Source organism: Thalassophryne amazonica, chromosome 2 (assembly GCF_902500255.1).
Source record: "Thalassophryne amazonica chromosome 2, fThaAma1.1, whole genome shotgun sequence".
Taxonomy (NCBI): domain Eukaryota; kingdom Metazoa; phylum Chordata; class Actinopteri; order Batrachoidiformes; family Batrachoididae; genus Thalassophryne; species Thalassophryne amazonica.
The window spans coordinates 134,193,402-134,265,490 of record NC_047104.1 but is presented as its reverse complement, the minus strand read 5'-3'; positions in this window follow the sequence as shown (position 1 = coordinate 134,265,490).

The window sequence follows — 72,089 nt, the reverse complement described above, 5'->3', positions numbered from 1 at the left end:
TCCTCCATTTCTCTTTAGGCCAGTTGATGTGTTCTTTGGCAAATTGTAACCTCTTCTGCACATGTCTTATTTAACAGAGGGACTTTGCAGGGGATTCTTGCAAATAAATTAGCTTCACACAGGCATCTTCTAACTGTCACAGCACTTACAGGTAACTCCAGACTGTCTTTGATCATCCTGGAGCTGATCAGTGGGTGAGCCTTTGCCATTCTGGTTATTCTTCTATCCATTTTGATGGTTGTTTTCCTTTTTCTTCCACGCATCTCTGTTTTTTTTTGTGCCCATTTTAAAGCACTGGAGATCATTGTAGATGAACAGCCTATAATGTTTTGCACCTGCGTATAGGTTTTCCCCTCTCCAATCAACTTTTTAATTAAAGTACGCTGTTCTTCTGAACAATATCTTGAATGTCCCATTTTCCTCAGGCTTTCAAAGAGAAACGCATGTTCAACAGGTGCTGGCTTCATCCTTAAATAGGGGACACCTGATTCACACCTGTTTGTTCCACAAAATTGATGAACTCACTGACTGATTGCCACACTGCTATTATTGCGAACACCCCCTTTTCTACTTTTTTTTTACTAATAGCCCAATTTCATAGCCTTAAGAGTGTGCATATCACGAATGCATGGTCTTGTTGGATTTGTGAGAATCTACTGAACTTAATGGTACCTTGTTTCCCATGTAACAATAAGAAATATACTCAAAACCTGGATTAACCTTTTTAGTCACATAGCACTACTATTATTCTGAACACTACTGTATTTGAAGTGACGTTTTTTGTAATTTGGCATCTGTAAACAGGACAACTTAAAACAAAGGACCGGCCACAGGTTGAGAGACAGAACACCTGATGGATGTGGAGCGACCATGGAAGGCGCAAGTGAACCAACTGTTGTGTGTTGGGGGTGTGGCTGGATATTTTGGTGTTCTTTTCTTTTCTTTGCTCTCCAGGTGGCATGAGAACTGATTTGTCTGTGGAGAAGGTGCTGGCTGAAGAATCCTTCACCCTCATCAACATCATGTGCAGCACCTGTGAACGGTGCTCACATGCAACCTTAAAGACTTTCAGCTGAAGCAGATAATTGGATGGCGTTCGCATTTAAGTCATGTGTGATTCAAGCAGAACTGCCGGGAACTCGACCTTGTGATGTTCGTTTGTGAGACGCTGAGGACCGCGCCTGGGTTTGACACATCGAGCCCGTGAAGCAAGGAAGGGTGAGGACACATGCTGTCAGCACACATCAGAGGTAAGTAAGTGTTTGACTAATTGTTGATAGTAACTTGGTATTTTGTTACGCAGTATACTTGAATTGTGATGAGAATTGTGCAGCTTGCTTCTCACTGCTGTGGCGTGCGGACAAGCGATCCTCCACCTGTTGTGAGAAGCTGCTCATTTGCATAAAGCTTAAAATACAGACCTGAATGTGTTGCTGATAGTGTGTGTCTTTTGAAGGATATTGGTTGTGACTGCTGACTTACCTCACCTCTTCTATGCTTCGCAGAGAGTCGGTTTGTCGTGTTCACCTGGGGGGTGTTTGGCGGTGGTAGTGGGTCCAGGAGTGCCGGGCTTCAATCCTTTTGGGCGCTGGAGAGCGTGCCAGCCTTCACTCCACCAGAAGGACGCTCTTTTAGTTTTACACTTTTATGCACCAGTGGGTGAAATAAATAAATAGTTTTTGTTATTGGAACCGCTTTCTGGTTATTTTTAGCACTGGGTTCCGTCAGACGCAGGTCCGCTCCTCAACCCGCGTCGACACATAACACCAACACTGGGTTGATGGGATGGTCCACCACACACGGACCCAGGAACTACAGACCAGCTTGCGAGTTTCTGCTTAGAGTGGAATGTTGGCCGAAGACAAGACAACCACACCTCATCCCCAGGAGCATATTTCTTGGCTTTGACGAAAGCCGCTGGAGGACCTGATGAACATGCGTGTGGTGTTCCTTCTGATCCTTTGAAAATGAGAATGTTGTCTAAATAGGCGCCCATGAACTGATTCAGAAAATCCCACAGCACATCACTGACTAGTACCTGAAAGGTTGCAGGGGTGTTTGTAAGACCGAAAGGCATTATCTGATATTCAAAATGGCCTATGGGGGAATGCGGTCTTCCATTCATTGCCTTCTCTCATGCGGACCAAATGATAAGCGTTCCAGAGATCTAATTTGGTGAAGATGTAAGCACCATGCAGGTGCTTCCATCTACAGGGTTTGAATGTGGAACTGAGAAGTTGAATGGGATACTTGCTTTTAATACTGATGCTGTTTAAACCCCTTTATATAATAGCTGAGTAGGTCCTTGTCATTTGATTGGTGCTTTGTATGTCACATGACGGATTAATTGCATTTTAGAGTGCAGTTTGGTTCCATTTAGAGTGCAAATTTGGTTCCACTGCACTCTGCACACACGCACACATCCACGCCTGCCCGTCCTCATGCACGCATGTGCCACACACAAAACAAATCCACTGTGCTTTCAGGAGGCTGTTAGCAGGAAGTTGGAATGAAAGCTGGACTAATTTCTGATGTAATTTTTTTTTTCCCACTGCACTGAGGATGTACACAGTCTTTTTTTGGTAGTACATGCGCATACAAGCATGACCCGGTTGCGTGTGCGCACACTGGGGGTTGGGGGGGGCGATGACTCTACCAAGAATGATTTGATTGAGCTAACTGACGCTACTACTTCTGTTAACACACACAGGCTGGAGGCTGTTTGCACAAATAAAGAATGAGAAGCTGGACTAATTTCTGACGTGACTTTTTTTTCCGCTGGACAGTGGATGTACACAGTCTTTTTTTGGTAGTACACACACGCACAAGCACCGACCTGGTTGCCTGCGTGTGCACGGGGAACAACGAGCTAACTGATGCTGCTAATTCTTGTAACATACACACACACACACACACACACACACCACACACACACACACACACACACACACACACACACACACACACACACCACACACACACCACACACACACACACACACACACACACACACAAAATCCACTCTGCTGTAAGCTGTTTGGATGCATGAAGAGCTGTTCAGATGAAAAGCTGACATCACGTCAGCTTTGGCTGGACTGAGGAACTACACAAAGTCTTTTTTTTTTCTTAATGGAAGTCCGAAGCAGTGGTGGGCACAGGTCCAATAACCGATAATTATCGAAGATAATGTTTTCATTATAGGATTATCTTTTCAGATAACTTTGAAAACCATTATCGGACTAATTATCTTCCGATAAATTTTTGTCCGATAATTTTTAGATTGTTAACGTGGTAAACAAAGCTGAACAGCTACAAACATTCACAAAATTTAAAATTAGTTGAGCACCTACGTGTTAAAGGTTTTGTAGCAGATGTGTAGTTCTATCCTGTGCAAACAGAGGAGAGCTGCTTCTAGAAGAAACTGCTCTATCCTATGCAGGCAAAGTAGAACTGGTCACCAAAAAACAACCAACAAAAAACAACAACAAAAAAACCCCTCATTTCTTTTAACCCCATACTGATAACGGCGGGCAATATCACCTAAGTCATCCAGAGGCATACATTTTTATGGTTCAAATTTTAACCAAACTAATTTCGGACAAGTTATTTAAATTAACGTCACGTCTGAAGTTTTATAAAGTGAAAATATCAGATATATGATTTAGTTTTAAAATAATGCACAAATTTTTAAGGGTTTTAGTGTGAAAAGGAAAAAACATCTGCACACTTCAGGTCTGTGCAAAATAGCTTTACTGAAGCTGCAAGCTTTCGGTCTGATGAGACCTTCATCAGGCAGAGTGCATGTTACAAACAGTGCTTGGAGTTAATACACTTGATTAGTGGCACCTGTAATCAGTGGTGAAGCACTCTGAGTCAGTAGAGCATCATGAGAAATGTAGTGAAATCAGACATGAAAGATACAAACAGAGGAGAAAAAAAGGAAAAAGAACAAGTCCATGCTGTGTACACATCAGGCATCGGCCATCATAAAACAAAGCACAAACAGTTCAAAATTAAATCAATACTTCAGAATTATATAACACACTCATGTCAAAATCCTCGTTAGACATGATGGTTGTAGTGCATCTAATGTATATATCCAAAAGAGTTCACGTTGGCATAATTTCCTGTCAGCGTCACCCCCTCTGTGTAGGGTTACTTGTTCTATACCCCGAATCTAAGGGAAGAAAGAGGGTGTGACAGATCATTAAAATGACAGGCAACAGGATATTTTCATCTTTTCTCCTAATGGAGCTCTTATGTTCACTTATTCTTTGTTTCACAGGGTGGGTGGTTTACCAATGTAAATTTTTGTCACCATGGGCATGTAACATATAGATAACATTTTTTCGTATTGCATGCGATTATTCCCTGATTCTAAAACTTATACCGGTTCTAGGGTGCTTAAAGGTATTTGTTTTCACTGACTTATGACAATGAGCACAATTTCCACAGGGATAATTCCCTTCTTTGATTGGCGTTAACAGTGTTTGTTTTGGAGGGGGTAAGATGTTAGCTCAATCAATTTATTACAGACGCTGGTCCTCTTTGTGAACAAAAGAGAGGACGGTCCTGAAAAGTTCTGACAGGGCTGGATCTGTGCTTCACCACTGATTACAGATGCCACTAATCAAGTGTATTAACTCCAAGCACTGTTTGTAACATGCACTCTGCCTGATGAAGGTCTCACAGACCAAAAGCTTGCAGCTTCAGTAAAGCTATTTTGCACAGACCTGAAGTGTGCAGATTTTTTTCCTTTTTCCTTAGAAGTTTCTACTAAATCCTGTACCTTTTCAACAGATGAGCGGTGACCCTTCACTACTTTACTTAAGGTTTTAGTGTGGACATGCATTATGGGTAGGATAGGGTAATCTCAGTACATTCACGACAGGACAAATGCATTTGAGACACTCTGTTCAGGCTCCACAGACAACAGCATTAAACTCTAGTGCCTAAAGCCCCGTTTACACATAGACGGTTTTGTCGGCGGGTAGTACGTAGACTGAAGATTGCGGTAGTTACGGCTATTTTCGCGTGGAAAGGGGTGGAGCATTTCGCTGGTGTTTTGACCGCCGTACTATCCGCAAATACGCGGATAAAACGCCGCTAAATCCGCCAAATAAAGCGGCATTTTGACTTCATAGCATCCGGCACACGTCAGGCAACGGGGGGTTAATACCCAGTTGTATCCTTTACAATTGCAGGTTAAGATGCGCGTGAGAATGGCGGTGTTCTGCTGCCGCCGATAATGCCCTGTGTACCGCTGGTTTTATCCAGGCAAATCCTGCGTTACTCCAGGATCTTTTGCATATAGGCACCGCCCCAGAGTATAATAGGCTGAAGCAGCAGGAATACATGCCTCTGTCACTGCAGGGGGAGGGAGATCATCCTCAGCCTTTTCTTCTCCTTCCTTTCCCCCTCAACGTGTTGCTCAGTCTCCACCAGGCCTCCCTCTGCTTCTGAACCAGATCTCTTGGTAAGTCCTTGCCGCTGCCAATTTTCTTTTAGGAGGCATACTGGAGCTTCTCTGTAAAAATATATGGAGCTGACTGTGAGTGCATGCAGCGCGCTAGCGTTTTTATACTGACCGCCGCCTATCGGCCGTTTGGAACGCCGTTTTAACGGGAGGTGGCGTTTAGAACGGCGTACTGTCCGCTAGCGCTGCCATTTTGTCTGCCTCTGTCGCCAGTTAAAACGCCGTTGAGGACGCCGATGTGGGCTCTATCATTGTTTTACATGCCGTTGGTTAGGGATACAACGCCGGCCACCAATTACGGCGGTGTAAACTGCGGCACTACAGGAAGGGGCAGGATGAAACAGCGATTAAAAAGTAAACGCCGTTGTTCATGTTGTCTCCGTCGTCACGCGAATTCTCCTTGTGCGCTCCCGGAATTATTCGACATGTTGAATAATTTTTTCTACGATTCCTGGTAAAGCCGGAACTAAGCCACACCCCTTAGTGCCGGCGTTAACAACGGTGTTTAATCCTTAAGATGGCCAAAAACTCTTCCGGGACGCTTCCGGGAGCTCTTACCGTCTATGTGTAAACGGGGCTTAAAACTCTTGTGAATATATTCTCTGGGTTTATAGACATTATTGTGTTTGTGTTTTTAAATTCCACGCATCTTAAATGTAGCAGACACAGATTATCTGGAATTTTGTTTTGGCAAGTTTTCACGGTCTCTCCTGCCATCTACTGGGCAGTAGTGATCATGGCAGTATTCGCCCTGAAGCTGGGCAGACACTGCATGACATTTTCAATCACTGTACTCTGTTCCAGCTCAAACTATACTACAGAACCGCACGGTGTAAAAGTTCAGAGCGCACGATTTATGTTCTCACACACATTGTACATTCAAAAACCATACGTCGGACTCGTGTTTCCAGAAGTAAAATGTAAACAGAAGCTTTTTTTCAAACTTAATTGATTTATTTTTTATTTTTTTTTATTTTTTTTTTACAAAAACTCGATGGGAGACATCAAAGTTTAAAAAAAAAAAAGAAAACAAAACCTTACAAGACAGGTCTGCGTGTTGGGGAAGTGTCGTGACACGGACCCACAACAGGGGCGTTAATGAAGGGACAATGGAATAGCCAAAAGTAACAATTTAATGTTGTGAAGGTGCACAACGTGATACAGACAGATACAAATATGTGTTATATCAATCCAACAAAGGTGACGTGTGGCAGGCTCGAAGATAGGAGACGTCCGGTGAGAGAGAAGCCGGAACCCACACAAGCCTCACCACCAACGGACCTGAAGAACACCGGAGCCGCCAAGCCCTGCGCCCCAGGTGGCCACTGTCTTCAGCAGTCAGACCCGGTACTGCTGGCAGAAAACGAAAAGTTCTGGATGAGTGTGAGTCCGCACACTCAGTAATCCCACAGTCTGTGTTCAGTTAAGGAGGGAGAACCTCCACCTCCAATCACACCTCGTGCAGCTCCTGAGTTAACCACTTATCTGAGTGGGTGTGAGGCGAAGCCGTCGCAGTCCACACCGAATGCCAACTCCGCAGATAAGGCACACCACAGGAAAACGGCTGCAAAAAGAGATCAGACTAATACTCAAAGTTTAAGTCAGCAGAGAAAATTACCTGTATGGTAGATGATTTCTCGGCGAGGAGGTGGAGTTGCAGTCCGGTCTTTATAGTGGTGGTGATGGGTGACAGCTGGTGTTGATTGATGACAGCTGTCACCTCCAGCGGCTCCGACACCCTCTCGTGCTTGGAGCCCGCACTCCAAGCAGGGCGCCATCTGGTGGTGGTGGGCCAGCAGTACCTCCTCTTCAGCGGCCCACACAACACTGCGGTGGTTTCACAGGCACAGTGCGAGAGGTTGGACGCTTGTAGCGCTTCAGCAGCGGGATACCCTCACGACGGCCAACCAGAATATCAAACAGGTTTGATTTTCATCTGACCATACGATAGCCGATCAGGAGGTGGTCGTGAGATGTTAAACACAGCTCGTTACTTCATGTATACTAAATGATGCAGGACGCACGATTAACCCAAAACTCGGTGCAATCCAAAAAATTCTCACACAAATTAAAAAAATCAGCTGAAAAAGGGCCAGAACTCACACTGGCGCCAGTAGATCATGGCAGTGTTCTATTTATTTTGACACTGGTTATATCAGACAGTTATCTAATTACAACTTGCCTTTAAAAAAAAAAAGCCTTTTTTTAACATAAAAATTGGCATATTTTACAAAAGCACATTTATCTGTAAACACCAACACATGACACACCTCACATTAATGTGGGTTACATAGAATGAGTGAGTCAACCAATCAGTGTTAGCGGAGGCACATTTTACCCAGAATCCTTTGCCATCTGTCTGTGTTTGTTACAAAACTTCAGAATTAGTGCATTATTCAACATTAAAAGATATATGGTATATTTTAACTTTGCACAATGACAGAATTCACATTAATGGAGTTATTCTATCAGTATTAATTTTATTTACGAGGTCTGTTAAAAAAGTATCCGACCTTATTATTTTTTAAAAACCATATGGATTTGATTCACGTGTGATTGCGTCAGACAAGCTTGAACCCTCGTGAGGCTTCATCACGGCGTTGCTTTGCGCCGAGCGGCTGCACTGCCATGCGCAGTGGAGCAGCTTCTCTTTCCATGACAAAAACTCCTGTAAAAGTGAAATGTGCCGTTCATTTTTAAACTGGACGCTGTCTTGATCCGGTATGTCATCTGACTAGCACAGGAATTGTGAAGATGTGGACATCAGCACTTTTTTCGGCACATTCCACCGTTACAGGAGTTTTTTTCATGGAAACAAAAGCGGAGGGACACGCCACAGAGCCGTTCATTACGCAGGACAAAACCACCTCGGTGTTGGTCTCTCAGGACAGCTTTCAGGTGGATTTCAGATGGATTCCGGTTGCTTTCCAGTCGTGTGAATATCCGATTGTGATTGTGCATGAGCTGGACATGCCAGAACATGTACCGTGAGGCTTCATCATGGCGTTGCTTTGCGCTGAGCGGCTGCACCGTGACGCACGGAACTCCTCCGCACGTCTGTCTTAATGTGCTGGAAAAGTCCTGATGTCCACGTCTTTTCACAATTCCTGTGCTAGTCAGATGACATACCAGATCAAGACAGCGTCCAGTTTAAAAATGAATGGCACATTTCACTGTTACAGGAGTTTTTGTCATGGAAAGAGAAGCCACTCGGCGCAAAGCAACGCCGTGATGACGCCTCAGGGGACATGTTCTGGCATGTCCAGCTCATGCACAATCACAATCGGATATTCACACGACTGGAAAGCAACCGGAATCCGTCTGAAATCCACCTGAAAGCTGTCCTGAGAGACCACCACCGAGGTGGTTTTGTCCCGCGTAATGAACGGCTCCGTGGCACGTCCCTCCGCTTTTCTTTCCATGAAAAAAACTCCTGTAACGGTGGAATGTGCCGGAAAAAAGTGCTGATGTCCACATCTTCTGCCTTTTTGTGAAAGTCAGACGAGGTCCCAGATCAACAAAGCCTTCACATTGGAAATGATCTGGTTGTTCCAGCGGGGTGTCAGTCTGTCAATGGGGGCTGGGAGCGCACTGCGCTCTCAGCAGTTGTGGGCCATCCTTAAAGCGGCAGTAACACCCCATAATCTGTTTAATCCCCATAAAATCGTCCCTGAAAGCCATATTAATTTTTTGAACGTGTTGTGGCTGGCGTGCCTGGCTGGCTTTTGTCTGTCTTTTGGTTTTCCTTCCAGGTGGTGCGCATTTGGGACTGAGTGGCTGTGTAGCTGAGGTTATCAGGACCTCACCCTGATCACCTGAGGCTGATCACGTGCAGCTCGTCAGGACTCACAGCTGTGGTGCATCTACACGGATTGGAACATGGTGGCATTTAAGTCTGGAGTGCACAGTGTGTTTTGCCAGAGACTCGACCTTGTGACCAGACGGGTGAGATTGTCGTCTCAAGAGCCATCTCATCATCAGTGGATGCAGAGAACGTCCAGGTTTGATGCATGGTCTATGAAAGAGGAGGGGGTGAGGTCTCACGCTCGTCAGCACACTTCCTGAGGTACGTTTGGTTTTGTGACTAACATTTATACAGTCAGTAAATGTGGTGTCCCTCACACCTTATTGTATTGAGCTGTTATGTTGGTCGTTTTAATTAGCTTCCACTGCAGTGAGTTTGTGAACAAGGTGTTCCATGCCTGCAGGGTGGGACGCTGATTAGTAATTAAGCCAGGAAGTGTTTGCGTTTGTACACCTTTGAGTGTTCTCTCTGTGTGTTGAGTGTGGACTCACAAGATGATTTCTTCATTCACAGACTCGGTTTGTCGCGGCCACCTGGGGGGTGTCGGCGGGGTCCTGGGGTCCGAACTGGTTCTGGCTCCGGACCGTTAGCGCTGCTGGGAGCGCACCGCAATCCACCACGCCAGACCGCGCACTTTTTATATTTATCACATCACTGTTATGTTTATTAAACTGTTATCCTTTGTACCGTGCTCTGCTTATTTATACTGGGTCCTTCAAACGCTGGTTGGTTCTCCGGGCTGCGTCCGACACATAACAGAACGGTGTCCACCTGGAGGTCTCTCACAGTTTCTGGAAAAAAATTGATGCAGCAAAGCTCCAAATCGTTCTGACATTTATTCGCAATAAAAAATAGACGAGAGGGGTGGACCACACCTCACTCAAGCCTGCTCACAGGCAAATGACGCAACCGACAGGCATGAAAAAAACTCACGCATGCGCACGAGGGTTCAAGCTTGTCTGACACAATCACACGTGATTCAAATCCATATGGTTTTTTAAAAAAATAATAAGGTCAGATACTTTTCTAACAGACCTTGTCTACACCAAACCATAAGTCAGCATTGCTTTATTTTCCAAGACCTCCGCCTGACGCCAGAGCTGTGATTGAGTAGAGAGTTGAGCTTTGTGGCTCCTCTCAGCTGCTTTTGTGCTGGAAGCCATGTAGTAAACTGGAGCTTCTAGCAGGGGGTAGGATGCTCAAAGACAGAAGTGCTGACTCATTGTTTGGGTCTGTGGTCGCCTTTGATGCTTCCAGAAGCGATTGTGGTGTTAAAACTCAAACTCAGCTTGTTAGTAGTTATAACTGGAATTTATCGGTCATCTGTAACTTCCGATACATTTTTGGGTGGTTTATTGGTTTAGCTTAATCAGTTAACTGAAAAGTTATCTTTTATAATCTGTTATTGAAGTTAATTTTTTGGTTATCTGTGCCCACCACTGTTCCGAAGTCAGTGCACAGCATCACTGGACTACATGTTACAATTTGGACTTTAGCAGCAGAGGAACACCAAAATGTTAGTCCCTTTTCTCTTGTTTACCATCAGAAAGCCTTATTCACAAACTACCACAAAAGACTCCAAGGGGGCAATACATGGTATTAAGAACAGGGGTATGTAAACTTTTGATCAGGGTCATTTGGGTAGTTTCTGTTGTCATCATGATTTAAAAAGACTAGACACAGTTGTTTGAGAATAAAATGGCTTCACCCAACCACTAAAGGCCCGGTCCCACTGGTGTTTAGGATGATTTGCGCACAGAATTAGTTCATATTCACTCAGCGTCTGCAATATCCATGAAACATGCGAGCTGCGCTCTGATGCGATCCGCTGACGTCACCACTCGCCCTGTTCACTGCTTGTTTACTCCAATCAACTTGTCCAAGTCCAGCAATTGCTCCAGAAGCTGTGGTGTTGGTGTGAATAATGATGCCGAAAGGCCTGAGTGCACTTCATTTATGGCCGCAATGCAGATGCCGTGCATGCGCAACATGTGCGCAGTGCATTGTCAATACATCTGTAATACCTCCGTGATAATCGCAGTGCGTATGATCCGTTTGCTCAATACATGCGTTATACATCCGTGACTGTTTGTCATATATTCGCTGTACATTATTAATATATCCATAATTCATACTGAGACATCTGTCATTTTTGGCCATTTCTGTTGCAGACGACAACGAACGGCCAACATTTGTATACTCAATTCATGTGCAATTAATCCCCTCCCCAGTGGGACCAGGCCTGAACCATGAGTGGAAACGTTTTTGTGTTATTCATATTTTCTCAAAAACGGCCAAAATAAATAAATAAAAATAAAATTCTGCCAGGGTATGTAAACTTGAGCACAACTGTGTGTACATATTCATTGGAATTGATGAAATGCATTATTTTTCAATATTCTTCACACAATACCCCACAATGACAAGTAGGGCTGCCACAACTAGTCACGACTACGTTGACTATTCAACCATCAACAATTAATTTAGTAGTCGACAAGTCATTTGCTTTGAACCTTGAGCCAATGAAGCAGTGCTTCAATCCGCTGCTTTGTTGGATCTTTGCTTCGCTTCTCTTCAGAAGTGGTAACTTCGCTTCTTATCCCCTCTCAAAGCCATTAAAATATGTCAATCATGAGTCACTTGCACAGATTAAAGTGACTAACTGGGACCCCTGTTTTGTTGCAAGAAAGAAACGAGAATCGTCCTCCGTTCCGTTGACTCAGCAGACAGCGGCGCAGCGTTTGGAGTGAGTACACTTGGAATTTAGAACTTCAAAGGGAAGCACCGTTTAAATCAAATGACATCTCTTTCCAAACGTAATACAAACAAAAACTGCAATCAATCAAAACGTTTTTTTTCCTCCCAAAATGAGACATCCTGCACTGATGAGCAGCAGCCCAAGACTGTATCGCTGCAGACTCCAGCAGCCAGCTGAGCTCAGCTCATACATATGAAGAGACAATCATGCCATTAATGTCTGAAAGGAAATGCTTTTGACAAAAACTACAGATTTTTTTTCTGTCTGTCCATGTCCAGAGATTAAGCATCCAGTGACCAATTTAATATTTATTTACTTTAAGACTCAATAAAAAGTTGTTGACATAGAAAACCCGTAAAGCCTACTTTTAGTACACAGAAAATTCACAGGAGGTTTCAATAAGGGAATCGGATTGATAATGGTATCAATGTTGATAAAAGGCAATAAGCTGCAATTTACGTATGTTCCGACTAATCGCAAAAATAATCGTTGACTAGTCAACTATCAAAATAGTCATTTGTGGCAACTCTGACAATGTGAAAAACGTTTTTCTGAGATTTTTTGCAAATTTATACCCCCCCCCCCCCCCCAACAACAAAAAAAAAAACAATCACATGTACATAAGCATTCACAGCCTTTGCCAGAAAGCGTAAAATTGAGCTCAGGTACATCCCATTTCCACTAATCATCCTTGAGATGTTTCTACAGCTTAATTGGAGTCCATCTGGGGTAAATTCAGTTGACTGGACATGATTTGGAAAGACACACACCTGTCTACATTTAAGGTCCCACAGTTGACAGTGCATGTCAGAGCACAAACCAAGCATGAAATCAACACAGAGAAGGCCAAGGTCTGGTCAAATGACCAATCTACCTCTAAAGTCCACGGATAGTCAAATGACTCCAAGATCCCCTGTGGAGAGCTACTTCTGTTATGTAAACAAGGAAGTCTCAGAACACCTCAGGGGAGGGGCTGACTTGGCTAGCCACATTCTTGTGTTTGCATACTTGCTGTCTGTGTGCCTGCTTAGCTGAAAGGGCTGCTGATTTGTGCTTAGGTGGATAAATAACTTTACCCTGGGGGAGAGATGAAATTTTTTCTGGATTTTATTGAAATGTACCAAAAAACACACCAGAAAACCAAAATATGTACAATAGGTACAGGTTACAGTCACTCACAATGACTAACAGTCCCCACACTGTTATGTCATTATGTCCACATGATGACAGCAAGCAGACACACATGGGTTACAGTGGGCAGTTGTTAGTCCATGTCTATCCAAACACAGTACATGTTGTCCAGCTGGGACATCCAGAACGACAGATCTTTCAGCCGCTGTGATGCACAAATAGTTGTAGCAATAGATGTACTAGGCAGCTGTAATTTTACACGTTTTGCACACAACTCCTGCTTCATACGCAGCCCTTTCAGCTAAGCAGGCAACTGACTCCAAGATCCCCTGTGGAGAGCTACTTCTGTTATGTAAACAAGGAAGTCTCAGAACACACAGACAGCAAATATGCAAACACAAGAATGTGGCTAGCCAAGTCAGCTAGCCAGAGTCATTTGACTCTCCGTGGGCTTTACAGGTAGAAGAGAAAGCTTGGACCTCCAAGTGTCAAAGGAATTGTCTGTAGACCTCCGAGACAGGATTGTCTCGAGGCACCAATCTGGGAAGGGTATAGAAACATTTCTGCTGCTTTGAAGGTCGCAGTGAGCACAGTGGCCTCCATCATCCATAGATGGAAGATGTTTGGATCCACCAGGACTCTTCCTAGAGATGGCTGACGTTAAAGTGAGCAATTGGGGAGAAGGGCCTTAGTAAGGTAGGTGACCAAGAAGCCGATGGTCACTGTCAGAGTTCCAGCATTCCTCTGTGGAGAGAGGAGAACCTTCCAGAGGGACAGTCATCTCTGTAGATGCTCTGAAGCCACTCCTTAGTAAAAAGCACATGGCAGCCCACCTGGAGATTGCCAAAATGCACCTGAAGGACTCTCAGACCATGAGAAATAAAATTCTCTGGACTGATGAGACAAGGATTTAACTCTTTGGCGTGAATGCCAGGCATCATGTTTGGAGGAAACCAGGCATCATCCCTACAGTGAAGCATGGTGGTGGCAGCATCATGCTGTGGGGATGTTTTTCAATGGCAGGAACTGGGAGACTAGTCAGGATTGAGGGAAAGATGAATACAGCAATGTACAGAGACATCCTGGATGAAAACCTGCTCCAGAGTGCTCAGACTGGGTGATGGTTCTTTCAGCAGGACAATCTAAAGAACACAACCAAAGATATCAAAGAAGTGGCTTCAGGACAATTCTGTGAATGTTGTTGAGTACACATTCATATCATCAACAAATCAGCACAAAGCCTTTACTCCATTTGCGTAGGTATGCCATATTTCTTTTAGCAATTTTAGGAAGGACAAACACAATGAAAAAAAAATCTACTTATGTGCGTTCATCTCATCTCTAAGCCAAGTTGAATAATAACCTCAAAATATAGTCATTGTTATTCATTCTCACCCCATGTACTGTATTATTAGACTATTCTTTGCAGTTACTTCAGACAGCTGCTTCAAAAGCTACAGAAGAGAAGGGAAAGTGGATCTGTCATGACAAAGTAGGTCAGAGTTTTAAAAAAGTAAACACAATTGAAAATGTTCCCTGAAGGTTTCTACCCTAAATTCTAGCATGAAAATTTGAGAAATTAACTTTTTTCTTATGCATTTTCAAGAAGAAATATAACAATATAACAACAAAAACTGTCTGCAGCCAAATATACCAAAATGACATGAGTATCTGGTCTGGTTGATGGGTGTGGTATGATGCAAATGCAGGACTCAGACAAAGCTCTGTAGGTAAAAACTGTTTACTGAGATAGTAAACGGGGGTACACAGGAAGGCAGTCCAAAATGAGCAACAATACAAGGAGCATCAGGCTAAAGCGTGATCGAGGAAACAAGCAGGTGGTCAAACACACGAGACTGGCAAGTCGAGAATACAAAAACAGAGCTGGAGAGAAGGCACTAAGCACATCAATCTGGCAAAGGACAGAGGAATCCAGAGAGCTATATATACACCCAGGGCGATAAGGTGCAATAGAAAGCAGGGGTGCATGGAACGTACCAGAATGGGGAGTGGCCATAGAGGGAGACCCCCACCACCCACCCAAGAGTCAGGAGAGACAGACGAGAGACAGACTGCCGTGCTCGCCCTGGCTTGGGTTTTAGGTCTTAACCCTTGGCGTATTTCTTTTGTGATTTTCTGTTTTACTTTTCATTAGTTCATACTTTATCATGTTAGTCTCAGTTTGGTTCTGTTTATTGTTTTGCTTTGTTTATTACACTCAACAAAAATATAACACAACACTTCTGGTTTTGCTCCCATTTTGTATGAGATGAACTCAAAGATCTAAAACTTTTTCCACATACACAATATCACCATTTCCCTCAAATATTGTTCACAAACCAGTCTAATCTGTGATAGTGAGCACTTTTCCTTGCTGAGAATAATCCATCCACCTCACAGGTGTGCCATATCAAGATGCTGATTAGACACCATGATTAGTGCACAGGTGTGCCTTAGACTGCCCCACAATAAAAGGCCACTCTGAAAGGTGCAGTTTTATCACACAGCACTGTTATGTGCAAGACCGAGTTGAGGAGCGCGACCAGCGTCTGACTGAACCCAGCGCTAAAATAACCAGAAAGCGGTTCCAAAAACAAAACAAATTTATTTCCCTTTTGTGCAATAATTGTGTACAACATAAATGTGCATTTGTCTGGTTAGGTGAAGGACGGCGCGCTCTCCAGCGCCCAAATGGATCAAAGCCCGATGCTTCTGGACCCAGACTCACCGCCGAACACCCCCTAGGTGGACACGACAGACTGACTCTGTGAAGGATGGAAAAGGTGAGGTAAGTCAACAGCTACAACAAATATCCTTCAAAGGCACACACTATCAGCAACACATTCAGGTCTGAATTTAAGCTTTATGTAAATGAGCAGCTTCTCACAACAGGTGGGGATCATCATTCCGTACGCCACGGCAGTGAGAAGCGAGCTGCACAATTCTCATCAATGTTCAAATATACTGCGTAACAAAATATCAAATTACTGTTAACACTTATTCAGACAATCATCACCTCTGATGTGTGCTGACAGCATGTGTCCCTCACCCGTCCTCCTTCACAGGCACGATGTGTCAAACCCAGGCGCGGTCCTCAGCGTCTCACAACCGAACGTCACAAGGTCGAGTTCCCGGCAATTCTGCTTGAACCACTCATGGCTTAAATGCAGAACGCCATCTCATTATCTGCTTCAGCTGAAAGTCTTTAAGTTTACATGTGAGCATCATCCACAGGTGCTGCGAGTCAGTAGGCCTGCACGTAAACATCCTCCACAGGTGCAGCTAATAATGCTGATGAGGGTGAAGGACTCTTCTGCCAGCACCTTCTCCACAGACAAAAACCAGTTTGCATACCACCTGGAGAGCAAAGAAAAGAAAACAACACCAAAATGTCCAGCCAACCCCCCAACACACAACACAGCACAATGCCACAGATGTCGCAAGATTTGAGGGAGCATGCAATTGGCATGCTGACAGCAGGAATGTCAACCAGAGCTGTTGGTCGTGTATTGAATGTTCATTTCTCTACCATAAGCTGTCTCCAAAGGCATTTCAGAGAATTTGGCAGTACATCCAACCAGCCTCACAACCGCAGACCACGTGTAACCACACCAGCCCAGGACCTCCACATCCAGCATGTTCACCTCCAAGATCGTCTAAGGCCAGCCACTCAGACACCTGCTGAAACAATCGGTTTGCATAACCAAAGAATTCTGCACAAACTGTCAGAAACCGTCTCAGGGAAGCTCATCTGGATGCTCGTCGTCCTCATCGGGGTCTTGACCTGACTCCAGTTCGTCGTCGTAACCGACTTGAGTGGGCAAATGTTCACATTCGCTGGCGTTTGGCACGTTGGAGAGGTGTTCTCTTCACGGATGAATCCCGGTTCACACTGTTCAGGGCAGATGGCAGACAGCGTGTGTGGCGTCGTGTGGGTGAGCGGTTTTCTGATGTCAATGTTGTGGATCGAGTGGCCCATGGTGGCGGTGGGGTTATGGTATGGGCAGGCATCTGTTATGGACGAAGAACACAGGTGCATTTTATTGATGGCATTTTGAATGCACAGAGATACCGTGACCAGATCCTGAGACCCATTGTTGTGCCATACATCCAAGAACATCACCTCATGTTGCAGCAGGATATTGCACGGCCCCATGTTGCAAGGATCTGTACACAATTCTTGGAAGCTGAAAATGTCCCAGTTCTTGTATGGCCGGCATACTCACCGGACATGTCACCCATTGAGCATGTTTGGGATGCTCTGGCGTATACGACAGCGTGTACCAGTTCCTGCCAATATCCAGCAACTTCGCACAGCCATTGAAGAGGAGTGGACCAGCATTCCACAGGCCACAATTGACAACCTGATCATCTCTATGCGAAGATGTGTTGCACTGCATGAGGCAAATGGTGGTCACACCAGATACTGACTGGTATCCCCCCCAATAAAACAAAACTGCACCTTTCAGAGTGGCCTTTTATTGTGGGCAGTCTAAGGCACACCTGTGCACTAATCATGGTGTCTAATCAGCATCTTGATATGGCACACCTGTGAGGTGGGATGGATTATCTCAGCAAAGGAGAAGTGCTCACTATCACAGATTTGGACTGGTTTGTGAACAATATTTGAGGGAAATGGTGATATTGTGTATGTGTCAAAGGTTTTAGATCTTTGAGTTCATCTCATACAAAATGGGAGCAAAACCAAAAGTGCTGTGTTTATATTTTTGTTGAGTGTATTTAGTCACTGGTTTCATTCAGCACCTCATCATTTAGTTTGCAGTTCATTCTGTTAATCATTGCTTTCCTTGTGTTACACTTTGTCACTGGTTTCATTCTTTATCATTTATTGTGTAGTTTGTATTTGTTCACTCTGGTTCTTTAAGTTACTTTAGTCTTAGTTTAGTTCTGTTTATCACATTTGTTGTATAATGCTTAGTCACAGGTTTTTGTTATTTTTAATCTTCAGTGTTGCTCGTCAGATTATGTTCTATTTGTCATTTATTGCATTATTCAGTAGTCACTAGCTTTGTTTTCTGTTCATCACTTATTCTCGGTTTAACCAATAGTTAGTTTGTGGCATTTTTATTGTATTCACTTTTCTGTATCAGTCAATAACAGTTCCATTCTAGTTTTAATCATTAGTTTTCTTGTTTCCCCTTTTTGACTTGTCACATTAGTTTTGCTCACCTTAATTATTTGAGCATGTCATGTTTCTCACAGTTAGTTTTTCTGTCACTGACTTCTATTGTTTTGCACTGCTTTGTTTTGCCCTTCTGCACTCTTTTGCCTTTCTTCCCCCTTCTTTGTTCACTAAACCACAGCTCTTGCCAGATCCTTCTACACACCTGCTTCACATCATCCTGATTAGTTTGCTCTTTATTAAAACCCTCACAGTTCCACAGTTCACTGCCCGATTGTTGACTTTGTTCACTCTCTCGCCTTTAGTTCATGTCCTGTTTGCTTCTTAGTGTTTTGACCTTGCTTATTTGCTCCGACCTCCGCCTTGCCTTAATCCTGAACTCAGATTGTATTTTGACTCTGCCTCTGTTTTTGCCTGTGATACTCCTCGCCACCGCTGGTATGACCTCAGCTTGTATTTTTGACCACGTCCCAGCCTGTACCCTGTCTGATACCTCTGCCTCATTATCTGATTACCCGTGTGTCGACTCTACTGCCTGGTTACAAGATAAAGCCTTTTATTCATCACTACCAGCCATGTCTGAGAGTCTGCATTGGTCTCCATCTGTTTCCTGTGTCAATCCATCACGAACCCTGACAGAGACAGACAGACTCAAGCAGAGAGAACCCAACAAGAGAATTTAGAATTTAGGTTTAGACCATTTTTAACCATGATTTTAAAAAGGTAGCATTTTTCAACCTGTTGAATGAGTAACTTACAGGAAGTCATAATTTTGAAGCCTAGCTAGCAAAGCATGTCTGTATTTATCATTTAAAAGCTGGCGATGAAAACCCCGTTGAAAAAAAATGGATGTAAATGCAGACATTTATTCATAGTCTATAAATAGATGAATAAACTTTTCACTTTTAAACCACTTTTCATGTCTTTTCACCATAACCTTTTTCAGCATCTATTCAACGTTAAAATCCTCCCTTTTGAAAGTCTTAATGGAGCATAACATTTTTTGTTAGAATTAGCAACACACAAATTACACTTTTAAACAAAAAGGACCAAAGCACACATACACACACCAGGATATAATAAAGGTATTTAAGCAACAATTTACAGTAAGTACAACATGAATAATGTCTTGGATTTTCCCCAATTGGTGAGCGTTTCCTTGAATCTTAACTCTTTTCATAAATTACCAAGAAATAAAATAGTTGCAATATTTTATATATATATATATATATATGTGTGTGTGTGTGTGTGTAAATAAATAATAATCGATGCTTCTTGTTTGGCAAGGCCACACACACCCACACCCACCAATTCTAACAGTTAGTTTTCATCAAAACCTCTAATAACTGACATCAATGCAACATGTCCACAATACATTTTAATTTCAAATGTGTGTATGTGTACACATTCACACAAATTGTGACATTGTAATTTGAAAATTAAGATTTCCTCGATTATACCGTAATAAATAATGTTGACAAATAAGCTTTTTCAATTTATAGTCAAAACAATTGTCAAAACAAAACAATTTTAATTAAGACATGGGTTTTTATGTATACTGCAAAAACAAAACAAAATAAAAGTAAAGTTTAATCACCACAGCAGTCTGTCAACTACTCAGTGGTTGACGCACACTATAAATTTACTTTGATGTTTACTTGTGAACATTTTTGTAAAAATTATGCATCCTGTGATCGATGCACCTGCATACAGCAATATACAGCCAAAGAAAAGAGACTGAGACGTCCACCTCTGCACACCTTGTATGCTGCACAGTCCAGACTAACTGACATAAAATATAATGCAGATTATGTGATTTATATGAAAGACCTTAAATAATTTTTTGTTCCTTTTTATTTTTTAATATAAAAATGGATCTGCATCCTCTGGATTACTGGGATAGGCTCCAGCACCTCATGACCCTGAACTGGAACACGTGAGTTTAGAAATGGGTTGGAAGACTTCCTCTGTCTTGCAGTCTTCAGTTCATCGCAAGTTTTTAATTTTCTGTTTGGAACATCCATCATTCTTTTGATATCCAGCAATTTTCAAAGAATCACCTCCAGGGGAAATGAATAATATAAATAACACATTTTGCCAGCTTTTGCATGTACTGCAGACAAATCACAACATTCAAAAGCCAGAGTTTACTTGGTGTGGATCAGACAAACACAGATGTAATCTGATTTCATTGACATTGAGAGGGACTGAATGTTGGACATAACACCTTTAATGTCTTATGTTGTAAACTTATCTTTTTCACTTTGTCCCTCTGGATGGAGGAATAAGTTTGATGTGGTGGACACTATAAATAAAAACAAACATTTAAAAAAAAAATTATACTAATATGAAAGATTGCGAGGCGCTAATCCATGAATAATAAGTTAATAGCAGAACCTTAAACCAAACTTCAGAGACAGGAAGCCAAAGAGGGGAGGCCAAATGGGTGTAATGTGGTCAAACCTTCTGCTTTTGAAGATGCACAAGCAAATTTCATTGTGCCGATTGCTGTGCAATGACAATAAAAGGTGATTCTGATTCTGGTTCTAGTCAAAATACTGGCAGCAGCATTTTGGACCAATTGGAGACTCTTAATGCTGGACTGCAGTAAACCAGAGAACATTGCAGTAGTCCAGTGTAGAAGAGACAAATACATGGATCAGAGTCTCTGCATCAGCCATAGACAAGATGGGGCAAATCTTCGCCATGTTACGAAGGTGGAACAAAGCAGTCCTTGTAATATCTCTAATGTGTAGGTCAAAGGACAATGTGGGATCAAAAATCAGCCCAAGGTTCCTCACTTTGTCAGAGTGATGTATGACACACAAGTCTAAGTTAAGCATTAGCTGATTACACTGATGTCAGTGTCTCACTGGACCAAGAACCATTATTTCAATCTTTTCCGAATTTAAAAGTAAGAAATTGCTGGACATCCAGCCTTTCACTAAAGCAAGGTAGTCCGCTGAAGCATGCACTGCAAACCCGAACAAGATAGCAGAACTCAAAAATATTGAGGCAATCAATTGACAAAATTTTTAGTTCATAAACTTAAAAGTGAACTGTTTGCAGAACTTAAAAGTTTTGATTATATGATACTTGTACCTCGTGATTATAATTAAAGTGTTCATTATGTAAAAGTAAGTCCCTTCAGCTGCTTTTCTTGTTTTCCTTCAGGGTCACCACAGCAGATCTGAGGTGGATCTGCATGTTAAGATGACATATGTTTGTCTGACACAACTTCATATTACATGGAGAAATGTGGCAGGGGTGGGGTTTGAACTGGGAACCTTCTGCACCAAAACCAAGCTTCTACTTTTGAACGACAGCATTTTCCCCTCTAGACTTATAAGAGGCCACATAAATTATCATTGAACCAAGGAGAGTATGTTTTTTTTGGGGGGTGGGGGGGGGGGTCGTCCAAAAATGGCTACGATATCAGGCAGTCTACCTCCAACTTCATTTGGAGTTGAGGAGTTGATGCGTCACTGTGATGATGAATAAGCATCTTGTCCGAGTGGACAAGACAATCAGACTGTAAACTTAATAAGTGAGTGACCTAAAACCACCGACGCGAGGGGACACAATGTCAATATGTAGCTCATCTTGGAGGCAGACTGTCATTCACAGGTACTTAAATTTTCAAACCCAAAATGCTAAAGATGTCCCTGTTACAGGGACGTACGTGGCCAGCCTGGTTTAGCGAATGATAACATACATTGTGCACAGATTTTCTGCAGAAGTGCAGAAATGGTGCATCAGGTGCTGTTTAGTCTTGTGGAGACAGGTTTTGAGGCAGAGATTAAACATATGCCAAACACCTCCACAGCCAGGAAGACAGCATGGTCTATAACACACACACACACACACACACACACACACACACACACACACACACACACACACACACACACACACACACACACACACACACACACACACACACACCACACACACACACACACACACACACACACACACACACACACACCACCAAAATCTGCTGTCCTGCTGATGCAGACAAAAGTGAACCAGAATATGCAGTGTAATTCTGTGGGTACAGGGATAACAAATGAATGGAGAGTGAGGGAGCTCCAGGATGGACAGTGTGGAGATTAAACAGCTTCAATATTATCAATAAACTAAGGCATGCTTTAAATTAAGTATTACAGTCTGTGCTGCCCTGGGAGGAAAGCAAATGTAATCCTAAAATACCTTCAGTCATATGAGCATTGTCTTTATGATTTGCAGTTGTTTAATTGGTGCAACATATGTACACACACACACACACACACCACACACACACACACACACACACACCACACACACACACACACACACACACACACACACACACACACACACACACACACACACACACACTCACACTAATCTTTCTTTTCATCCTCTGCTTGTCATTAAAGCTTGCCATGGGATTCCTAGGTGGAAGAGTGACGGGAACTTTAGCAAGTAAATGATTGTTCCTTAGTTTAGCTTACTGTAGTTGTGGTGTTAATGTGATAAACTTTGGACGTATCATTTTGTTTGAGACACCATTAGCTTATGGCTATAGATATTAAATCAGCAGGTGATATGCATTAAATTTGACATTACTTTTCCCCTCTCTCTTCACATCACATCAGTCCCAATGGGAGGAGGACCCAGAGGGAAGGCCAAGGACACACCTGTTATTAAATTTGCCAGCTGGCTTGGGAACACCTCGGGAATCCCCAAGAAGAGTTAGAGGACTTTGTCGAGGATCAGAAAGTGTGGGACGGGCTGTTTGGTCTACTGCCACAGCAACCCCGACCCTGGATAAGTGGCAGAAAATGAATGAATTCTGCGCATGGTGGTGCCGCATGGCGCAAAGCAACGCCGTGATGAAGCCTCACGGGACATGTTCTGGCATGTCCAGGCACATCCACAATTTCTCGGATAATCACTCGATGGAAAAACCACCGACAGCTGTCTGAACGCCATCTCAAAGCCGTCCTGTGAAACCAAAACGGAGGTGTTCCTTTGTCTCGCTCCATCAGCAAATCAGTCGTGACGCGCAAAGCCTCTGCTCGGCTTTCCATGACAAAATCTCTTGTTAAAAGTGAAATCTGCCGGAAAATGGCTGATATTCAGCTCTTGTGATAACCAGAGAAAGTGCACACGATGGTCTCGGATCCACAGAGCCATCCATTTAGAAATGATTCGGTGGTTTGTGGCTCTCGATGGCGGCATGGAGCGCGGCGCGCCGAGCGTCCTTAAAGCCATCCTTAAAGCTGTAGTAACAGTCCTTATTCTCTGTGAAGCCTGTAAAATTTTTACCGAAAGCCAGATAAATTTTTCGAATGGTTTCCAGCTGCAGTCTCTAACAGTTTCTGAAAAATTCAATCTTGTCTGACGCAATCACACGTGATTCAAATCCATATGGTTTTTGAAAAAAAAATAAGGTCGGATACTTTTCTAATAGACCTTGTAGTTTCACTTTGTAAAAATGTCAGAGTTGACATTAATGTAGTTATTCTATTCTGATTAATTTGGTTTATGAATCAAAACCATAAGTCAAACATGCTTTCCTTTTCAGGACATCTGCCTCACATCTGGACCACTGGATATGCTGTGAATGTAAATTACTTTTTTTGTAGCACCCTGGCAGCCAGGTCCCTTCTTCTGAACTCAGCTCCTTTCAGCTGCCTGACTGCTGCAAAATACGTAGCAGACAGGAACCAACGTGTATGATTTTAGGGTTTACAAATGTTTTTCACCATTACTAATTACAGTCCGCTAATGTTTATGTTAGCGGACTAAATTAGCAGAACTAAAATTAGCGGAAGCTAACTGGTCTGCTGATTGTTTTTGAAGTTAGCTGAAAAGCTAATCCACTAACAAAAAGTTAGCTTCTCTAATTAGCGGTACTCTGCCCACCACTGCTGGTTTGTACCCTCAGCAAAGGCTGGGTACCAAAACATTTGGTAACTAAATCGCTGAGTTTGGATTGTTATTTGTCTGTTATCCAGCATCAACTGTTTGAATAATTTGACATAAAATTAAGCATTTTGTAGATGTGAGGATATTTGTCACATGTCAGAAAAGTCTAAAATGAGCTAGCTTACATTTATAATAGGAGAATTTCTGTTAGCACACTCATGAGTGCAGGATGTGGTGAAAACAAACAATTGTAGAATAAAAACTATATGAAATATAAAACCTGCTTTTGCACAACTGACCCTTTACTCATGAAATGATTTGATTTAGAGCTTGTTCTAGTATTTTTCATCTACGCCTTTAAATTCAAAACCTGAGAAAACAAACAACTCCCCCCCCCCCCCCCCAAAAAAAATGAAACGCTTCATTTAAAAGCGTGAAATCACTTATCTTTGAAACTATTAACCTTGGTTTACTGTAAAGATTTATGAACTCGCTGCCCCTGTTACAATGTTACGAAGCTCACAGAGATCTGTGAATGATTCATAGAAATCTCCCCCGTGCGACCCTTTATTGGAGTGAGCAGGAAGAGAAAATGGATGGATGGATATTACACCTGCGCGTGTGTATTTATCTTTTTGGGCTATCTGAGCTGGCAGAGCAACATACAACCTGCAATCACAAGGGGGCCGACATTCTGTGTGAGCTGAGGAATACAGTAGGTGGTCAAGTCAACTTTACTCAATTCACGCGCCAACATTGTAGATCAGTCTGCTGGCTAAAGTCACGTAATTAAATTTTCAAGGTCAGACTCAAATCCTTCCTTCTTTCGGTTCCTCATAATTTTTACGGGTGTGCAATCTGTTAAGTGTGACTGGTTGTGACTTTTGAAGCAGAGTCTCAGACGTGGGTATCTTTGGAGGTTGTCTCCATTTCATTTCTGACGAAACAGTAAAATGAAAATAAAAATCCTTTGGTCAGTGGCTTCTAGACGACTTGGCCCCACTCAAATTAAATGACACAGCCATATGTTTCAGCATATCGTAGGCACTTTATAACAAACCTAAACTAGACAGCAAACTTAAAAATTGATCACGTAAAAGGCAGTATTATAGTGGTTTACCGGAAAAAATAAAACAAATATGAGTACTTGGAGGTTTTTAAATGAAATCATAAAAAAGAAAAAAAAGTTGTTAAAGAATATCCTGCCTATTTTTATACAAATACTGACAGTTGTTAAAGAAAACAAAGCTAAAGCAGATCATTTTAACGGTTATTTTGTTAACGTGGGTAAAAACTTTAGCAAATTCAATTCTATCTTCTAAAACGTGCTCCTTGGATCACAGCAAAACAGTAGAAACAGTTCTTGATTCAATATTTGTTAAAGGATGAAAAAGAAACTGACATAGTTCATAAACTTAAGGAGGGAGGGGGGAATCAACTGATAGTAACCGTTTTGATATGTTTGGTTAAAAATATTATTGATTACATTGTTAAGCCTTTAACATATCTGTAATTTGTCATTAATGACTGGGAAATTTCCTTTCAAAATGAAAATAGCTAAAGTGATACCATTGTTCAGATCTGGTGACAAGCATGTTTTTTCAAATTATAGGCCAATCTCATTACAATTTTCTAAAATTTTGGAAAAGGTATTTGTAATTAGGTCAAATGATTTTTTTTTTAACTAAACATATCAGCGAGCAGCAATACGGTTTTAGAAAAATCGCACGACTTCATTGGCTGTAATGGATTTCATTGAACAAATTTACAAAGCGAATGAAAATAAACAATATAATGTTGGGTTTTTTTTTAATTTACAGAAAGCATTTGATACTATAGATCATACCTTGCAAATGAACAAATTACAGACGTATGGTATCAGGGGATTGGCACATGACTGGGTAGCAAGCTACTTCGACAATAGGTATCAGTGTGTCCACATTGGTGGGACAAATTCCAAGTTCTTGAAGATTGCATGTGGGGTGCCCCAGGGTTCAGTCCTTGGGCCATTGTTGTTTCTTTTGTATATTAATGATATATGTTTGGTTTCCAAGTACATAAGTTTTGTTTTATTTGCATATGATACGACTGTTTTGTAGTGGGGATCATTTGGGACAGCTCCTGGACAAGATGGAGAACGAATTACATAAATTTATATTGCTCCATTTTGGCAAAACTAAGTATCATATTTGGGAATAAGTCCAGGAACTTAAACAAAAATCTCTTATTACATGATATTGAAATTGTAACAGATACAAAATTTCTTGGTGTTTATTGACGGTAGATTAAGATGGAAAACACATGAACTACGCTAATCTAAAATGTCAAAAGCCATTGCAATTCTGCATAAAGCCCAGGACTTACTCTCCCAACATGCATTAACCACTTTATATTATGCATTACTTGTTCCATATATGACATATTGTGTCAAGGTTGGGGGAAATACATACAGAACTAATACTAAACCAGTTTTACTGTTGCAAAAGAAAGTTATAAGAATTATCAGTAATAAACCATATCGAGAGCCAACAAATCCGTTATTTGCTTGTCTGCAAATTTTAAAATTCTGGGACTTAGTTGATTATATTACAATACAGACTATGTATAAAGTCAAAAATAAGTTTTGCCTCTACATGTCCAGGGTCTGTTTAAAATGAGGGATTCCAGCTATAGTTTGAGAGGAACATAATTGAGTAATTGAAGATCCGTACTGCTGTTAAGAGTCATTGTGTTTCCATCAGGGGTGTTAATATTTGGAATAATTGTCCTGATAATATTAAAATACTTGGTGCATTGGTTAGTTTTAAAAGGCTTTACAAAAAGCTGTAGTTATAGTTTGAAGGATTAGATTTACCATTTTTGTCATTGTTCACTATTACTTGTTTGGTTGTGTTTTGAAATTTCAGTGATTTATTAAGTTAAATTGTTCATGCACTCTTTTTTTGTATAGTTGTCATGGGTGTGTACACACACACACACACACACACACACACACACACACACACACACACACACACACACACACACACACACACACACACACACACACACACACACACACAACACACACACACACACACACTATTTTTAATGGTATAAGGGGAGGGTGCTTATAAGTCTTGCTTCTGCCTTCATCCTTTTGGCCACATGGGTTCTCTGTACATTGTTATTATCTTTGTAGTTGCTCATTTGTTTGCCGGATAAATAAATTCATTCATTCAAAAACACAATTAACCATGGCTTAAACAGAAATTCCCTCCCGACTGCAAGACGACTTATCTCTGCCATGGACATCAGTAACTAAAGGGAGAGGAAAGGTGCGAAAACGCTTCTTATAGAGTGATGTGTCACATTAAAATGTGAACGTAAGGGGACAGGCGCATATAAAAGTTCCACATACTGACATGGAAGCTCAAGCTGTCAGGTATTAACTAAAATAAATTAATAAAATAGGGTTACACAGATTTTGTGCATATAAAAGTTCCACATACTGACCTGGAAGCTCAAGTTGTCAGGTATTAACTAAAATAAATTAATAAAATAGGGTGAGAGACGAAGATGAGAGCAAGAGGGTGCAGTGAAACAAAAAGCAAAGCAGACAGACATGGAGGTGTGGAGGAGACAAAGATGAGTTGAGCTGGTGCAAGAGAGTGCAGTAGTGTGAACACCAACAGACAGAAATAAACTGAAAGGTGACTCCTAAATATAATGCAAAAGAATCTACAGACGGAAGGAGCAAAGAAACAAAACCAAGAAAAACAAAGGTGACAAGTGGAAAGTGATCAGCAAGAGAATTAAAGGCAAGGGCTGAAACTAATATGTGACAAAAGCCAAAACGAACAGAAATTACAAGCAATGACTCTAGTGGTAAAATGCAAAATAAAACCAGTGACCAAAGTAATCCTAAACTGAAAATCAAAATCACAAGATCAAAGTGTAAAAAAGAGCAAAGCAGTGGAGGACATGAGACCAGACAGGGGCGGCACTGACAGAGACTGTGGTGCTATATAAATACAGTGCATCCGAAAGTATTCACCGTGTTTCACTTCTTCCACATTTTGTTATTTTATAGCCTTGTATCAAAATGGATGAAATTCATTTTTTCCCTCAAAATTCACCACACAATACTCCATAATGACAATGTGAAAAAGTTTTTTTTTTTTTTTTAGATTTTTGCTAATTTAATAAAACAGTTAAACTAAGAAATCTCATGTACAGTGAGGAAAATAAGTATTTGAACACCCTGCTGTTTTGCAAGTTCTCCCACTTAGAAATCATGGAGGGGTCTGAAATTTTCATCTGAGGTGCATGTCCACTGTGACAGACATAATCTAAAAAAAACAAAAAAAAAGAATCCGGAAATCACAATGTATGATTTTTTTTAAAATAATTTATTTGTATGTTACTGCTGCAAATAAGTATTTGAACACCTACCAACCAGCAAGAATTCTGGCTCTCACAGACCTGTTAATTTTTCTTTAAGAAGCCCTCTTATTCTGCACTCTTTACCTGTATTAATTGCACCTGTTTGACCTTGTTACTTGTATAAAAGACACCTGTTCACACACTCAGTCAATCACACTCCAACTTGTCCACCATAGCCAAGACTAAAGAGCTGTCGAAGGACACCAGGGACAAAACTGTAGACCTGCACAAGGCTGGGATGGACTACAGGACAACAGGCAAGCAGCTTGGTAGAAGACAACAAGTGTTATGTTTATTTATTAGAAAGTAGAAGAAACACTAGATGACTGTCAATCTCCCTCGGTCTGAGATTCCATGCAAGATCTCACTTTGTGGGGTAAGGATGATTCTGAGAAAGCTCAGAACTACACAGGAGGACCTGGTCAGTGACCTGAAGAGAGCTGGGACCACAGTCACAAAGATTACATTAGTAACACATGATGCTGTCATGGTTTAAAATCCTGCAGGGCAGCAAGGTCCCCCTGCTCAAGCCAGCACATGTCCAGGCCCGTTTGAAGTTCACCAGTGACCATCCGGATGATCCAGAGGAGGCATGGGAGAAGGTCATGTGGTCATATGAGACCAAAATAGAGCTTTTTGGAATCAACTCCACTTACCATGTTTAGAGGATGAGAACAACCCCAAGAAAACCATCCCAACCGTGAAGCATGGGGGTGGAAACATCATGCTCTGGGGGTGCTCTTCTGCAAAGGGGACAGGACGACTGCACCGTATTGAAGGGAGGATGGATGGGGTCATGTATTGCGAGATTTTGGCAAACAACCTCCTTCCCTCAGTAAGAGCATTGAAGATGAGTCATGGCTGGGTCTTCCAGCATGACAATGATCCCAAACACACAGCCAGGGCAACTAAGGAGGGGCTCCGTAAGAAGCATTTCAAGGTCCTGGAGTGGCCTGGAGAGTCTCCAGACCTGAACTCCATAGAAAATCTTTGGAAGGAGCTGATACTCCAAACCTGAAAGATTTAGAGAAGATCTGTATGGAGGACTGGACCAAAATCCCTGCTGCAGTGTGTGCAAACCTGGTGAAAACTACAGGGAAACGTTTGACCTCTGTAATTGCATACAAAGGCTACTATACCAAATATTAACATTGATTTTCACAGGTGTTCAAATACTTATTTGCAGCAGTAACATACAAATAAATTATAAAAAAAATCATACATTGTGATTTCCGGATTTATTTTTTTTTAGATTATGTCTCTCACAGTGGGCATGCACCTAAGATGAAAATTTCAGACCCCTCCATGATTTCTAAGTGGGAGAACTTGCAAAATCGCAGGATGTTCAAATACTTATTTTCCTCACTGTACATAAGTATTCACAGCCTTTGCCATGAAGGTCAAAATTGAGCTCAGGTGCATCCTTTTTCCACTGATCATCCTTGACATGTTTCTACAGCTTAATTGGAGTCCTCCTGGGATAAATTCAGTTGATTGGACATGATTTGGAAAGACACACTTGTTTAAATATAAGGTCTCACAGTTGTCAGTGCATGTCAGAGCACAAACCAACCATGAAGTCAAAAGAACAGTCTGTAGACCTCTGAGACAGGATTATCTCGAGCCACAAATCTGGGGAAACATTTCTGCTGCTTTGAAGGTCCCAATGAGGACAGTGGCCTCCATCACCTGTAAATGGACAATGTTAGGATCCACTAGGACTCTTGCTGGAACTGGCTACCTGTCTAAACTGAGCAATCAGGGGAGAAGGGTGGTAGTCAGGGAGGTGACCAAGAACCCGATGGTCACTCTGTCAGAGCTCCAACATTCCTCTGTGGAGAGATGAGAACATTCCAGAAGGACAACCATCTCTGCAGCAATTCACCAATCAGGCCTATATGGTAGAGTGGCCAGACGGAATTCACTCCTTAGTAAAAAGCACATGACAGCCTGCCTGGAGTTTTCCAAAAGGCACCTGAAGGATTCTTAGACTATGAAAAACAAAATTCTCTGGTGCGTTGAGACAAACTCTTTAGTGTGAATGCCAGGCGTCATGTTTGGACGAAACCAGACACTATCCCTACAGTGAGGCATGGTGGTGGCAGCATCATGCTGTGGGGATGTTTTTCAGTGGCAGGAACTGGGAGACTAGTCAGGATTGAGGGAAAGAATAATGCAGCAATGTACAGAGACATCCTGGATGAAAACCTGCTCCAGAGCGCTCTTAATCTCAGACTAGGGGATAGTTCATCTTTCATCTGGACAATGATCCTCGGCACACAGCCAAGATATCAAAGGAGTGGCTTCAGGACAACTCTGTGAATACCCTTGAGTGACCCAGCCAGAGCCCAGATCTGAATCCGATTTAATATCTCTGGAGGGATCTGAAAATGGATGTGCACCGATGCACCGATAGGCTGCCCAAAGATACTGTAGGTGTGCCAAGCTTGTGGCATCATATTCAAGAAGACTTGGGGCTGTAATTGTTACAAAGGTTCTGTTGTGTGTTGGGGGGGGGGTTGGCTGGACATTTTGGTGTTCTTTTCTTTTCTTTGCTCTCCAGGTGGTATGCAAACTGATTTATTGTCTGTGGAGAAGGTGCTGGCAGAAGAGTCCTTCACCCTCATCAACGTGATGTGCAGCACCTGTGTATGGTGCTCACGTGCAACCTTAAAGACTTTCAGCTGAAGCAGATAATGAGATGGCGTTCTGCATTTAAGCCATGTGTGATTCAAGCAGAATTGCCGGGAACCCGACCTTGTGATGTTTGTTTGTGAGACGCTGAGGACCGCGCCTGGGTTTGACACATCGTGCCTGTGAAGGAGGACGGGTGAGGGACACATGCTGTCAGCACACATCAGAGGTGATTGATTGTCTGAATAATTGTTAACAGTAACTTGGTATTTTGTTACTCAGTATATTTGAACATTGATGAGAATTGTGCAGCTCGCGTACCTGAATGTGTTGCTGATAGTGTGTGCCTTTGAAGGATATTAGTTGTAGCTGCTGACTTACCTCACCTTTTCTATCCTTCGCAGAGTCGGTTTGTCGTGTCCACCTGGGGGTGTTTGGCGGTGAACGTGGGTCCAGAAACGCCGGGCTTCGATCCTTTTGGGCGCTGGAGAGCGTGCCGTCCTTCACTCCGCCAGACAGAAAATAAATTGTTTTGTTTTTGGAACCGCTTTCTGGTTGTTTTGGCGCTGGGTTCCGTCAGACGCAGGTCCGCTCCTCAACCCGCGTCGACACATAACAGGTTCATCAACAAAGTATTGAGCAAAGGGTGTGAATATTTCTGTACTCGTCATTTCTTAATTTATCCACACCCACACACATATATATATATATATATATATATATATATATATATATATATATATTATAGTTGATTTGATAAACAAAAACAAGCATAACTCTTTTCTAGTTCTTGTTCGACATGGTGGCAACACTTATTCATGGACAACCACCTGTAGTTCGCTCTCCTTTTACAGCACAAGATTTCCTGGATTACTTTGAGAAGAAAATAGAAGACATTAGGTTAAACATATCCCGGCATGCCTTAACCCAGCCACTGTACCCTGAGGTGGGCACCATTTCTGAGGAATAAACAGAATTTGATAGTATCTCATGAGGCATGCTGACTAAACTCGTAATGTCAACAAAAAGCACAACCTATACCAGCAAAACTGTTTAAGGACCTGTGGCCCACTCTTGGGCTGACTGTGCTGGAAATGATTAATCTTTCTTTAACTTCTGGATCTGTTCCTAAATGTTTCAAATTTGCAGTGATTAAACCATTACTTAAGAAACCTAATCTTGACCCCAGTGTACTGAAAAACTATCGGCTGATATCAAATCTATCTTTTGCTCTAAAATTCTGGAAAAAGTGGTGTCACGGCAGCTCGTGGACTATTTTAGAGAATAATCTCTTTGAGTCACTGCATTCTGCTTTTAGAAAATATTATTCCACAGAGACGGCTCTCACTACATGATCCTCTGCTGGTGGTGAATGATCTTCTGCTTACAATGGATTCGGACACCACTACGGTTCTGGTGCTGTTAGATCTCAGTGCTGCATTTGATACCATGGATCATCATATTCTACTTGATAGGCTGGAAAATCATTTTGGGATTACTGGGAGTGTCCTTGCATGGCTGACGTCATACTTGACCAGTCATTTCGCTGTGTTTTGTACAGTAACACTACCTCTAACCCGCTTTTCTCCCTTTATATAGCACCCCTTGGGCACATATTGCGGCATTTTTGGATTACCTTTCACTGCTTTGCTGATGATACTCAGTTATACATGCCGATAACTGCTGGTAATCTCGTTCACATAAAATCCTTAGAAGATTGCCTTGCATCAGTGAGAAGTTGGATGTCTAGAAAATTCCTACTTTTAAACTCTGATAAGACTCAAATGATGGTTCTTAGTCCAGTGAGACATCGGCATCAATTTGACCAGTTAATGCTCAGCCTCGACTCGTGTGTCATACATCACACTGACAAAGTGAGGAAGCTTGGGGTAATTTTTGATCCTACATTGTCCTTTGACCTCCACATTAGAAATATTATGAGGACTGCTTTCTTCCACCTGTGAAATATAGCGAAGATTTGTCCCATCCTGTCTATGGCTGATGCTGAGAGCCTGATCCATGCATTTATCTCTTCTAGACTCGACTACTGCAATGTTCTATTTTCTGGTTTACCGCAGTCTAGCATTAGGGCTCTACCATTGGTTCAAAATGCTGCAGCCAGACTTTTGACACGAAGCAGAAAGTTCGACCACATTACACCCATTTTGGCATTCCTTCATTGGCTTCCTGTGAGATCAAATTTTAAGGTTCTGCTACTAGTCTAGAAAACTGTTCACGGAATGGCACGTCCCTACCTAGCTGACCTAATTAAACCTTACGTACCGGCCTGAGCTTTGCGTTCTCAGGGTGCAGGACTACTTTGTGTCCCTAGGGTGAATAAGAAGTCTGCAGGTCACAGAGCTTTCTCTTATTGTGCTCCTGTTCTGTGGAATGATCGCCCTGTGTCAATAAAACAGTCAGATTCTGTGGAGACTTTCAAGTCCAGACTTAAGACGCACTTATTTTCCCTTTCATATGGCTAGCATACTGGTATAGTTTTGTTTTGCGCTTTTTACTCTTTTAATTCATTTTATTAGGAAAAGGAGCATGCCGTGGACTCAACTTTACCTAAATTCTGGGTCTTTTAGTGAAGCTTAGGGCTAGTGGCCGGCAATCACCTTAGTATTTCTTGTTTTTTTCTTGTTGTTTAATGCTGACAAATTAAACTGTATTTCTTGTCTTTCTGATGCCTGGTTCTGTTTTTTCTCTCTCTTTAAGGTGCAGCTCAATCTAGAGATGGGAATTGTATTTATGCTGGAAACCCTCCTGTCCTGTGCACCAACAGCATTTCCTGTATATTCGTTTTGTGAATTGTTTCCTGAATTGTTCTGTAACTTGTGTCTGTAGCATGGCCCAAGCAGAGGGTCACCCCTTTGAGTCTGGTCTGCTTGAGGTTTCTTCCTCAGAGGGAGTTTTTCCTTTCCAGTGTTGCTCTGGGGGTTAGTAAGGTTAGACCTTACTTGTGTGAAGCGCATTGAGGCAACTCTGTTGTGATTTGGCACTATATAAATGAAAATAAATTGAAACTGAATTACATAAATTTGAAAAAAAAAAATGTCATTATGGGGTGTTGTGTGTAAAATGAATTTACTCCATTTTGAATAAGGTTGTAACATAAGAAAATGTGGAAAAAGTGAAGCACTGTGAATACTTTCTGGATGCACAGTATGATGCTCAAGTCCCAGTTACAATTTACTTCATTTGAATTTTTTAGTTAAGAGAAAATATACTTTTTTAAAATAAATTTGTTAACGTAGATATAGTGTGTGTGTGTGTGTGTGTGTGTGTGTGTGGGGGGGGGGGGTCGAGCAAAACATTTCAAATGACTCACTTTCATATGTACCCTTTGATAAAATAGGGCATTACAGTATTTCAAGCCACACTATAGGATTACGACCAGATTAGCACTCTTGTGAAATGGTAAATGGACTGCATTTAGTATATAGCGCTTTTTATTCCCTGAAAACTCCCTTCTGTCTGATCATTTCTTAATAACATTTACATTTACTCTGATGGACTACCCAGCAGTGGGGAATAAGTTTCATTACACTAGAAGTCTTTCAAAAAGCGCTGTAACTAGGTTTAAGGATATGATTCCTTCTTTATGTTCTCTAATGCCATATACCAACATAGTGCAGAGTAGCTACCTAAACTCTGTAAGTGAGATAGAGTATCTCGTCAATAGTTTTACATCCCCATTGAAGACAACTTTGAATGCTGTAGCTCCTCTGAAAAAGAGAGCTTTAAATTAGAAGTGCCTCACTCCGTGGTATAACTCACAAACTCGCAGCTTAAAGCAGATAACCCGTACGTTGAAGAGGAAATGGCGTCTCACTAATTTAGAAGATCTTCACTTAGCCTGGAAAAAGAGTCTGTTGCTGTATAAAAAAAGCCTTCCGTAAAGCTAGGACATCTTACTACTCATCACTAATTGAAGAAAATAAGAACAACCCCAGGTTTCTTTTCAGCACTGTAGCCAGGCTGACAATGAGTCAGAGCTCTACTGAGCCGAGTATTCCTTTACGTTTAACTAGTAATGACTTCATGACTTTCTTTGCTAATAAAATTTTAACTATTAGAGAATAAATTACTCATAACCATCCCAAAGACGTATCGTTATCTTTGGCTGCTTTTATTATTTGCTTTTAGTTATTTTCATTAGTTACTTCCTCCAAACCATCAACATGTCTATTAGACCCCATTCCTACCAGGCTGCTCAAGGAAGCCCTACCATTAATTAATGCTTCGATCTTAAATATGATCAATCTATCTTTATTAGTTGGCTATGTACCACAGGCTTTTAAGGTGGCAGTAATTAAACCATTACTTAAAAAGCCATCACTTGACCCAGCTATCTTAGCTAATTATAGGCCAATCTCCAACCTTCCTTTTCTCTCAAAAATTCTTGAAAGGGTAGTTGTAAAACAGCTAACTGATCATCTGCAGAGGAATGGTCTATTTGAAGAGTTTCAGTCAGGTTTTAGAATTCATCATAGTACAGAAACAGCATTAGTGAAGGTTACAAATGATCTTCTTATGGCCTCAGACAGTGGACTCATCTCTGTGCTTGTTCTGTTAGACGTCAGTGCTGCTTTTGATACTGTTGACCATAAAATTTTATTACAGAGATTAGAGCATGCCATAGGTATTAAAGGCACTGCGCTGCGGTGGTTTGAATCATATTTATCTAATAGATTACAATTTGTTCATGTAAATGGGGAATCTTCTTCACAGACTAAGGTTAATTATGGAGTTCCACAAGGTTCTGTGCTAGGACCAATTTTATTCACTTTATACATGTTTCCCTTAGGCAGTATTATTAGACGGCATTGCTTAAATTTTCATTGTTACGCAGATGATACCCAGCTTTATCCATCCATGAAGCCAGAGGACACACACCAATTAGCTAAACTGCAGGATTGTCTTACAGACATAAAGACATGGATGACCTCTAATTTCCTGCTTTTAAACTCAGATAAAACTGAAGTTATTGTACTTGGCCCCACAAATCTTAGAAACATGGTGTCTAACCAGATCCTTACTCTGGATGGCATTACCCTGACCTCTAGTAATACTGTGAAAAATCTTGGAGTCATTTTTGATCAGGATATGTCATTCAATGCGCATATTAAACAAATATGTAGGACTGCTTTTTTGCATTTGCGCAATATCTCTAAAATTAGAAAGGTCTTGTCTCAGAGTGATGCTGAAAAACTAATTCATGCATTTATTTCCTCTAGGCTGGACTATTGTAATTCATTATTATCAGGTTGTCCTAAAACTTCCCTGAAAAGCCTTCAGTTAATTCAAAATGCTGCAGCTAGAGTACTGACAGGGACTAGAAGGAGAGAGCATATCTCACCCATATTGGTCTCTCTTCATTGGCTTCCTGTTAATTCTAGAATAGAATTTAAAATTCTTCTTCTTACTTATAAGGTTTTGAATAATCAGGTCCCATCTTATCTTAGGGACCTCATAGTACCATATCACCCCAATAGAGCGCTTCGCTCTCAGACTGCAGGCTTACTTGTAGTTCCTAGGGTTTGTAAGAGTAGAATGGGAGGCAGAGCCTTCAGCTTTCAGGCTCCTCTCCTGTGGAACCAGCTCCCAATTCAGATCAGGGAGACAGATACCCTCTCTACTTTTAAGATCAGACTTAAAACTTTCCTTTTTGCTAAAGCTTATAGTTAGGGCTGGATCAGGTGACCCTGAGCCATCCCTTAGTTTTGCTGCTATAGACCTAGACTGCTGGGGGGTTCCCATGATGCACTGAGTGTCTCTTTCTCTTTTTGCTCTATATGCACCACTCTGCATTTAATCATTAGTGATTGATCTCTGCTCCCCTCCACAGCATGTCTTTTTCCTGGTTCTCTCCCTCAGCCCCAACCAGTCCCAGCAGAAGACTGCCCCTCCCTGAGCCTGGTTCTGCTGGAGGTTTCTTCCTGTTAAAAGGGAGTTTTCCTTCCCACTGTTGCCAAGTGCTTGCTCACAGGGGGTCGTTTTGACTGTTCCACTGCCAGTCACTATATAGTAGTAATCAGTAAAATCTGCATATGTTGTACATTAATGTTTTACTTACAACCCCAATTCCAATGAAGTTGGGACATTATGAAAAATGTAAATTTGATTTGATTTGATCATTTATTTAGTCCCCATGGGGGCAATTCAGGTGCAGTCAGCAGTAAAAATTGCATTCATAAAACCACATAATACAAGTTCATAAAAACACAGCAGAATAAATATACAAAACAAAAACCAAGAAAAATAAGGTGCAAGTCAGTGTAGACTTAAGTACAACAGTGAGTCCTTAGGTGTTATTTAGGAGAGCAATGGCTGTGGGAATAAAAGAGTTTTTTAGTCTGTTGGTTCTGCATCTGGGCATTACCAGGCGTCTGCCCAAGGGCAGAAACTTAAATTGTGAGTGCAGAGGGTGTGCCGAATCTGCCATAATGTTCTTGGCTTTTGACACAATCCTTGTTTTAAAAAGGTCCATGATGTCCATGCACTGAGTTCCCATAATTTTACCACATTCCTTGACAATATTACAAAGACGGTTTCGATTCTTATGGTTCAATAAGTTGAGCCAACACAGGAAGGAAAAGGTTAACACAGACTACACAAAGCAACTGTAGAACATTTTCATGAAGACACCATCTACGTTGTAATTCCTAAGTTTTCGCAGAAAGTGCATTCTTTGATGCGCCTTACTGCACACTGCATTAACCTGCAATTCAAAAGATAATTTATTGTCAGTTTGGGTACCCAGATACTTATAATTCTCAACATCTATGGGCTTCCCATCAATGGACACTTGATTCAGAACAGGTGGTGTTTTCCTGAAATCAGTGTGCATTTCTTTAGTTTTGTCCACATTTATAACAACAGAATATAATGATTTGCAAATCCTCTTCAACCTATATTCAATTAATACACCACAAAGATAAGATATTTAATGTTCAAACTGATAAAGTTTATTGTTTTTGTGCAAATATTTGCTCATTTTGAAATGGATGCCTGCAACACGTTTCAAAAAAGCTGGGACAGCGGTATGTTTACCACTGTGTTACATCACCTTTCCTTCTGACAATGCTTAATAATTGTTTGGGAACTGATGACACAAATTGTTGAAGCTTTGTAGGTGGACTTCTTTCCCATTCTTGCTTGATGTACGACTTCAGTTGTTCAACAGTCCGGGATCTCTGTTGTAGTATTTTGTGCTCCATAATGCGCCACACATTTTCAATGGGCGACAGGTCTGGACTGCAGGCAGGCCAGTCTAGTACCTGCACTCTTTTACTACGAAGCCATGCTGTTGTAACACGTACAGAATGTGGCTTGGCATTTTCTTGCTGAAATAAGCTGAAGTAAGCAGGGACGTCCCTGAAAAAGATGTTGCTTGGATGGCAGCATGTGTTGCTCCAAAACCTCAATGTACCTTTCAGCATTGATGGTGCCATCACAGATGTGTAAGTTGTCCATGCCATGGGCACTAACACACCCCCATACCATCACAGATGCTGGCTTTTGAACTTTGTGCTGGTAACAATCTGGATGGTCTTTTTCCTCTTTTGTCCAGAGGAAACAACGTCCATGATTTCCAAAAACAATTTGAAATGTGGACTCATCAGATCACAGCACACTTTTCCACTCTGTCTCTGTCCATTTCAAATGAGCTCAGGCACAGAGAAGGTGTCGGTGTTTCTGGATGTTGTTGATGTATGGCTTTTGCTTTGCATGGTAGAGTTTTAACTTGCACTTGTAGATGTAGTGATGAACTCATAATTGTTTTCTGAAGTGTTCCTGAGCCCACGCGGTAAGATCCTTTACACAATGATGTCTGGTTTTAATGCAGTGCCGCCTGAGGGATCGAAGGTCAGGGGCATTCAATGTTGGTTTTCAACCTTGCCGCTTACGTGTCGAAAGTTCTGCAGATTCTCTGAATCTTCTGATTATATTATGGAATGTAGATGATGGAATCGCTAAATTCCTTGCAATTAAATGCTGAGAAACATTGTTCTTAAACTGTTGTACCATTTTTCATGCAGTTGTTCACAAAGTGGTGATCCTTGCCCCATCTTTGCTTGTGAACAGCTGAGCCTTTTGAGGATTCTCCTTTTATACCCAATCATGACACTCACCTGTTTCCAATTAGGTGTTCTTTGAGCATTCATCAACTTTCCCAGTCTTTTGTTGCCCCGTCCCAAATTTTTAAAATGTGTTGCAGGCATCCATTTCAAAATGAGCAAATATTTGCACAAAAACAATAAAGTTTATCAGTTTGAACATTAAATATCTTGTCTTTGTGGTGTATTCAATTGAATATAGGTTTGTCCTTTGTTGAAAGCCACACCTCCTGCCCGGGCTGGTATGCAGGGGCTGGGGAACGACGGCAGTCTGCATGGGCCTTGGCCCTTGTCTGGGCCTTCAGCAGGGCAGAGTGGGCGGTGCGCCACACCCGACGGCATCTTCGTAGGTGGGCCTGGACTGAGGGGGCACTGACCTCTCCCTCCACCATTGGAAACAATGGGGGCTGGTACCCCAAACACAACTCACATGTGGAGAAGCCGGTAGCAGAGGACACTTGGCTATTATGAGCGTACTCGATCCAGGCCAGATGGTTACTCCAGGCAGACGGGTGCGCGGAGGTCACGCAGCGGAGGGCCTGTTCTAGCTCCTGGTTCGCCCGCTCTGCCTGTCTGTTCGTCTGTGGGTGGTACCCAGACGAGAGGCTCACGGTGGCCCACAGTTCTCTGCAGAAACTCCTCCAGACTTGAGAGGAGAACTGAGGACCACGATCCGAGACAATGTCAGTTAGTATCCCATGCAGACGTACACGTGGTGGTCTCCTGGGCTGTTGGGAGCTTCGGGAGGGCCACGAAGTGGGCCACCTTGGAGAATCGGTCCACTATCGTGAGGATGGTCGTCATGCCCTGGGATGGCGGGAGGCCCATGACAAAGTCCAGGCCGATGTGTGACCAGGGGCGATGAGGCACCGGAAGCGGCTGGAAGGTGAGAGCCACAGGCCTGTAGTCATTAAGTCCAGTGACGCGTGGTTTCTTGGGGACTGGAACTATGATTGAGGACTTGAAACAGACTGGAACATGGCATGACTCCAGGGAGGTGTTGAAGATCCCCGTGAAGACTGGGGCCAGCTCATCAGCGCAGTGTCTCAGGGTGGCAGGAGAGACACAGTCTGGGCCCGGGGCCTTACATGGATTCAGCCTTTTGAAATGTCTCCTCACGTCATCCTCTTGGACCGAGAGGGCAACAGGGGGAGTGGGGAGGGCAGCAGTGAGAGGGGGGAGGTCCAGAGTGTTTGAATATCCAGTTGTGTGGGGGGTGGGGAGGTGTGAGTTCTTGTCTTCAAAGCATGAATAGAAGACGTTCAGGTCATCAATAGAACGAGGTGCTTTGGACTTGTAGTTGGTGATCTCTTTCAACCCCCTCCACAAAGAGGATGAGTCATTGGCAGAGAACCTTTGCTGCAGATGTGAACGGTACATGGATTTAGCCTTTGCCACCTCCTTGCTAAATCTGTACTTTGCACCTATATAGCTGTCTCTGTCTCCTTCTCTGAAAGCCACCTCTTTCTGCTGACGGAGCTGCTGGAGTTTAGGTGTGAACCAGGGCTTGTCATTGTTATATCTCACCCTGGTACGCTGTGGGATGATGCTGTCTTCACAGAAATGAATATATGACGTCACAGTGTCCGTGTAGTCATCTAGACTGTCTGTTGAAGCCTCAAACATATCCCAATCCGTGGTGGCCAAGCACGCGCATAGCTCCTCTACAGCTTCATTGCTCCACACTTTAGACGTCCTCACAACAGGTTTAGAGAGTTTAAGTCTGTATGTGGGGATCAAGTGGACCATCACGTGATCTGAGAGTCCCAAAGCTGCACGGGCCACCATGCGGTAGTGAAAGTTGTCGTGACTCGGACCCACAACAGGGGGCGTTAATGAACGGACAATGGATAAGCCAAAAGTAACAATTTAATGTTGTGAATCGCACAACGACGTACAGACAATAACAATATGGTCGACTGTCAATTATACACAAAGTGACGTGTGGGCAGGCTCGACGATAGAAGACGCCTGGCGAGAGAAGAGCCGGATCCCACACAGCTTCCACCACCAACGGAGCTGAAGAACATCGGAGCCGCCAAGCCCTGCGCCCCAGGTGGCCGCTGTCTTCAGCAGTCAGACCCGGTACTGCTGGCAGAGAACAGAGACAGTCCTGATGAGTGTGAGTTCGCACACTCAGTAATCCCGCAGTCTGTATACAGTTAGGAGGGAAAACCTCCACCTCCAATCACACACTCGTGCAGCTCCTGTCTAACCACTTATCTGGTTGGGGTGTGAAGCGAAGCCGTCGCTGATCACACCAAACGCCAATCCCACAGATAAGGCAACACCCACAGGAAAACGGCTGCAAAGAAGTTCAGACTATTAGTCAGTGTTAAGTACAGCAGAGAATATTACCTGAATGGTAGCTGATTTCTCGGCGAGGAGGTGGAGTTGCAGTCCGGCCTTTATGGTGATCGTGATGAGATGAATGAGTGACAGCTGGTGCTGATGATGAGTGACAGCTGTCACTCCCAGTGGCTCCAGTCCCTCTCATGCTTGAAGCCCGCACTCCAAGCAGGGCACCATCTGCTGGTGGTGGGCCAGCAGTACCTCCTCTTCAGCGGCCCACACAACAGGACCCCCCCCTCAACGGGCGCCTCCTAGCGCCCGACCAGGCTTGTCCGGGTGCCGGGCGTAGAAATCGGCCAGGAGGGCCGGGTCCAGGATGAAGCTCCTCTTCACCCAGGAGCGTTCTTCGGGTCCATATCCTTCCCAGTCCACCAAATACTGGAATCCCCGGCCCTTTCGATGAACGTCCAGGATTCGGCGCACAGTCCAAGCCAGCTCCCCGTCGATGATCCGGGCAGGCGTCGACGCCGGTCCAGGGGCACAGAGGGGAGAGGTGTGGCAGGGTTTGAGTCTGGAGATGTGGAATACTGGATGTATCCGCAGTGAAGCTGGCAGCTTCAGCTTCACTGCGGCTGGACTGAGGACCTTCACGATGGTGAAGGGTCCTATAAATCTGTCCTTAAGCTTCTGGGATTCAGTTTGTAGAGGTATGTCCTTTGTGGATAACCAGACCGCCTGCCCGGGCTGGTATGCAGGGGCCGGGGAACGCCGGTGGTCTGCATGGGCCTTAGCCCTCGTCCGGGCTCTGAGCAGGGCAGAGCGGGCGGTACGCCACACCCGACGGCACTTCCTCAGATGGGCCTGGACCGAGGGTACCCCGACCTCTCCCTCCACTAGCGGAAACAATGGGGGCTGGTACCCCAAACACACCTCAAATGGGGAGAGGCCGGTGGCAGATGAAACTTGGCTATTATGAGCGTACTCGATCCAGGCCAGATGGTTACTCCAGGCCATCGGGTGCGCGGAGGTCACGCAGCCGAGGGCCTGCTCCAGTTCCTGGTTCATTCGCTCTGCCTGCCCGTTCGTCTGGGGGTGGTACCCAGACGAGAGACTGACGGTGGCCCCCAGTTCCCTGCAGAAACTCCTCCAGACCTGGGAGGAGAACTGAGGACCACGATCCGAGACAACTCTTTTACTACGAAGCCATGCTGTTGTAACACGTACAGAATGTGGCTTGGCATTTTCTTGCTGAAATAAGCTGAAGTAAGCAGGGACGTCCCTGAAAAAGATGTTGCTTGGATGGCAGCATGTGTTGCTCCAAAACCTCAATGTACCTTTCAGCATTGATGGTGCCATCACAGATGTGTAAGTTGTCCATGCCATGGGCACTAACACACCCCCATACCATCACAGATGCTGGCTTTTGAACTTTGTGCTGGTAACAATCTGGATGGTCTTTTTCCTCTTTTGTCCAGAGGAAACAACGTCCATGATTTCCAAAAACAATTTGAAATGTGGACTCATCAGATCACAGCACACTTTTCCACTCTGTCTCTGTCCATTTCAAATGAGCTCAGGCACAGAGAAGGTGTTGGCGTTTCTGGATGTTGTTGATGTATGGCTTTTGCTTTGCATGGTAGAGTTTTAACTTGCACTTGTAGATGTAGTGATGAACTGATAATTGTTTTCTGAAGTGTTCCGAGCCCACGCGGTAAGATCCTTTACACAATGATGTCTGGTTTTAATGCAGTGCCGCCTGAGGGATCGAAGGTCAGGGGCATTCAATGTTGGTTTTCAACCTTGCCGCTTACGTGTCGAAAGTTCTGCAGATTCTCTGAATCTTCTGATTATATTATGGAATGTAGATGATGGAATCGCTAAATTCCTTGCAATTAAATGCTGAGAAACATTGTTCTTAAACTGTTGTACCATTTTTCATGCAGTTGTTCACAAAGTGGTGATCCTTGCCCCATCTTTGCTTGTGAACAGCTGAGCCTTTGAGGATTCTCCTTTTATACCCAATCATGACACTCACCTGTTTCCAATTAGGTGTTCTTTGAGCATTCATCAACTTTCCCAGTCTTTTGTTGCCCCGTCCCAATTTTTAAAATGTGTTGCAGGCATCCATTTCAAAATGAGCAAATATTTGCACAAAAACAATAAAGTTTATCAGTTTGAACATTAAATATCTTGTCTTTGTGGTGTATTCAATTGAATATAGGTTTGTCCTTTGTTGAAAGCCACACCTCCTGCCCGGGCTGGTATGCAGGGGCCGGGGAACGCCGGCAGTCTGCATGGGCCTTGGCCCTTGTCTGGGCCTTCAGCAGGGCAGAGTGGGCGGTGCGCCACACCCGACGGCATCTTCGTAGGTGGGCCTGGACTGAGGGGGCACTGACCTCTCCCTCCACCATTGGAAACAATGGGGGCTGGTACCCCAAACACAACTCACATGTGGAGAAGCCGGTAGCAGAGGACACTTGGCTATTATGAGCGTACTCGATCCAGGCCAGATGGTTACTCCAGGCAGACGGGTGCGCGGAGGTCACGCAGCGGAGGGCCTGTTTTAGCTCCTGGTTCGCCCGCTCTGCCTGTCTGTTCGTCTGTGGGTGGTACCCAGACGAGAGGCTCACGGTGGCCCACAGTTCTCTGCAGAAACTCCTCCAGACTTGAGAGGAGAACTGAGGACCACGATCCGAGACAATGTCAGTTAGTATCCCATGCAGACGTACACGTGGTGGTCTCCTGGGCTGTTGGGAGCTTCGGGAGGGCCACGAAGTGGGCCGCCTTGGAGAATCGGTCCACTATCGTGAGGATGGTCGTCATGCCCTGGGATGGCGGGAGGCCCATGACAAAGTCCAGGCCGATGTGTGACCAGGGGCGATGAGGCACCGGAAGCGGCTGGAAGGTGAGAGCCACAGGCCTGTAGTCATTAAGTCCAGTGACGCGTGGTTTCTTGGGGACTGGAACTATGATTGAGGACTTGAAACAGACTGGAACATGGCATGACTCCAGGGAGGTGTTGAAGATCCCCGTGAAGACTGGGGCCAGCTCATCAGCGCAGTGTCTCAGGGTGGCAGGAGAGACACAGTCTGGGCCCGGGGCCTTACATGGATTCAGCCTTTTGAAATGTCTCCTCACATCATCCTCTTGGACCGAGAGGGCAACAGGGGGAGTGGGGAGGGCAGCAGTGAGAGGGGGGAGGTCCAGAGTGTTTGAATATCCAATTGTGTGGGGGGTGGGGAGGTGTGAGTTCTTGTCTTCAAAGCATGAATAGAAGACGTTCAGGTCATCAATAGAACGAGGTGCTTTGGACTTGTAGTTGGTGATCTCTTTCAACCCCCTCCACAAAGAGGATGAGTCATTGGCAGAGAACCTTTGCTGCAGATGTGAACGGTACATGGATTTAACCTTTGCCACCTCCTTGCTAAATCTGTACTTTGCACCTATATAGCTGTCTCTGTCTCCTTCTCTGAAAGCCACCTCTTTCTGCTGACGGAGCTGCTGGAGTTTAGGTGTGAACCAGGGCTTGTCATTGTTATATCTCACCCTGGTACGCTGTGGGATGATGCTGTCTTCACAGAAATGAATATATGACGTCACAGTGTCCGTGTAGTCATCTAGACTGTCTGTTGAAGCCTCAAACATATCCCAATCCGTGGTGGCCAAGCACGCGCATAGCTCCTCTACAGCTTCATTGCTCCACACTTTAGACGTCCTCACAACAGGTTTAGAGAGTTTAAGTCTGTACGTGGGGATCAAGTGGACCATCACGTGATCTGAGAGTCCCAAAGCTGCACGGGCCACCATGCGGTAGGCTCCGCTCTGTTGTGAAAGTGTCGTGACACGGACCCACAACAGGGGGCGTTAATGAACGGACAATGGATAAGCCAAAAGTAACAATTTAATGTTGTGAATCGCACAACGACGTACAGACAATAACAATATGGTCGACTGTCAATTATACACAAAGTGACGTGTGGGCAGGCTCGACGATAGAAGACGCCTGGCGAGAGAAGAGCCGGATCCCACACAGCTTCCACCACCAACGGAGCTGAAGAACATCGGAGCCGCCAAGCCCTGCGCCCCAGGTGGCCGCTGTCTTCAGCAGTCAGACCCGGTACTGCTGGCAGAGAACAGAGACAGTCCTGATGAGTGTGAGTTCGCACACTCAGTAATCCCACAGTCTGTATACAGTTAGGAGGGAAAACATCCACCTCCAATCACACACTCGTGCAGCTCCTGTCTAACCACTTATCTGGTTGGGGTGTGAAGCGAAGCCGTCGCTGATCACACCAAACGCCAATCCCACAGATAAGGCAACACCCACAGGAAAACGGCTGCAAAGAAGTTCAGACTATTAGTCAGTGTTAAGTACAGCAGAGAATATTACCTGAATGGTAGCTGATTTCTCGGCGAGGAGGTGGAGTTGCAGTCCGGCCTTTATGGTGATCGTGATGAGATGAATGAGTGACAGCTGGTGCTGATGATGAGTGACAGCTGTCACTCCCAGTGGCTCCAGTCCCTCTCATGCTTGAAGCCCGCACTCCAAGCAGGGCACCATCTGCTGGTGGTGGGCCAGCAGTACCTCCTCTTCAGCGGCCCACACAACAGGACCCCCCCCTCAACGGGCGCCTCCTAGCGCCCGACCAGGCTTGTCCGGGTGCCGGGCGTAGAAATCGGCCAGGAGGGCCGGGTCCAGGATGAAGCTCCTCTTCACCCAGGAGCGTTCTTCGGGTCCATATCCTTCCCAGTCCACCAAATACTGGAATCCCCGGCCCTTTCGATGAACGTCCAGGATTCGGCGCACAGTCCAAGCCAGCTCCCCGTCGATGATCCGGGCAGGCGTCGGCGCCGGTCCAGGGGCACAGAGGGGAGAGGTGTGGCAGGGTTTGAGTCTGGAGATGTGGAATACTGGATGTATCCGCAGTGAAGCTGGCAGCTTCAGCTTCACTGCGGCTGGACTGAGGACCTTCACGATGGTGAAGGGTCCTATAAATCTGTCCTTAAGCTTCTGGGATTCAGTTTGTAGAGGTATGTCCTTTGTGGATAACCAGACCGCCTGCCCGGGCTGGTATGCAGGGGCCGGGGAACGCCGGTGGTCTGCATGGGCCTTAGCCCTCGTCCGGGCTCTGAGCAGGGCAGAGCGGGCGGTACGCCACACCCGACGGCACTTCCTCAGATGGGCCTGGACCGAGGGTACCCCGACCTCTCCCTCCACTAGCGGAAACAATGGGGGCTGGTACCCCAAACACACCTCAAATGGGGAGAGGCCGGTGGCAGATGAAACTTGGCTATTATGAGCGTACTCGATCCAGGCCAGATGGTTACTTCAGGCCATCGGGTGCGCGGAGGTCACGCAGCGGAGGGCCTGCTCCAGTTCCTGGTTCATTCGCTCTGCCTGCCCGTTCGTCTGGGGGTGGTACCCAGACGAGAGACTGACGGTGGCCCCCAGTTCCCTGCAGAAACTCCTCCAGACCTGGGAGGAGAACTGAGGACCACGATCCGAGACAATGTCCGATGGAATCCCATGCAGACGCACAACATGGTGGACCAGGAGGTCTGCAGTCTCCTGGGCCGTCGGGAGCTTCGGGAGGGCCACGAAGTGGGCAGCCTTGGAGAACCGGTGCACTATCGTGAGGATGGCAGTCATGCCCTGGGACAGTGGGAGGCCCGTGACAAAGTCCAGGCCGATGTGAGACCAGGGGCGATGAGGCATGGGTAGAGGCTGGAGGAGGCCTTGGGCCTTGTGGTGGTCGGCTTTGCCCCTGGCACAGGTGGTGCAGGCCTGGACATACTCCCGGACGTCGGCTTCCATAGACGCCCACCAGAAGCGCTACCGGACCACTGCCACGGTCCTTCGCACCCCTGGATGACAGGAGAGCTTGGAACCATGACAGAAATCAAGGACCGCAGCCCTGGCCTCTGGTGGGACGTACAATTTGTTCTTCGGACCTGTCCCCGGGTCCAGGCTCCATGTCAGGGCCTCCCAGACGGTCTTCTCCACGTCCCAGGTAAGGGTGGCCACGACAGTGGACTCGGGGATGATGGTTTCAGGGGGGTCTGACAGCTCGGTCTTGACCTCCTCTTCATGCACCCGGGACAGGGCGTCAGATCATTGGTTTTTTGTCCCGGGGCGGTAGGTGATCCGGAAGTCAAAATGCCCGAAGAACAGCGAGCAGCGGGCTTGCCTGGGGTTCAGACGCCTGGCAGTCCGAATGTACTCCAGGTTCCGATGGACCGTGAAAACCGTAAATGGTACCGATGCTCCCTCCAACAGATGTCTCCACTCCTCAAGAGCCTCCTTCACCGCAAGAAGTTCCCGATTGCCGATGTCATAGTTCCTTTCAGCCAGGGTCAACCTGCGGGAAAAGTAGGCGCATGGATGGAGAACCTTGTCGGACTCCCCGCTCTGGGATAGCACGGCTCCTATCCCTGAGTCAGAGGCGTCCACTTCAACTACGAACTGGCGATTAGGATCGGGCTGCACCAGAACTGGTGCAGTCGAGAACCGGCGTTTCAACTCCCTAAACGTGGTTTCCCACCGATCCGACCAGGTGAAGGGGACTTTTGTGGAGGTCAGGGCTGTCAGGGGGCTAACTACCTGACTGTAGCCCTTGATGAACCTCCGGTAGAAATTTGCAAATCCGAGGAACTGTTGCAGTTTCCTACGGCTTGTTGGTTGGGGCCAATCTCTCACCGCCGCAACCTTGGCCGGATCAGGGGCGACGGAGTTGGAGGAGATTATGAACCCCAGGAAGGACAAAAAAGTGTGGTGGAACTCGCACTTCTCGCCCTTCACAAACAGCCGGTTCTCCAACAACCGCTGTAGGACCTGATGTACATGCTTGACATGGGTCTCAGGATCCCGAGAAAAGATGAGTATATCGTCTAGACATACGAAGACAAACAGATGCAGGAAGTCCCGCAAGACGTCATTAACCAACGCTTGGAACGTCGCGGGCGCATTGGTGAGGCCGAACGGCATGACCAGGTACTCAAAGTGACCTAACGGGGTGTTAAATGCCGTCTTCCACTCGTCTCCCTCCCGGATCCGAACCAGGTGATAAACATTCCTAAGGTCCAATTTCGTGAATATTTGGGCTCCATGCAGGGGTGTGAACACTGAATCCAACAGGGGTAACTGGTATCGGTTGCGAACCGTGATCTCGTTCAGCCCTCTGTAATCAATGCATGGACGGAGTCCGCCATCCTTCTTGCCCACAAAAAAGAAACCAGCACCCATCGGGGAGGTGGAGTTCCGGATCAACCCGGCAGATAACGAGTCCCGGATGTAGGTCTCCATTGATTCGCGTTCCGGACGTGAGAGGTTGTACAGCCTGCTGGACGGGTACTCAGCGCCCGGTATCAAATCAATGGCACAATCGTACGGACGGTGTGGGGGCAGCGTGAGTGCCAGATCCTTGCTGAAGATGTCAGCAAGGTCATGGTACTCGGCTGGCACCGCCGCCAGATTGGGGGGGACTAAAACCTCCTCCTTAGCTGTCACACCGGGTGGAACCGAGGATCCTAAACACTCCCGGTGACAGGTTTCGCTCCACTGAACCACAACCCCAGACGGCCAATCAATCCGGGGATTGTGCTTCAACACCCATGGAAAACCCAAAATCACTTGGGAGGTAGAAGGTGTTACATAAAACACAATCTCCTCCCTGTGATTCCCAGACACCACCAATGTCACTGGCTGTGTCTGGTGTGTGATTAGTGGAAGAAGGGTGCCATCTAGTGCCCGCACTGACAATGGTGACGGTAAGGCCACTAGAGGGAGCCCAACCTCCTTTGCCCATCTGCTATCCAGCAGATTCCCCTCCGACCCCGTGTCCACCAGTGCTGGGGTGTGAAGGGTTAGATCCCCGCTCAGGATCGTGACTGGGATTCATGCAGATCTTCGGGGTTTCCCCGCGTGGGTGTTGTGACCCACCCTTAGCCCAGTCTCTAAGGACGAGTGCTGCTGTTTTGACCGTTTGGGGCATTCTCTCTGTGTGTGCTCAGTTGAGCTGCAGAGAAAACACTCTCCACGGATCAGCCTCCTTTGTCTCTGATCTGATCGCTTTTTGGCCCTGCTCGTTTCCATAGCAACGTCAGCAGGGGGAGCTGTTGTCACGTGGAGAGCCCTGGCAGTGGAGCGTGGGGAAGTCGGCTCCCTTTCGGACCAGGGAGGAAGAGGGACGGCTTGTACCTGACCACGCCCTTCGTCTCGCTCCCGTCGGTGTTCTGTTAATCGGTTGTCTAACCGTATAACCAGGTTGATAAGCCCATCTAAATCCAGCGGCTCGTCCTTCGTCACCAGGTGCTCCTTAAGGACCAGAGACAGTCCATTTACAAAGGCGGCGCGGAGCGCAACAGCATTCCAGCCGGCTCGCGCTGCCGCGATGCGGAAGTCGACTGCATACTTCGCTGCGCTCCGACGCCCCTGCCGTATCGACAGCAGCACGCTTGAAGCGGTCTCGCCTCTATGAGGGTGGTCGAACACCTGTCGGAACTCCCTCACAAACTCAGTGTAAACCGTTAGGAGCCGTGAATTCTGCTCCCAGAGCGCCGTAGCCCAGGCGCGTGCCTCTCCTCGAAGCAAATTTATAACGTAAGCCACCCGGCTAGCGTCTGACGGGTACATGACGGGACGCTGTGAAAAGACGAGCGAGCACTACATCAAGAAGTCCACGCACGTCTCCACACAGCCTCCGTACGGCTCCGGAGGGCTTATGTATGCTTCAGGGGAAGGTGGGAAGGTTCGTTGAACAACCAGCGGAATGTCTGTCACTGGCACACGGTCAGCAGGAGGAGGTGCTGCAGCAGCGCCCTGAGCATGTGCTTCCACCTGGGCGGTGAGAGCCTCCATCCTACGATTGAGAACAATGCTCTGCTCGGTAACGAAGTCCAACCGAGCGGTAAAGGCGGTTAAGATGTGCTGCAGCTCACCTAGCACGCCTCCTGCTGGCGCCTGTGCACCTCGCTCTTCCATTGGCTGTTCAAGCGATGGTTGACGCCCCTCGGGATCCATGACGCTGGCCGAGAAATCCTGTTGTGAAAGTGTCGTGACACGGACCCACAACAGGGGGCGTTAATGAATGGACAATGGATAAGCCAAAAGTAACAATTTAATGTTGTGAATCGCACAACGACGTACAGACAATAACAATATGGTGGTATGTCAATTATACACAAAGTGACGTGTGGGCAGGCTCGACGATAGAAGACGCCTGGTGAGAGAAGAGCCGGATCCCACACAGCTTCCACCACCAACGGAGCTGAAGAACACCGGAGCCGCCAAGCCCTGCGCCCCAGGTGGCCGCTGTCTTCAGCAGTCAGACCCGGTACTGCTGGCAGAGAACAGAGACAGTCCTGATGAGTGTGAGTTCGCACACTCAGTAATCCCACAGTCTGTATACAGTTAGGAGGGAAAACCTCCACCTCCAATCACACACTCGCGCAGCTCCTGTCTAACCACTTATCTGGTTGGGGTGTGAAGCGAAGCCGTCGCTGATCACACCAAACGCCAATCCCACAGATAATGCAACACCCACAGGAAAACGGCTGCAAAGAAGTTCAGACTATTAGTCAGTGTTAAGTACAGCAGAGAATATTACCTGAATGGTATCTGATTTCTCGGCGAGGAGGTGGAGTTGCAGTCCGGCCTTTATGATGATGGTGATGAGATGAATGAGTGACAGCTGGTGCTGATGATGAGTGACAGCTGTCACTCCCAGTGGCTCCGGCGCCCTCTCGTGCTTGAAGCCCGCACTCCAAGCAGGGCGCCATCTGGTGGTGGTGGGCCAGCAGTACCTCCTCTTCAGCGGCCCACACAACACGCTCACTGTCATGTAACAATGATCTAACGTGCTCCCTTCTCTGGTCGCGCATTTAACAAACTGTTTGTATTTTGGTAATTCCTGACTGAGATTCCCTTTGTTAAAATCACCGAGAATTATAACAAGAGAGTCCGGAAAGTCTCTCTCCACGCTCATAATCTGAACCGCGAGCGCGCGCTCGGCCTCGTGCACGTCCGCGCTCGGTGGAATATACACAGAGCAAAGTATGAAAGAGTTAAACCACGTGGAGAGTAGAATGGTCTGCAGTTTATGAAGAGATATTCCAGAGAGGGACAGCAGTGTTGGGAGATCACAGTCACATCGGAGCACCAGGCGTTGTTGTATAGAAACAGAGTCCTCCACCTCTTGTTTTTCCACCAGAGAGTGCTCGGTCTCTGTCTGCGCGGAGGAGTTGGAACTCTTCTAGTTGGAGCGCGCAGTCTGGTGTCTGTGCATTTAATCACGTCTCCGTGAAGCACAGTACACAAGATGAGGAGAAATCTCTATTCTTCTTCATCTGTTGAGCGGGCCGCTGAAGAGGAGGTACTGCTGGCCCACCACCACAAGATGGCGCCCTGCTTGAAGTGCGGGCTTCAAGCACGAGAGGGCGTCGGAGCGACCAGGAGTGACAGCTGTCACTCATCATCCGTACCAGCTGTCACTCATCCACTACTCATCACCACCACCATAAAGGCCGGACTGCAACTCCACCTCCCCGCCGAGAAATCCAAGCTCGACCATGGATGACGAAAGGGTTACGAAATGCATGTAATAAGAAAAATACACTGTATAGAGAATTCATAAAATTAAAGACTAAAGAGGCAGAAAATAGATATAAGAAATACAAAAATAGATTAACTAATATTATACGGGTATGTAGGAAGGAATATTATAATAACATATTATATAATAACAAAAACAATATTAAAGGAATATGGGATATATTAAATAGCATTATCAAAAATGGTAATAAAAAACAGAGTTACCCTCAGTATTTCATTGATAATAATGTCAAGAAGGAAAATAAGGATGAGGTAGTCAACGGTTTTAATAATTTTTTTGTAAATATTGGACCAAGCTTGGCAGAAAAAATTCCCGATTCCCAACCTGAGGATTGGGATAATAATCTCATAGAAAGAAATCCCTGTTCAATGTTCCTCACAGCAGTGGATGGAAAAGAAATTACAGACATTGTGAATAATTGTAAATATAAAACATCTACCGATTTAAATGAAATTGATATGGTGGTGGTAAAACAGGTCATTGAATGGATTGTAGAACCATTAACATACATCTGTAACTTATCATTTCAAACCGGTAAATTTCCCAATCAAATGAAAATAGCTAAGGTTGTGCCGCTGTATAAGACTGGGGATAGACACCACTTCACAAATTATAGACCTGTTTCTTTGCTTCCACAATTTTCCAAATTATTAGAAAAGTTATTCAATAATAGATTAGACAAATTCATAAATAAACATAAATTACTTACTGATAGTCAATATGGATTCAGAGCACATAGTTCAACATCACTTGCATTAATAGAATCAGTTGAGGAGATTACAAACGCCATAGACCACAAATTACATTCAGTTGGAATATTTATAGACCTTAAAAAGGCTTTTGATACAATCAATCATGACATATTAATCAATAAACTTGAACAGTATGGGATTAGGGGGTTGGTGTTGCACTGGGTGAGAAGCTACTTAAGTAACAGAAAACAGTTTGTGAAGTTGGGGGAATATACATCATCATGCTTGGACAATGCTTGTGGCGTCCCACAGGGGTCAGTATTGGGTCCAAAACTGTTTCTAATTTATATAAATGATATTGTCAATGTTTCCAAAATATTAAAATTAGTATTATTTGCAGATGACACAAGCATTTTTGTTCGGGGGGATTTGCAGGAGTTACTGAGGAGGATCAGTATAGAAATGGGAAAATTGAAAATATGGTTTGACAGAAACAAATTATCATTAAACTTAAGTAAAACAAAATACATGTTATTTGGCTATTGTAATACAGACATACAGGTTCAGTTACAAGTCGAGGGGGTAGATATTGAAAGGGTACATGAAAATAAGTTTCTGGGGGTGATAATAGATGATAAGATAAACTGGAAGACTCATATAAAACATATACAAAGTAAACTGTCAAGAAGCATTTCAGTTCTAAACAAAGCGAAACATATTCTGGACCACAACTCACTCCGCATTCTTTACTGCTCACTGGTTTTACCATATTTACAGTACTGGGCAGAGGTATGGGGTAATACTTATAAAGGTACAACACAATCACTATCAGTAATGCAGAAAAGAGCTATAAGAATTATTCATAATACTGGCTATAGAGATCCAAATTCTTAAAATTCACAGACTTGGTTCATTTTCAAACAGTGCAAATTGTGTATAAAGCAATAAACAATTTACTTCCAGCAAATATTAAAAATATGTTTTTTAACAGATCAGGGGATTACAGTCTGAGGGGGAAATTTAATTTAAAGCATCAGTGGGCACGAACAACATTAAAAGGTTTCTGTATTTCTGTCTGTGGGGTGAGGATGTGGAACAGATTGGGAGTGGGGCTCAAGCAATGTCCAAGCATGAACCAGTTCAAACAGCGGTACAAAAATATGTTTTTTTCTAGGTATAGGGAGGAGGAAGGGTAATGAGGGTTAGGGTATTTTTGTTTTTTGCTTCGGCTTGTAAATATATAGTATTTTGTATGTAAGTAGGTATGTGTAGGTGTATATTTATGTTTGTGTATATATATGTGTATATGTATGTATATGTGTATGTATGTTGATATATATATATATATATATATATATATATATATATATATATATATATATATATATATATATATATATATATCGGTTTAGGTGTGTAGGAATCTATGTGTATATGTGGCAAAGGGTATTACTGGTTGTGGGGAAGAAGGGGTAGGGATAAATAAGCTGATGCTTCACCCTACCCCTTTTCGGACATGTTGGGTACACAGTAGGAACTTTTTTGTTGTTGTCTTTACTGATCTATCTTGTAATTGTTGTATCAAATGTTCGAAATAAACAGTTTTCATTCATTCATTCAAGAAATCAGCTACCATTCAGGTAACTTCTCTGCTGACTTATACCAAGTAATAATCTGAACTTCTTTGCAGCCGTTTTCCTGTGGTGTGTCCTTATCTGTGGGATTGGTGTTTGGTGTGATCAGCGACGGCTTCGCTTCACACCCCAACCAGATAAGTGGTTAGACAGGAGCTGCATGAGTGTGTGATTGGAGGTGGAGGTGCTCCCTCCTTACTGAATACAGACTGTGGGATTACTCAGTGTGCGAACTCACACTCATCAGGACTGTCTCTGTTCTCTGCCAGCAGTACCGGGTCTGACTGCTGAAGACAGCGGCCACCTGGGGTGCAGGGCTTGGCGGCTCCGGTGTTCTTCAGCTTCGTTGGTGGTGGAAGCTGTGTGGGATCCGGCTCTTCTCTCGCCAGGCGTCTTCTATCGTCGAGCCTGCCCACACGTCACCTGGTGTATAATTGACAGTCCACCATATTATTATTGTCTGTACGTCGTTGTGCGATTCACAACATTAAATTGTTACTTTTGGCTTATCCATTGTCCGTTCATTAACGCCCCCTGTTGTGGGTCCGTGTCACGACACTTTCACAACATCATCAGCAGTGCCAGCTCATCCATCTTGTTGTGGAGTGAGCGGACGTTGGAGAGAAATATCCCAGGTAGGGGCGTGCGCGTGCCCCTTCGTCTGAGGCGCACGAGAGCTCCAGCTCGTTTTCCTCTCCGCCGTCTTCTCACTTTTTTGGCCAAAAAGTGAACCAGTTCAGGCACTAAAAAAACTGGCGTAATGTCCGTGGGTGTTGCTGATTTGATGTTTAGAAGCTCCTCGCAGGTGTAGGGACACGATGACACACGATTCATGCACAAAAACAGACAAAACAGGGAGCACCAGAATACCAGGGCGCCTTCACGTGGTGCCATCTTGGAAGGGAACGCCTCTCTTAGGATGATCGAACACCACTCTGAACTCCCTCACAAACTCAGTATATGTTGTTAGGAGCCATGAATCCTGCTCCCAGAGCGCCGTAGCCCAGGCGCGTGCCTCACCTCAAAGGAAATTAATAACATAAGCCACCCGGCTGGAGTCCGACGCGTACATGACGGGACGCTGTGCAAAGACGAGCGAACACTGCATTAAGAAGTCTGCGCACGTCTCTACACAACCTCCGTGGGGGGGGTTCGTTGAACGACCATTGGAACATCTTTATTCGGCACAAGGTCAGCAGGAGGAGGAGCTGCAGCCGCGCCCTGTGTGGGCACTTCCACCTGTGCGGTGAGAGCCTCCATCCTACGATCGAGTATGACGTTCTGCTCGGTCACTAAGTAAACCGAGCAGTGAAGGCGGTCAGGATTTGCTGCAACTTACCTAACACGCCTCCTGCTGGTGCCTGTGCTCCCTGTTCTTCCATTGGTTGTTCACTCAATGGTTGACGCCCCTCGGGATCCATGACGTTGGCCGAGATATCCTGTTGGGAAAGTGTAGTGACACGGACCTACAACAGGGGGCGTAAATGAACGGACAATGGATGAACCAAAAGATAACAATTTACTGTTGTGAATGTGCACAATGGAATACAGACAATCACAGATTTAGAATTCAGTCAATATACAAAGGTGACGTGTGGGCAGGCTCGAGGATAGAAGATGTCTGTCCAGAGAAGAGCTGGTTCCCACACGATTTCCACTGCCAACGGACCTGGAGCACACTGGAGCCGCCAAGTCCTGAATCCCCAGGTGGCCCCCGTCTCCAGCTGTCAGACCTGGTACTGCTGGCAGGAAGCAGATACAGCTTATGGTGGGTGAGTGCGCACCCAGCAAAACAGTCAGCAAACAGACAGTTTCTTTCTGTAGGAAAATCTCCACCTCCTACACAGGAACACAGTTCGCGCAGAGCCTGAAAGTGCTACTTATCTGGTTTGGAGTAAGGGGTGAAGAACGTCACTCCTCTACAAACCACAAACCCAGCTCCCAGCTGAAAGTAGTTAACAGGTACTCCTGCAAAACTCAGAGAATAAACACGTGTGTTCGGCACAGAAAAAAACGGCTGAGGGTTTTACCTGACGAGTAGAACGATATCTCGTCAGGGAGGTGGAGTTGCTGTCCGGCTTTATGGATGGATGAAATGACGAGATGATGAGTGGCACCTGCCACTCCCGGCTGCTTCCTCGAGGCAGCTGCACCCTCTCGTGCCTGAAGCCTGCACTTCAGGCAGGACGCCCTCTGGTGGTGGGCCAGCAGTACCTCCTCTTCAGCGGCCCACACAACACAAATAGTCTTAACCACATATGGTTTCTTCAGTGTGTGTATAGAATGAATGATGAGCATGATTGAATGGTCATTCTGATGTTTGTTTTTTTTTTTATGATTGACTCCTGTGGTTAAACAGCCCAGTCTCACGTTTTTATTTTCTTGCTCCCGTGACGAAATGAGTCAAATTTTTGTGACAGAGCTTTTTTAAACTCACTATTCCTAAAAATTCTCCCACCCCCAACCCTAACCTTAACCATAACCTAAGATTACTCCTTCCCCCGACCCTAACATAACCATCCCCGACCCCCCCCCCCCACTTCACTTTTACTTTCGTGCAGCCATCAAGGAATGAATGAGAATGAATTCGTGCTGCTGTGACGAAAATGAGGCGCTTTTCGTCACAATATCACAAACCAATAGATTAATGTATATTTTGTGCTGCTGAAACACTACTTGCCATGAGACCAGGTTGGGTGAAAATACATGGTTTTAATGGTGAAACCAAAGGTGAATGTCTGCATTGTGCACAATAAAGTTTCTGTAAGTCAAGATAACCTGTAACCACTGTGAATGGTCATTCTCATTTAAATACATTAGACCAACAACACACGTAGATATTATTATTATTATTGTTATTATTCTGTGTTGAATTCAAGAAGGTTCTAATGATAGCACACCATCTTCAGCTCTTCTTTAATTAGATTTTCTTTACAATGTTATTCCCTCAGTGTTGTTGCAGTTGTGTACAAGTGACAAGCTATTCTTGAAATCCATGGCTTACTGCTCTTATTTAACATTGATCCTACACCTCTGATCTCACTTGTTCCATGATATACCATGGGTCCTTGTCACCTGCTTGTCATCTTTTCAGGAAGGAGAGGCTGAAGGATACTTGGAAGGTGGGACGACTTGTGTGTGAGGATCTAGGTCAGTGGTGTCCAAAGACATCCTAGAAAGGGCCAAGAGTGTGCCGGTTGTCTTTGCAACTGCTGACTCCACCAGGTGATTTAACTGATTAACATCACTTTGAGTGAATGGGATCAAATCACCTGGTGGAGTCAGCACTCACACAGAGAGGACATTGACAGTCTGCCAGGTTGAAATGGATCAGAACATGGAGCTGGTGATCTGACTGTCACCCATGTGAGCTCTGTTCCACATGAAGCGGTGTCAGTGCTGCGGTGTGCTATCCACAAGATGCATGTCGGGCAGAACACGCGCGCAGGGCAACTGGACACACCAGACCAGTAGACGTGGACATGATCAGAGCACACTGCTTCTCATTCATGTCATTTCATGACTGTATGTCAGAAACCATAAGTCATGTACAGAGAAACAGACGGATCATATTTGTATTGCTCACTTGAAAAATGCAGTGTTTTTATATGGTGTGTGATTTTAATTTGTTTTGTACTACTTCCATGTCCTTTCTGATATGAGGAAGGTTCCCACAGCTTTCAAAGGACAGCTCTGTAGCTCAGTGGTAAAGTTTCTGACTGGCAATCAGAGCTTTTGGAAGGCACGGTTCGAGTTCCATGGGTGGAATGTTTTTTTCTTTGTGTTTCTTTTTTATGTTTTCCACATAAGCAGCACAATATGGTTCCACAGGTAACAGCTGTTTTTTATTTTTTATTTATTCCACATAAGCGGCGCAATGTGGTGCACCTTGCACTTCCTGTGCAAGTCTTCCTGCTTGAAAGACACCGTCGCATGCATAAACTCTCGCCTGCCCGTCTGCGTGATGTTTCGTGGTGCACTGAGAGCATATCTCACCCATATTGGCCTCTCTTCATTGGCTTCCTGTTAATTCTAGAATAGAATTTAAAATTCTTCTTCTTACTTAATAATAAATAAATAATCAGGTCCCATCTTATCTTAGGGACCTCATAGTACCATATCACCCCAATAGAGCGCTTCGCTCTCAGACTGCAGGCTTACTTGTAGTTCCTAGGGTTTGTAAGAGTAGAATGGGAGGCAGAGCCTTCAGCTTTCAGGCTTCTCTCCTGTGGAACCAGCTCCCAATTCACACCTGGAAAGACAACTTGCTGACTGTTTACTGGGTGTGTTTTCAGACACTCATACATCTGTTTCTCTGCTTCCTGCCAGCAGTACCAGATCCGGCAGCTGAAGACGGTGGCCACCTGGGGACTCAGGACTTGCCGTCTCCAGTGTGTTTCCAGATCCGGTGGCAGTGGAAATCGTGTGGGGGTCCGACTCTTCTCTGGACGGTGCTTTCCTATCCTCGAGCCTGCCCACACGTCATCTTCGTGTAATTGTCTGTTATCCAAATTCTGGTTCTGTCTGTATTCCGTTGTGCACATTTACAACAGTAAATTGATATTATTGGCTCATCCATTGTCCGGTTCCTTTGCGCCCCCTGTTGTGGGTCCATGTCCCTACACTTTCCCAACAGATAACCACTAATAAGCTAACTGAAAAGTTATCTTTTATAATGCTAACCCAATAAACCACTAAGAAAATTAGCGGAAGCTACAGGTAACTGCTAAACGCTAACTTTCAGTATTGTCTCCGGTACACTCTCAGCTACTGACAAGCCGGTTGAGTTTAAGGCACTGCCAACGCTTCTAATTAGAATCAAAGATGGTCACAAACCTAACACAACCAATGAATCAGTGCTTCATCATACATTTATTTTGTAGTTTTGTCTGGCTTTTTCTGTGAAGTATACTTTTGTATCTGGTTTTTGTTTTCAGTTTATCACTTATTTTCTGTTCAGTCATTTTTTTGGCATGTAGTGTGGGTTTGTTTTCTATTTTGTCTATAGTTTGTTTTGACATTTTGTTCTTGTTAGTTTTCATACTTTAGCCATGGTCAGTTCCTTTCTAGTTTTGTCTTAGTCTTTTATTTTCTGGCTGGTCTGTTTACCTTAACATTTATTAGTTTTTGGATCATTTCTTTCCATTAGCATGTTGTTTTTTTCTCTCTCTCTGTTTTCTTTTGTCTCTGTCTCACTGCACTCTCTGTATTTTGTCCTTTCTGTTCATCAGTATTATCTTTTGTTTTTTCTGTTCAATATTTTGCACTTAGTCACGCCCAGCTGAACTTTCCTGTTTCTTCTGTTTGCCATGCTCCCTTCCTGATTCTTCCGACACACCTGTTCTCACTTCCTCATTTCCTCCCTGGTTATTTAAGTGCTCTGTTTTCACTCGAGCCTGGCCAGTGTCTGTGAGTTTTTGCATTTGGGTCCCACAACCTTCTGTGCACATCACCTCGAGCGCATGTCACACTGCTGGTTTGTACCCCAGCAAATGCTGGGTACCAAAACATTTGTTTAACTAAACTGAATTTGGATTGCTATCATTTGTCTGTTGTCTAGCATAAGTGTCTGAATAATTGAGATAAAATTAAGTATTTTGTAGATGTGAGGATATTTCTGTCATGTAGTCAGAAAAGTCTAAAATTAGCCAAATTACATTTATAATAGGAGAATTTCTGTTAGCGCACTCGTAAGTGTGGGATTGGGTGAAACTCAAACACAAGAAAATATAAAATTAAAAACAATATGAAATATAAAACCTGCTTTTGCATAACTGACCCTTTACTCATGAAATGATTTGATTAAGAGCTTGTTGTAGTATTTTCATTTTCAAATCTATGACTTCAAATTCAAAACCTGAGCAAAAAAAAAAAAGCACAACCCAAAACATGAATCAATTCATTTAAAAGCGTGAACTCACTTTTATCATCTTTGAAACTATAACTTTGACTTACTGTAAAGATTTATGAACTCACTGCCCCTGTTACATCAATGTTAAGAAGCTCACAGAGATCTGTGAAGGGTTCATAGAAATCTCCCCCGTGACCCTTCAGTGGAGTGAGCAGGAAGAGAAAATGGATGGATGGATGGATATTACACCTGCGCGTGTGTATTATCTTTTCGGGCTACCTGAGCTGGCAGAGCAACACACACCCTGTGATCACAAGGGGACCGACATGCTGTGTGAGCTGAGGAATACGGTAGGTGGTCGAGTCGACTTTACTCAGTTCACGCGCCAACATTGTAGATCAGTCTGCTGGCTAAAGTCACATTTCAAATTTTCAAGGTCAGACTCAATCCTTCTCTCTTCGGTTCCTCATAATTTTATGGGTGCGCAATGTTTTATTTATTTTTTTTTTTTAGGTTAAGGTTAGTTAACTTTATTGATTCTTCTTTTTGGTTTCTCCTTGCCCTCTGCATCTTCCTCTGTCTCAGAGCTTCCTTCACCCATCCATGAACCTCCCTCTTCCCCTCTGCCTGGTGGCTCCATCCTCAGCACCCTTCTTCCACAGTATGTAGCCCACATGCCTCTCTCGTTTTGTCTCCGAACCTTCCTAATGGTGCCATCCATCTGATATATTCATTCCTAGTCCTGCGCATTCTTGTCATTCCCAAAGAAAATCACAATATCTTCAGCATAACCGCTTGTGTTTTGTCAGTGTTGTTGCCTCTCAAGTATACAGCTAGCTGCTACCACTATTGTCCTGAAAACTTTCCCCTTCACTCTTCTTTCACCTTTTCTGTGAGGTTTGGGGCCTGTTTGAGTTCAGTGCTACGTCAGCCTGTCAGCGAGACTGGTGCTATATAAATACAGTGCATCCGGAAAGTATTCTATTCCTGTTTTTTTCGATTTTTGCAAATTTAATAACACAAAAACTAAGATTCACGGCCTTTGCCATGAAGGCCAAAACTGAGCTCAGGTGCATCCTGTTTCCACTGACCATCCTTGAGATGTTCTACAGCTTAATTGGAGTCCACCTGGGGTAAGTCAAATATTGGACATGATTTGGAAAAAAACACACCTGTCTACATATAAGGTCCCACAGTTGACAGTACATGTCAGAGCACAAACCAAGCTTGAAGTCAAAGGAATAGTCTGTACATCTCAGAGACCGGATTGTCTCTATGCACAAATCAGGCGAAGGGTACAGAAATGTTTCTGCTACTTTGAGGGTCCCAATGAGCACAGTGGCCTCCATCATCCGTAAATGGAAGAAGTTCGGATCCACCAGGACTCTTCCTAGAGCTGGCCACCCATCTAAACTGAGCGATAAGGAGAGAAGGATCTTAGTCAGGGAGGTGACCAAGAACCCTATCCCCATTCCTCTGTGGAGAGAGGAGAACTTCCAGAAGGACAACCATCTCTGCAGCAATCCACCAATCAGGCTTGTATGGTAGAGTGACCAGATGGAAGCCACTCCTTAGTAAAAGGCACATGGCAGCCCACCTGTAGTTTGTCAAAAGGCACCTGAAGGACTCTTAATCCATGAGAATCAAAATTCTTTGGTTTGATGAGACAACAATAAGCTCTTGTGTTGTGAATGCCAGGCATCATGTTTGGAGGAAACCAGGCACCATCCCTACAGTAAAGCATGGTGGTGGCAGCATCATGCTGTGTGGATGTTTTTCAGCGGCAGCAACTGGTAGACTAGTCAGGACTGAGGGAAAGATGAATGCAGCAATGACTTGAGGCTGTAATTGCTGCTAAAGGTGCATCAACAAAGTATTGAGCAAAGCTCTGAATACTTATGTACATGTGATTTCTTAGTTTTTTGTATTTTAATAATTTGCAACAACTAAATACATTTTTTTCATATTATCATTATGGGGTGTTGGAGTAGAATTTTGAGGGGAAATGATTGAATTGATCATTTTGGAATAAGACTGTAACATAAAAAGTGGAAAAAAAGTGAAGTGTGTGAATACTTTCTGGATGCACTGTATGTTGATCTATATCAATTTACTTTTGCACACCCATTTTTAATTACTGCAAAAACACACACAGAGGACAAGGGGTTCCTGGAGTGCATGGATGTGCCCAGTGATATGTAGTATGATATCAGAGTTGTTTCTGGTTGGGTATGTAACCATATTATGCATGGCCATTGTTTATTTTGTCAATGGATAGGGCATGGTGGAGTCACAATGCCATGATTGCTGTAACACCGCTGCTCGGGATGGAATAATATACTGTTATTACTGGTCTGAGGAGGTTGTTAGTGCAGGAGCCTTATGCTAGTTATATGAAGCATTCAGTTCCTCTTCTGTTGAGCATCATTTCAAATTGACAGCCTGAACTCACATCCCCAGGGAAACTACCAAGCAAAGTCAGAAAGCTATTGCATATGTATCATACATTTGCACATTTGGGCATAAAGCACCAAAGTCAGTGTGAAAAAGACTCTTGCCGTTGGTACCAGAATATGCTACAATGAAAGGAATTTAGCATAGTCTGACAATTTAAATCTTTTAGCCAACCTTGCTTTCTCAAGCACACAGTTAAAGGAATCAGGGTAACTGTGGTTATTGATTCATCAGTCAATTAGGCATTATTGGCACTCAGCTATAGTGTGTACAATAGCTGACAATGTCTGTGGGTATGTGGGACATGCAAAGTATGAATGTTTTCAGCTCCCAGATCAACTGTGACCACAGTGATCTTTCAAAGTGCAGAAGCACACTGGAACTTGCTTAACACAGTGAAAAAAATCACTCAGACACAGTGCCAGCCCTAACCAATTTTGGCGCCCTAGGCAAAATTTTCAATGGCGCCAACCCGAACTAACCATCTGCACACACTAGGCATACACCATTCCTCTTGATGATCAAAGCATATCAAAATGATGGCAATAAACTCCGTTCAAAGCCTCTACCTACTATTACCCACCCCAACAAAACAGTTTATTTTGGGTAGGGTCAGTTTAGGCAAACTTCACCCCTAAATGCCTTAGGAATGAGCAAACCATGGATAAGGCACATTAATACTACTAGCTACCTGATACCAGAGGTGGGACAAAGTACTCTCAAGTTATAATCAGCAAGTTTCCATGTCAAATCTCAAGGTCAGCTTGCAACAACTGGTGATCATTATGACTTGAGACTTCGCGATTCATGCCCTTGAGAGTGACTTGATGGTGACTTCATCCCACCTCTGCCTGATACAATGCAACACAAAAAAAAACTCAATGTATTATTGTAGCAAACCTTTGTCTTTTTTGCAGCTCTACCACAAGGAGGCACAACAACACAGAAACTATGGGGGATGTCATCAAACACACTACACTTTACCCTTATCATTCCAACATGTCACTCAAACAAAAACTGACTAAACCAATTGAACTACAAAATACAACAAATCAACAACAACACTAACAACACTGTTAAACTAACATGAACCACAATAACACTTAAAACCTCAAAACCCTAAACTCCCATAATGCATTGCAGCACAACAATTTACGGTTTTACACATTTTATTGAATGTGTTTGAGAAAGGTATTTTGGAGGCTGTAATTTGTGTTGCTGTTGAACTGAACTGGTTCTCTTGGGGGTTTACCTAATACAATGTTCAGCATTAAATACTCGGGAGGTGAATGTCAAATGGTTAAAGTGGTAGGCTTTGGTCGCCCCAGAATTTGTGAGGAAATCCCTGGCTGGATATTACCCAATTAAACTGACTAATCTCTGACACCCAAGTATCTTTGTGTTTCAGACATTGATTAGGTAAAAAAAAAAACCACCACCACCACACCAACAACAACACCAAAACAGTAATAACATAAATTTTCAGGTCAGTTTGAAGCTGAAATTCCAACTTCTTATGAATGCAGCATGGACACTGATTGTAGAGTGAAGTAAGTTCTCCTTTTGGTCACATTCAGAAGACATTAAGGGTCATGGGGGGCTGGAGAATCTGGTGTAAAAAATGAATACTTGGGTCATAACACTCAGGGAATGAGGAAGGAGGAAAAGGAAGCAAAAAGATATAAGCATCTGCTGTGTTGTGAATATTTCTTTTCAAAGATAATGAATTCTCTTTTACACGGATGGTTATTGGGGACATATCATCATACACACTAACAATACAACAAAATGAATTTCTTTCATCCTTTGAAAACTTAACATATGCATTCTGCACTCTGTTTTTCTTTTGGCCTGAAACAGATAACAGAATAGGTTTTGTGTGTCCCAGATAGGACAAGATACAAAGTAAACTACTGAACAGACATGAATGTAATCTGCTACAGTTCTAAACCCTGCATGACCCTGGAATGAGTTCCATGATGGACTTTGGAAGCACATTTTTGACAGAATTATGAATAGTAATATCACAGACTGATCTTTTCTTCAGATAACAGAGATAGCAGAAGCTGCTGAAATAAATTTGATGAAATGTTGCAGAATTAACAGACTGCACTTTCAACAAGCGCAAACCAAGATTTCTGACGTCTGCCAAGGGTTGACAAGGATTCAAAATAAAAGATATGTGAGTCACATTGTGACCCGGACTACCTGGATCTGGATTCCACAGCACAATGCAATAATTGCATACTGATCCAGAATGGTCCAACTGGGTTCTTCCACGGCCTAATATCTATCTGTGGTGACAATTTCATCAATCAGTGCAGTAGTTTTGACGTAATCCTACTAAGAGGTAGACAGATAAATAAATAAACGCAGACAATTTTATTACTAGTGGAGTAGATATGCACAGTATTTGAGGGAATCGTGACTTTAACGATTAAAGCATGAAATTTGGCACACAGTTAGAGCATAACAAACAGATAATTTTTGGCTATAGAGACATCGCAGAGGCAGCCATTTTCCAAGATGGCTGCCACAGGTTGTTGTTTATCAGTTGTTCAGGCTCTAGACCATAGGTGTTAAATTGATTCCAGAAAGGGCCAAGAGGGTGCAGGTTTTCATTGTAACCACCCTCTGCACCAGGTGATTTCACTGATGAACTGATTCCATTTTCTCAAAGTGATGTTAATCAGTGAAATCACCTGGTGCAGTGGGTGGTTACAAAGAAAACCTGCACCCTCTTGGCCTTTCTGGAATCAGTTTGACACCTATGCTCTAGACAGACCATCAAGGCTCTTTGGTGGCTATATATTCAAGGATGAGGAATGCAGTAGTACTATTTACAACATGCTAGCACCTATGTAACAATATATGGCTAGTATTCAGGTAACTAAATAATTGTAAAACCATTAAAATATGTAATATTGGTGATTTTATATATGTTTTCGAACTGTGACTAATGACAGTACAACACAGTACACTACTTCCCAATGTTTCATTAATTACTATTTACAAGAATGATCCAGTAGAGGGAGCTCTAAAAATATTGTGACCTGCAGAAGCTTTTTGTCATCCACTATTCTCTGCAGTGACTTGTTGGCACAAATTTGATTGCTGCAAGAAATGTATGAACAGTTTTTCTCAATACTCAACAATGATCATGCAAGAGTTAGCTAGCTAACTAACATATTTGGCTAACATCAGCAATCTAGTTGAGTACCAAGCATTTATGAAGGGGCTGTGAGTACATAGGCAGCATATTTCAAACTGATTTCAACATGTTATTTCATATGGAGCAGCTCTCATTTCTAGAAATCTGGTCAATTTCTTAAATCCTCCAAACTGTGACTATCCAGGGTTGGGACCAGGAAGCAGAGTTGTAGTCTTACACACCTCTCTGCAGCTTCTCTCCCCCTGCCATCCCCTCATTACCCCATCCCCGTAGAGACGGTGCCTGCTCCCAGACCACCAATAACCAGTAAAAATCTATTTAAGCATAAAAATTCAAAAAGAAAAAATAATATAGCACCTTCAACTGCACCACAGACTAAAACAGTTAAATGTGGTCTATTAAACATTAGGTCTCTCTCTTCTAAGTCCCTGTTGGTAAATGATATAATAATTGATCAACATATTGATTTATTCTGCCTTACAGAAACCTGGTTACAGCAGGATGAATATGTTAGTTTAAATGAGTCAACACCCCCGAGTCACACTAACTGTCAGAATGCTCGTAGCACGGGCCAAGGCGGAGGATTAGCAGCAATCTTCCATTCCAGCTTATTAATTAATCAAAAACCCAGACAGAGCTTTAATTAATTTGAAAGCTTGACTCTTAGTCTTGTCCATCCAAATTGGAAGTCCCAAAAACCAGTTTATTTGTTATTATCTATCGTCCACCTGGTCATTACTGTGAGTTTCTCTGTGAATTTTCAGACCTTTTGTCTGACTTAGTGCTTAGCTCAGATAAGATAATATAGTGGGCGATTTTAACATCCACACAGATGCTGAGAATGACAGCCTCAACACTGCATTTAATCTATTATTAGACTCTATTGGCTTTGCTCAAAATGTAAATGAGTCCACCACCACACTTTAATCATATCTTAGATCTTGTTCTGACTTATGGTATGGAAATTGAAGACTTAACAGTATTCCCTGAAAACTCCCTTCTGTCTGATCATTTCTTAATAACATTTACATTTACTCTGATGGACTACCCAGCAGTGGGGAATAAGTTTCATTACACTAGAAGTCTTTCAGAAAGCGCTGTAACTAGGTTTAAGGATATGATTCCTTCTTTATGTTCTCTAATGCCATATACCAACACAGTGCAGAGTAGCTACCTAAACTTTGTAAGTGAGATAGAGTATCTCGTCAATAGTTTTACATCCTCATTGAAGAAAACTTTGGATGCTGTAGCTCCTCTGAAAAAGAGAGCTTTAAATCAGAAGTAAATTTGCACAAAAACAATAAGTTTATCAGTTTGAACATTAAATATCTTGTCTTTGTGGTGTATTCAATTGAATATAGGTTTGTCCTTTGTTGAAAGCCACACCTCCTGCCCGGGCTGGTATGCAGGGGCTGGGGAACGACGGCAGTCTGCATGGGCCTTGGCCCTTGTCTGGGCCTTCAGCAGGGCAGAGTGGGCGGTGCGCCACACCCGACGGCATCTTCGTAGGTGGGCCTGGACTGAGGGGGCACTGACCTCTCCCTCCACCATTGGAAACAATGGGGGCTGGTACCCCAAACACAACTCACATGTGGAGAAGCCGGTAGCAGAGGACACTTGGCTATTATGAGCGTACTCGATCCAGGCCAGATGGTTACTCAGGCACGGACGGGGTGCGCGGAGGTCACGCAGCGGAGGGCCTGTTCTAGCTCCTGGTTCGCCCGCTCTGCCTGTCTGTTCGTCTGTGGGTGGTACCCAGACGAGAGGCTCACGGTGGCCCACAGTTCTCTGCAGAAACTCCTCCAGACTTGAGAGGAGAACTGAGGACCACGATCCGAGACAATGTCAGTTAGTATCCCATGCAGACGTACACGTGGTGGTCTCCTGGGCTGTTGGGAGCTTCGGGAGGGCCACGAAGTGGGCCACCTTGGAGAATCGGTCCACTATCGTGAGGATGGTCGTCATGCCCTGGGATGGCGGGAGGCCCATGACAAAGTCCAGGCCGATGTGTGACCAGGGGCGATGAGGCACCGGAAGCGGCTGGAAGGTGAGAGCCACAGGCCTGTAGTCATTAAGTCCAGTGACGCGTGGTTTCTTGGGGACTGGAACTATGATTGAGGACTTGAAACAGACTGGAACATGGCATGACTCCAGGGAGGTGTTGAAGATCCCCGTGAAGACTGGGGCCAGCTCATCAGCGCAGTGTCTCAGGGTGGCAGGAGAGACACAGTCTGGGCCCGGGCCTTACATGGATTCAGCCTTTTGAAATGTCTCCTCACGTCATCCTCTTGGACCGAGAGGGCAACAGGGGGAGTGGGGAGGGCAGCAGTGAGAGGGGGGAGGTCCAGAGTGTTTGAATATCCAGTTGTGTGGGGGGTGGGGAGGTGTGAGTTCTTGTCTTCAAAGCATGAATAGAAGACGTTCAGGTCATCAATAGAACGAGGTGCTTTGGACTTGTAGTTGGTGATCTCTTTCAACCCCCTCCACAAAGAGGATGAGTCATTGGCAGAGAACCTTTGCTGCAGATGTGAACGGTACATGGATTTAGCCTTTGCCACCTCCTTGCTAAATCTGTACTTTGCACCTATATAGCTGTCTCTGTCTCCTTCTCTGAAAGCCACCTCTTTCTGCTGACGGAGCTGCTGGAGTTTAGGTGTGAACCAGGGCTTGTCATTGTTATATCTCACCCTGGTACGCTGTGGGATGATGCTGTCTTCACAGAAATGAATATATGACGTCACAGTGTCCGTGTAGTCATCTAGACTGTCTGTTGAAGCCTCAAACATATCCCAATCCGTGGTGGCCAAGCACGCGCATAGCTCCTCTACAGCTTCATTGCTCCACACTTTAGACGTCCTCACAACAGGTTTAGAGAGTTTAAGTCTGTATGTGGGGATCAAGTGGACCATCACGTGATCGAGAGTCCCAAAGCTGCACGGGCCACCATGCGGTAGTGAAAGTTGTCGTGACTCGGACCCACAACAGGGGGTTAATGAACGGACAATGGATAAGCCAAAAGTAACAATTTAATGTTGTGAATCGCACAACGACGTACAGACAATAACAATATGGTCGACTGTCAATTATACACAAAGTGACGTGTGGGCAGGCTCGACGATAGAAGACGCCTGGCGAGAGAAGAGCCGGATCCCACACAGCTTCCACCACCAACGGAGCTGAAGAACATCGGAGCCGCCAAGCCCTGCGCCCCAGGTGGCCGCTGTCTTCAGCAGTCAGACCCGGTACTGCTGGCAGAGAACAGAGACAGTCCTGATGAGTGTGAGTTCGCACACTCAGTAATCCCGCAGTCTGTATACAGTTAGGAGGGAAACCTCCACCTCCAATCACACACTCGTGCAGCTCCTGTCTAACCACTTATCTGGTTGGGGTGTGAAGCGAAGCCGTCGCTGATCACACCAAACGCCAATCCCACAGATAAGGCAACACCCACAGGAAAACGGCTGCAAAGAAGTTCAGACTATTAGTCAGTGTTAAGTACAGCAGAGAATATTACCTGAATGGTAGCTGATTTCTCGGCGAGGAGGTGGAGTTGCAGTCCGGCCTTTATGGTGATCGTGATGAGATGAATGAGTGACAGCTGGTGCTGATGATGAGTGACAGCTGTCACTCCCAGTGGCTCCAGTCCCTCTCATGCTTGAAGCCCGCACTCCAAGCAGGGCACCATCTGCTGGTGGTGGCCAGCAGTACCTCCTCTTCAGCGGCCCACACAACAGGACCCCCCCCTCAACGGGCGCCTCCTAGCGCCCGACCAGGCTTGTCCGGGTGCCGGGCGTAGAAATCGGCCAGGAGGGCCGGTCCAGGATGAAGCTCCTCTTCACCCAGGAGCGTTCTTCGGGTCCATATCCTTCCCAGTCCACCAAATACTGGAATCCCCGGCCCTTTCGATGAACGTCCAGGATTCGGCGCACAGTCCAAGCCAGCTCCCCGTCGATGATCCGGGCAGGCGTCGACGCCGGTCCAGGGGCACAGAGGGGAGAGGTGTGGCAGGGTTTGAGTCTGGAGATGTGGAATACTGGATGTATCCGCAGTGAAGCTGGCAGCTTCAGCTTCACTGCGGCTGGACTGAGGACCTTCACGATGGTGAAGGGTCCTATAAATCTGTCCTTAAGCTTCTGGGATTCAGTTTGTAGAGGTATGTCCTTTGTGGATAACCAGACCGCCTGCCCGGGCTGGTATGCAGGGGCCGGGGAACGCCGGTGGTCTGCATGGGCCTTAGCCCTCGTCCGGGCTCTGAGCAGGGCAGAGCGGGCGGTACGCCACACCCGACGGCACTTCCTCAGATGGGCCTGGACCGAGGGTACCCCGACCTCTCCCTCCACTAGCGGAAACAATGGGGGCTGGTACCCCAAACACACCTCAAATGGGGAGAGGCCGGTGGCAGATGAAACTTGGCTATTATGAGCGTACTCGATCCAGGCCAGATGGTTACTCCAGGCATCGGTGCGCGGAGGTCACGCAGCCGAGGGCCTGCTCCAGTTCCTGGTTCATTCGCTCTGCCTGCCCGTTCGTCTGGGGGTGTACCCAGACGAGAGACTGACGGTGGCCCCCAGTTCCCTGCAGAAACTCCTCCAGACCTGGGAGGAGAACTGAGGACCACGATCCGAGACAACTCTTTTACTACGAAGCCATGCTGTTGTAACACGTACAGAATGTGGCTTGGCATTTTCTTGCTGAAATAAGCTGAAGTAAGCAGGGACGTCCCTGAAAAAGATGTTGCTTGGATGGCAGCATGTGTTGCTCCAAAACCTCAATGTACCTTTCAGCATTGATGGTGCCATCACAGATGTGTAAGTTGTCCATGCCATGGGCACTAACACACCCCCATACCATCACAGATGCTGGCTTTTGAACTTTGTGCTGGTAACAATCTGGATGGTCTTTTTCCTCTTTTGTCCAGAGGAAACAACGTCCATGATTTCCAAAAACAATTTGAAATGTGGACTCATCAGATCACAGCACACTTTTCCACTCTGTCTCTGTCCATTTCAAATGAGCTCAGGCACAGAGAAGGTGTTGGCGTTTCTGGATGTTGTTGATGTATGGCTTTTGCTTTGCATGGTAGAGTTTTAACTTGCACTTGTAGATGTAGTGATGAACTGATAATTGTTTTCTGAAGTGTTCCTGAGCCCACGCGGTAAGATCCTTTACACAATGATGTCTGGTTTTAATGCAGTGCCGCCTGAGGGATCGAAGGTCAGGGGCATTCAATGTTGGTTTTCAACCTTGCCGCTTACGTGTCGAAAGTTCTGCAGATTCTCTGAATCTTCTGATTATATTATGGAATGTAGATGATGGAATCGCTAAATTCCTTGCAATTAAATGCTGAGAAACATTGTTCTTAAACTGTTGTACCATTTTTCATGCAGTTGTTCACAAAGTGGTGATCCTTGCCCCATCTTTGCTTGTGAACAGCTGAGCCTTTGAGGATTCTCCTTTTATACCCAATCATGACACTCACCTGTTTCCAATTAGGTGTTCTTTGAGCATTCATCAACTTTCCCAGTCTTTTGTTGCCCCGTCCCAAATTTTTAAAATGTGTTGCAGGCATCCATTTCAAAATGAGCAAATATTTGCACAAAACAATAAGTTTATCAGTTTGAACATTAAATATCTTGTCTTTGTGGTGTATTCAATTGAATATAGGTTTGTCCTTTGTTGAAAGCCACACCTCCTGCCCGGGCTGGTATGCAGGGGCCGGGGAACGCCGGCAGTCTGCATGGGCCTTGGCCCTTGTCTGGGCCTTCAGCAGGGCAGAGTGGGCGGTGCGCCACACCCGACGGCATCTTCGTAGGTGGGCCTGGACTGAGGGGCACTGACCTCTCCCTCCACCATTGGAAACAATGGGGGCTGGTACCCCAAACACAACTCACATGGAGAAGCCGGTAGCAGAGGACACTTGGCTATTATGAGCGTACTCGATCCAGGCCAGATGGTTACTCCAGGCAGAGGGTG